This window comes from Vitis vinifera, chromosome 1 (genome assembly GCF_030704535.1).
Source record: "Vitis vinifera cultivar Pinot Noir 40024 chromosome 1, ASM3070453v1".
In the NCBI taxonomy this organism is placed as follows: Eukaryota; Viridiplantae; Streptophyta; class Magnoliopsida; order Vitales; family Vitaceae; genus Vitis; species Vitis vinifera.
The window spans coordinates 24,132,848-24,204,200 of NC_081805.1; the positions used below are offsets into that span (position 1 = coordinate 24,132,848).

General features: G+C 34.9%; 3 protein-coding genes across 5 annotated transcripts; 1 reads left to right on the forward strand and 2 right to left on the reverse strand.

Annotated features, from left to right (window-relative positions):
- The first annotated feature begins 5,596 nt into the window (after positions 1 to 5,596).
- Positions 5,597 to 6,898, forward strand: LOC100266558 (stemmadenine O-acetyltransferase). The gene has a single exon (XM_002271576.4). The coding sequence runs from the start codon at positions 5,597 to 5,599 to the stop codon at positions 6,896 to 6,898; it is 1,302 nt and encodes a 433-aa protein (XP_002271612.1).
- Positions 6,899 to 8,371: 1,473 nt separating this feature from the next.
- LOC100245943 (serine/threonine protein phosphatase 2A 57 kDa regulatory subunit B' theta isoform) lies at positions 8,372 to 22,879 on the reverse strand. The gene is made up of 2 exons (XM_002266896.4): positions 20,818 to 22,879; positions 8,372 to 8,949 (listed from the first exon to the last, which is right to left on the reverse strand). The coding sequence occupies exons 1-2, from the start codon at positions 22,033 to 22,035 to the stop codon at positions 8,620 to 8,622; spliced, it is 1,548 nt and encodes a 515-aa protein (XP_002266932.1). The 5' UTR covers positions 22,036 to 22,879; the 3' UTR covers positions 8,372 to 8,619.
- A 2,232-nt stretch (positions 22,880 to 25,111) lies between these two features.
- On the reverse strand, positions 25,112 to 59,503 carry LOC100251085 (probable thimet oligopeptidase). 3 transcript variants are annotated; one of them, XM_059741399.1, is made up of 20 exons: positions 59,266 to 59,502; positions 59,016 to 59,137; positions 58,425 to 58,588; positions 57,290 to 57,380; positions 56,106 to 56,285; positions 55,566 to 55,646; positions 54,458 to 54,538; positions 52,705 to 52,797; positions 40,512 to 40,592; positions 40,268 to 40,430; positions 39,998 to 40,118; positions 39,828 to 39,900; positions 37,808 to 37,915; positions 27,782 to 27,879; positions 27,657 to 27,702; positions 27,085 to 27,181; positions 26,382 to 26,455; positions 26,209 to 26,313; positions 25,779 to 25,859; positions 25,112 to 25,551 (listed from the first exon to the last, which is right to left on the reverse strand). In XM_059741399.1, exons 1-20 carry the CDS (start codon positions 59,393 to 59,395, stop codon positions 25,441 to 25,443), a joined length of 2,100 nt encoding a protein of 699 aa, XP_059597382.1. In that variant the 5' UTR covers positions 59,396 to 59,502; the 3' UTR covers positions 25,112 to 25,440. The 3 variants fall into 3 exon arrangements, with proteins under 3 accessions (XP_059597382.1, XP_059597412.1, XP_059597394.1); XM_059741429.1 differs by having other exon boundaries at positions 58,484 to 58,588; positions 59,266 to 59,381; XM_059741411.1 differs by lacking the exon at positions 37,808 to 37,915 and having other exon boundaries at positions 59,266 to 59,503.
- Positions 59,504 to 71,353: the final 11,850 nt, after the last annotated feature.

Here is a 71,353-nt window from a genome sequence, read left to right on the forward strand (position 1 = left end):
CTCACCCATCAGTCGTATTCCTTCACCTTCAATCCTCTTTGGCTGCCCAAGAATGACTCCTTCTCGAGGTGGCCTGGAAAGATAAAAAAAATAAAGTCCAAAAAAAACCCTTCTATCCCAAGGGGTCTACAATAACATTCCAAGACAATACATGAGGAACTTTATTCACATTCACATTAGTATGAGTGATGAATTATATGAGGGTGCATAAAATCAAGGGAGAATTGTGTTTTCAACCCAACTAGGTTGGGTAATTGAGGTAAGGTCCTCCTATCACTCATAATTAAATCCAAAACCCAATAAAATAGTAGAAATTGAAAGGAAGGATATTGTCTTTAAAAAATCCCTAAAATACCCTTGACTATTAAATGTAAAAAACTAACCAATCACCTCACCTTTCTCATTCTCTCTTTGACTCTTTTTCCCTTCTCTCACCTTGAATCATTTTTCTTCATCAAATTGAATATGAAATATGGTTAAAAATTATTATTGCCAAATGCATTTTTGAAATGAATAACTTTTAAATACCTCATCAAATATTATTCTTTTTTCCAACTTACATAATATATAATAAATATTTTTTAAATATGTTGAAAACTTACATAATATATATAATAAATATTATTCTTTATTTCAAACGTATATTATTTCTCATATATATTAAATAATTTTTAAACACCTCATAAAATATTAGTATTATTTGTTTGTTCTAACTTGTAAATTATATATCATCAATTTTTTTTTTTCAAATTTATAGAACATATAATAAATACTTTTTAAATACCTCATAAAATATTATTAATTTTTTTTCTAACTTGCAAAGTAGACACATGGTGTTTATTATTTCTCATATTATTTTGAAAATAATGTAAACACTCACATGCATATATATATATATATATATATATATATATATATATATATATATATATATTAATCAAGAAGACAATATTTATAAGACTAATTTACCAACCTTCCAATAATTTTGAAAGTGTAAATAGGGTAATTGGCCAAATTAAAGTCTTCAAATTATTCAAAATTTCTCCATTCCAAAATTATCTAATTGTTCCTCACACTAATCCTAAATATTTTTTTAATAAAGATTTAAATATTTAAAACCATTAAAATATATATTTTCTTATTAAAGTAATTTTTTTTTCAAAGTAATAAGATAAAAATCATGAAATCTTCAAAACTATAATTACAACAAATATTTTAAATTTTAAAACTAATTTCATAATTTAAATTAATGATTTTAAAAAATAAAAATGTTATAAAAATAATTTTTTTTATTTTTAATTCCATTTAAATATGATTTTTTTTGTCTCTATTGATAACAATGAAATTATGTTTATAAAGGCAAAATAGTAAATATATATATTTCATTTGGTTTACTTATAATGAACAATTCAAACATGATTGATTTTAATTTTATTTCCTATGTGTTAATTTTTGTAGGGAATGTCTTAATGGCATAGTTTGGTAAAAAAAGAAAAAAAAAATATCAATAATCGTCTTAATGTCAAACTCAAGTTGTTTAAAAATCATACAAAACCTATTAGGAGCCTTGTACACCCTTGTACACTTGACACATTTTCCTTGTACAGTTAGTGTAATACCATTGTACAATGACACAAATTTCATATCTTTCCTAAGTTATATGTCCATGTAGATATATTAATTATATTTTCAATGATTTGGTTGAGAAAATGATGAATGACTTAGGGTCAATTTTTTTCCCCAAATATCATTATTGGGGAAAATATTGGAATTTTCATGTGAGAGTTAAATAAAGTGTATGACATAGGTGTACAATCCTTGGGTAACAAGGAAAATAAAAAAGTGGTTTAGAATCAATTAAAATCATTTACAAAGGATAATCTTGTACACCTTTGTACAATTAGTACATTTTCCTTGTACAATTAGTGTAATACCCTTATACAATAACACAAATTTCATATCCCTTCTAAGTTATGTGTCCACGTAGGAGTGTTTAACCATATTTCTAATGGTTTAGTTGAGAAGATGGTGGATGACTTAAGGTCAAAAAAAATTTCCCCATATATCATTATTGGGGAAAGTATTGAAATTTCCATGTGGGAATTAAATAAAGTGCATGACATATGTGTACAATTCGCAAGTGATAAAAAAATAAAAGAATGACTCATAATCGATTGTAATATTTCACAAAGGATAGCCTTATACACTTAGTACATTTTCCTTGTACAATTAATGTAATACAATTGTACAGTGGCGCAATAAATGATTTTTTTTATTTTCATATAAAAAATAGTACTAAACAAGGTTTTCAATTTTCATTTTTAAAAATAGTTTTCATTTTTTAATTAAACGTATTTTCAAAAAGAGACAATATAGAAAATAAAAATTATTTTTAAAAATAAAAACTGAAAAATATTTTAAAACCAAACTCAAATAGAATCTATATAATTTTTAACTACTTGTTTTCATTTAAAATAATATACCTTTCAACCCTTTTATATAAGAAAAATTCAATCTCTACTATGTATTGATATAATCCACTTCTAAAATTAGGTCATATGAAAACATTTTAATTGAGTACTTAAAATAAAAACTCTTCATCCATCCTCTTTCTTTCTTTTTCTTTTTCTTATTTTAATCATTAAAAAAATTCCTTAGTAAACAAATTTGTAACATTTCATGTAACTTATTAATAAAAGTCATGTTCAAAAAGTTATTAAAATAAATAAGGAAGAAGATTAAAAAAAATTAAACCTTTTATTTTATAATAGTAAAAAAAAACTTTAAAATATTTTTTTAGTATAAAAGAAATTAAAATAGCGAATATATTTATTTTAAACAATGTTTTAATCATTAAATTATTTACTTCTAAAATGTAAAAGATAAAAATAAATGTAAAAGATAATTTTTATTATTTAAATTAATATTTTTTTAGAAAGTATTTTCTAAAATAGTCTTTGAATCATTAATATAATTTTTGTTTATTTATAATTTAAAAATGAAAAATAATATTGATTTTTCAATTATTTATAAAAGAGTTTCAACAAATAATAAAAAATTTAAAAATTGTTAAAGAAGAAATAATAGTAACATATGAAGAGTGGTAGAATAAAGACAAAAATAAGTCAAATTTGTATTTTTTTCGATTACCATCTCATATCCTTATAATCAATTATGGATAATTGGAGGACTTTACCTTAATTATCAAGCCTATATGGATTGAAAACACAATTTTTCCTATAATCAAAAAAAATAAACAACCCACCCTAAATCTATACGTTGGCCTGTCAAAAAAGTCAAGCACAACTACTCTTGTCCCATGCATTTAACAGTCAATAAAAAGAGCCCAAAGTCAATAAAGAGGCTATAGCCTACGCCATGAAGCAAGGGGGAATCATCTCCTAACAATCTGGTAAACTTATAACTAAAATAATCAAAAACAGAGAAGTGTTAATCACTGCAACTTCATTGGACTTGAATTAAAAAATGTCAACCCAAAAATATTAGGGTTACTGAGAAGTTTATTCTTTTATGAGCATAGATTGAAATATCGGATTTTAAGGATATATTGAAAAATATTTCTCAAAATTACCATCAAACGTATTTTAAATCTGTTTAGAATGTTTTTAAAAAACATTTTTAGTATTCAAATAAAAACACTTAAAATGAAAACATTTCCAATATGAAAGATGCGTGCTTCTACTGGCGGGGGTCTGTCTTGTTTTTACTGATTTTGGATAGGGAAAGCCCATGCGGGCATGCTTGCAACAGTAATAATGTTCTATTAAGCAAGTGATTATTTTGATGGGCAGCTTGGATGAAGGCGGCCCATGACCAAATATCTGAAGGTGAGAACCAGCTTCTCCAATTTGATTGTACTCATCCCCTAGAGTCATATATTTCTACTCAGATTCCCCATCTAGAAAGTAGAAACATTAATTAATTAATTAATTAATAGTCTATAAGGGTCATCCTCATCTAGAAGAGCATATCTGTAAGTCCTTCATAGTGGAGTTTACTTTGAGTCAATTGGTGATGATCAAATATTAGAATCATATACCAATAGTCACTTTTAGTTATGTGATGACCAAGTCCCCCACCCCCAACTTTCTCCCAGTGGGCCACATTGAATGGCCTATAAAATACAGCACCATGCCACTTCATAATAATATAATTAACTAACTTTAATATGTAACAACGCTAGCATTTTAAGAATCTATTGACAGGGTCACCCATGCATAGATCACCTAGCTAGTGAACAAGTTCTTTTTCATTGATGAAATATGAAACAAGATATCATATTCAATCATGAATTGAGCTCATCATTTTGCCTTTCATGTCCCAACATATATGTTCGTGTAAATTAATTTATTTTTAGAACCTCAAGTCAATCAAATCTAAGGATGACATGAGCGGTGTTAAATTAGGAATGGCAATAAGACAGGTTTAAGATGAATTGTTATACTCCAGCTCGTTCTTATAAAGTAATTTTCATAAGAAAATTAAATGGGATGAGGTGTGGGTATGGAAATTTTTCATATTTATCTCATTTAATTTTTAAAAAATGGGAAAATAAAAAAATTTCAATTAAATTATTTTTTAAAATTTATATATATAGAGTAATGTCCAAACCTATCTTGAATTGAAAAAAAAAAAATCTTAAACTTGTTCCTAATTCATTATTTTAATTTCAAACTTGCTTCATTAGTAACAAGAATCTCCATCATTCAATTGGCTCATAACATTAATCTTTGTAAAATAAAGAGAAAAGCTTCCACAATAGTGTACCCCCTTATATACTCATCTATCTTCTCATGAATTGGATTCGAATCAATAAGTTATTTGCCTTCTAGTAGATCGTGAGTGGGTCTATGAATATTACCCAAATATATATATATATATATATATATATATATATATATATATATATATATATATATTCTTCTAGTTCAAAGTTATCAATACATAGAATTAGAGCAATTGAATTTTTAATTTCAAGAATATAAACTTTTAGGAAGTGTTTAATAAAATTTAATACTTATTACTTAATAACTTAATTTGATTTTAAGTTAAATTATACTATTAACTTAAAACTTATTATTTCATTCTTGTTTTAAATATTAAGGTTGTTTAATAAAATTAACTTAAAATATATTTATCCTTATAAATTATAATTAGGATAAAAAAATTGAGCGACGATGAAGGTCGTGGAGTAGTAAAGGAAATCATGGGAGTAACTAAAACAAATAAAGGTAAAAAAGTAAAATGAAAATATGGATTTAAGAATAAATTAATTATTTTTATTTATTATTTAAAATGTTTTTTACTGTAGACAAGTCAAACCAGTCATCTTACTTCGGAGATCCTTCCTCCTGTCCTTCGAGAAAGCTAACGGAAATTGCCAAACAACTACTTTGTTGTATTGTTTGTAACTTAAATCCTGAAGTATCATTTGGCCCAAGCCTTGTTCTTAATTCCTGATTTCTAGCTATAAATAACTATACCTCTTTACACACCAGAGAATCAGAGAACATAGACGTGTTGTATAGAGTTTTAATCTTTTTTTGAGCTGCCTCCTTGAAGGTTGAAGACGACAATGGAAATGAAGATTGATATCCTTTCAACACAGCCCATCAAGCCATCTTCTCCAACTCCAAATCATCTCAGAAGCTTCAAAATCTCGCTATTGGATCAACTTGCTCCTCCCTTTTATGTCCCTGTTATCCTACTCTTCTCTGCTGATGATTTCGACTGTGAAGCTGTTGATCACGTCACCATATGTGATCTGCTGAAGAGGTCTCTCTCCCAAACCTTAAGCCGCTTCTATCCTTTAGCTGGGAAGCTCAAAGGAAATGACAGTGTGGATTGCAGTGATGATGGCGCTGTGTTCATGGAGGCTCGAGCAAACGTTGAGCTCTCAGAAATTCTGAGAGACCCGGAGATAGATTTGTTGCAGAAGCTTCTCCCATGTGAACCGTACAGTGTGGGATCAGAATCATCAGATAGAGCAATCACAGCCATTCAAGCAACAATTTTCGAGTGTGGCGGAATAGGAATTGGAGTATGCATGTCACACAAGGTGGCCGATGGGGCAACGCTGGCCACTTTCCTCACCGCTTGGTCTGCAACAGCAATGGGTACAGATGATGGCATCACTCCCTTTTTGGACTCAGCGTCCCTCTTCCCACCAAGAGATATCAATACGGTACTGTCCAGTGGTGTGATCAGCCACGGTAAAACTCTAACAAGGAGATTCTTATTTGATGCAGCAAGCTTAGCCCGCCTGCAGTCCAAAGCATCCAATTCTACCCGTGTAGAAGCTGTTACATCTCTGATATGGAAGTCAGCCATGGATGTGGCCAGAGAAAAATCAGGGAAGGACACCATATCATCCATTGTCACACATGTAGTGAATCTACGGGGGAAGACAGAGCCACCACTGTCGGATCGCTCTTTAGGAAACCTATGGCAGCAAGCAGTTGCAACAGTAACGGAGCAGGAAGGCAAGGTAGAGCTGGATGACTTGGTGGGAAGGCTGAGAAGAGCAATAAAAAAGGTAGATAAGGAGTATGTGAAGGAGATTCAAGGCGAAGAAGGGCTATCAAAGGCTTGTGGAGCCATGAAAGAAGTCCAGAAAATGATCATGTCCAAGGGAGAGATGGAGCTGTACAGGTTTAGCAGTTGGAGCAGATTTCCATTTTATGAAACTGATTTTGGGTTTGGGAGGCCTATCTGGGTGTGCACTATTACTGCGCCTATCAAGAATGTGATCATTTTGATGGACACAAAATCTGGGGGTGGAATAGAGGCTTGGGTGACAATGGTTGAAGAAGACATGACCAAATTCCAACGCCACTATGAGCTTCTGGAGTTCGTTTCATCAACACAAAGTGCTTAAACTGTTCACAATTAATTATGCCTCTCTGAAAATCGATCCGTGTTCATTTGTGTTTGTGTAATTAGGGGAGGTTTCTGTCACTGATGCTTCATATTCAACTGTTCCAAGTCTTTGGTGGGTGTCATAGTCTTGACTAAGGTCATTATGGAGAGAAGAGTCTCCTCTGTGTGATTTCACATTACCTAAGCATGTTTAAACATATCCTCCAACATGTATATTTGAGAATATTTTCAAAAATTATTCTCAAAATATAGTTGCTGTTTACAACAAAAGTTTGTTTGGGTATTTCAATAGTCTCAACTTGTTTTTTATGTTTTTGTTTAAAATAAATTTTATATGTGATTCTTTATTTATAATTATTTTTCATATTTATCTCTTTATTCTTTAAATTAAAAATCTTTGAAAACTACTCAAATATGACCTTAATTGTATATTTATCTCTTTATTTATAATTATTTTATTTTTTAATAATTTATTTCTATTAAATATTAAAAAGTAAAAAAAAAAAAAAAACAATATAGTATTTTTGGTATTTAAAAAAAAGTTAAATATTTTGATTTTTTTATCCAATTAAAAAAATTTTAAAAATGAGTAATAAGTTAACAAAAAATTAAAAAACAAATTATCTAAAATTTAAAAGTAAATTATATACAATAAAAAGTAAAAAAAACAAACAACACATAAATTTTATATTATGACGTACCATAAGTTAATAACTACCCTACTAACTGAATTACAATCATCACAAGTACATGGAAGGATAACAATTTATTCTTTGCTAATTAATGACAAACTCCAAAGTTATAAAATACATATTTTTAATCAATAATAACGCATAGCATATACAATTAAGGAAAATAATTTATGTTTTTTTATGTTTTTAAGAACAAAAAACCGTTCTACCTGAGAAGCAGAAAATGGGTTATACCTGAGAAGGAGAATGCCATCACCCATGAAGGCATGTCTAGTCCCATTTATATAGAAAATTAAACAAAAATAATTTAATTTATTTTTGCATTGTACACTTCCTGAATATATTTAAAATAAAAATATAAGATTATTGTCCATAAAAATCAAATATAAAAATTCATGTAAATAATGTTATTTTAATGTGATTAAAATTTTTTAGAAAATAAAATAAACCGACATCCTCCATCGTCCATAGATTTTATAGAATGGTTGTGTCCTAAGTTCTTGATTAGGGACGTGTTAGGGTGGGATCCTAACACGAGTTTGGAATGGGGACAAGAATGTATTTAGATAATTATAAACGGGGTTGGGGTTGAGAAGAGGGTGACCCATTCGTGTGAACATTAGGAGTTTGAAGCCAAGACCAGAAACCAGGAAATGAGATAAGAGAATCAGATCAAATGACCATCAACACAAGCAAAAATCACAAATAGCTTTGTGCATAGCTAAGCTCTTTTATTCTAACATAATGATATCCTGTATAGATATATAGAAAGAGAATGATTGACTTCAAAAAATTTCCATCAGGCTTTTTCTTATTGGTAGAAACTCTCCTACATCATATGATATCGGTTTTCTGTTAATATAGTAGGTGAGGAATTAAATAACCATGAACACTCCACCTCATGAACCATGTCATCAGTTTTATGAAATCCCATCTCAAATGTCAAAAAGAAAAAAGGAAAAATAATGGAGGCACAACAAATATCTGAAGCTCACTCCCAAACCTGAAGATGTGGAGGGAAATGCTTTCAGGGGACAAGCACAGCTTCATTACTTGCAACTCTCTTTGCAGCCATTTCTTCTAGAAGTTTCCATGCGGCTTCCCGTTTGGCTTTAATTTCATCTTCCTTTGATTCGTCTTCCTGGAACTTGAGCAAGCATTCCTTGTACAGCTCAGGATCAAGATCAAAGAAAATCTTGCGGACATTTAAAGTCAAGCCATGGACAGCCTGATTCCAATGGTTTCTAGCATTTTTCTCCAAGGCAGGGAAGATGATGGGCAATATAATACCGCGATTTTGTTTGATTAAGTTCTCAATGTGACCATTATTCCATAGGAACAAAGCTCTCTCTGCCACCTGAAAAAACAAGCATCAGTTTCAAGGAGTGTGATTCAGAAATTAAAGACAACATTGCATGGTGGCTATTTTCAGAACAAGTAGCTTCAAGGAAATACCCACTTGACTCACGTCTTGTTTTGGTCCAATTTGTTTCCATGGAAGAAATTTCTGGCAGAAGAGTTAGCATCAATTTTGGTACCTCATCAATAAACTGATCAAGAGTTCCATGTGCTAGGTGAGAAGCTCAGACTTGTAACCATTTTCTTGTGTTTTTTGAGTAGTGCCACGAAAACTAACAGTTTTAAGCTGCCATTTCTGAGGTGATTTGTAGCATTTTCATTAGTTCATCTTTTTGTTCAGAAAATTCTGTGAAATTAGTTGGAAGTTGATTCCACTATCCCTTTGTCCAGTGCATAGAGCACACTTGCATCACCGTCGCACTTGTCATTTCTAGCCAGTTTAATCATATTTCCCACCAGAGATGATTTCCATAGAAAACAAATAGAACCTTAAGGAACTTGGATTCCAGATAGGAAGCCTTGAAGGAATGAGGGCTGGGATGTTGGGTGGGAAGGCCATAGGTTTATGCAAACACGTCACCTTGTTCAAGAATAGTTCAAACAGGAACAAAGAAATCATTAGTTTGTTAGGGAAGTGAAACTTTCTATTCCTAAGGACACTGGAGCCTTTGGGTGTCCTGGAAGGAGAGAGCATTTTCTAGATGACCATTGAGCCCTTACAGTGAATAGCAAAGCTGAACTAGAAGAGATCTCACTTAGGGAGGAGATGTACAGGAGGCAAAAGTCTAGAGTGAACCGGACCAAGGACACCGCAATCCCAAGCCCTTCCACAGGGTAATGGCAGAAGAACTTGGTTAAGGTTATTTATGTTAAGATGAGACTGTGTTAGGTGTCCAAGACCACATTGAGGAAGAGTTTTACTCTTTTTAAATAAATTTATAAAAGCTAACCTGGAAGAGATCTTACCCAGGGAGGAGATGTGCTGGAGGCAAAAGCTTACAGAGAATGCACCAGGGAAGTAGGGCACCACACCTCCAAGTTCTTTCATAAGGTGGAAGATGGCAAGAGAAAAAAGAAATCGATAGTCTATTCAGACAACAGATAGATCTAACAAGGATAGTAATAAGGATTGCATTGTAGAAGAGTTTTCAAGTTCTTTTCAGAAAGTAGTAGTTGGCGGTTGGAGAATTTAGATTAGCTCCCTATTCCTGAGGAAATGAAATGGTAGTTTTGAACACAAACACACAAAACTAATTAAATATTTTTTTTTTTTATAAGTAAAAGATATGCATTAAGAAAGGCTGAACGCCGCACAGCATACAGGAAGTATACAAGACAGCATGGGCCTCAGAAAACAAAACAGAGAAACACCTCCCTTTAAGTGGAGGCTATCCACTCTAAAAAGCCTATAAGGGAGAACGCCTCCTCACCTACATACAATTTGGCCCAACTCCACAAGTTACAAACAAAAGAATTCTTTAACTTTTGAACATTCAAAACCCCCCCCCCCTAAAAGCTAATCTATTCCTCTCCTTCCATACCGTCCAAAAAATACACAACGGAATGGCATCCCATATCTTTTTCCTTTTCTTTCCCACAAACGAGCCCCTCCAACTAGCTAAGACCTCCTTTACAGTTCCTGGAAAAACCCATTTTACATCAACTAAACCAAAGACAATATCCCATAAGGCTCTAACCACTGTACAATATATAAGTACAGTTATATTTTTACTGTCTTTGTCCCTAAGAAACTCACCACATTCATTACTATCAAAGACTTTAGACCCATTAGCCTAGTAGCCAGCCTCAACAATTACCAAGGTCCTCTCCAAAGCATTCCTGGAAAGTGCTTCATGAGACCATTCACCCATATCAAGGAGTTTTCATGAAGTGTAGGCAGATTCTCGGTTGTGTGCATTGGTGGATGAGAAAGTCCATTCAGGAGAAGAGGGACATTTAGAATTGATTGTAAAAGCAAATAACCATGTTGATTGGGGATTTTGGATTTAAGTCTAGATGGAGGTTACACATCAAGTGTGTTTTGTCTTTTTCTTTTTTACTTTTACTTTCTTTTTTTATAGGCAAAACAAGAAAAAATATTATAAGCACCTGAGATAGGGTGCACTGAAGAACACACAGTATAAACAAATAGCACCAACTGGCAACCAAAAAGAGAGAGAAAACAAAAAAAATCTCTCCTTAATTGAAATTCAACCAATCCACAAAGCCTATCATGGTCATAAAATGATCATCTATATACATTCTAGCCCAATCCTAAAAGATGCATGTAAAGGAAGATTTAATTGCTTGATCCAATTATTTTGCATCTTCAAATCTCCTATTTTTTTCCTTTTATAGCGTCCAAAACAAGCATAAAGGAGCGACCCTCCCAGCTTTCTTCCACTTCTTTCCCACAAAGGAACCATACAAACTGAGAAAAAGTTCCATCACAAATGTGCACATCACCCAAACCACTCCAAACAGAGAAAAAAACCCAACTGCCACAAGATTCTTGCTTTGGAACAATGAAGAAGCATGTGATCAACCGACTATCCTTCCCCTTTAAACATGAAACATCTCTTCAGAATACTTCACCCCCACCTTCTAAGCTAAATTAAGTATTAAAATCCTTCCTCATATAGCTTCCCAAGCAAAGAAACCCACCTTTGTCAGCACCCATGGGTTCTAAACTATGCTTGCGGGAAAGGCTCACTTCTTCCCCAAGCCAAGGAAGTAGAAAGATTTGACAGAGAACTTGTCACTCTTGATTTCCTTCCACCCTAATCTATCCTCCCCATTCCTTCTTATTAAGCTCAATTGCAGTCTCCCAAAATAGGTTCCCACTCCTTCCAATTCCTAATCATGGATATGAAAGGGGGGACTCCACTGGCCCGCTCCCAAACCTGCTCCCACATCTTTGCTATCCAAGAGTCTTTAGCAACAATTATAGAAAATAAGACCATGAAGGACTCTTCCAAAGTACATTCTCCACACCATCTATCTTTCTAGAATTTTGCCCTTTTGCCATTACCTAAATAAAGCGAGATCTGCTTTGAAAGACCTCCCAGCCGATACTAATAGTCTTTCACAACCCCACCCATAGCCATCCCTTGCCACCCTCAACCAGCATCCTCCTTTCATCTACCACAAGCTTTCCTGCTATGACCTGATTCTAAAGGAACTCCTTCTCAATAGCAAACCTTTACTCCATTTGCTAGGGAGACCTTGATTAAGAGTGCGGAAATTTCTTATGCCAAGACCTCAATTCATCTTATCCAATGGGACAATAGACCACTTAACTAAATGGGGTTTTTTCTCAAATGTCACCCCCTTCCCTCCTCTCTCCCTGTAGTCTACTCTAGTCTTAAGCTCACTCTTTTGGGAATGGGGACTAAAGACATGACATAAATTGGTAAGCTTGACAACATGCACTTAATCAAGGTGAGTCTCCCTCCCTTTGAGATGTATTGCCTCTTACACAAGGCAAGCTTTCTCTGAAATCTCTCGTCCACATATTCCTCACCCCCATTGATTTGTGAGGAGCTCTCAAAGGAAGACACAAGTATGTAGTATTTAGATCCCTTATCTTGTGGCCCACCACTGAAACTAGTCCCTCCACATTTGCAACTTTCCCTAACAGAATTAGTTTACTTTTCTTCATATTTATTCCTAAGTCGGATATTGCCTCAAACCACATGAAAGCCCAACTTAGATTCTCTGAATGCTCTTGATTAGTCCCAACAAACAACAAATGGCAAACTTCCATTCTCTCACCACCTCTTCCTCCTACTTTGAAACCTGAGATGGAGCAAACCCCCCTCCTCTCTTCTAGCCCTCCTCAAAATCCAATAGAGTGCCTCCATTACCAAAATGAGAAAGTAGGAGGAAAGAGCATCTCCTTGCCACAATCCCCTCGACCTCTAAAAAAACTGCTTGGGGGGCTATATTGACTAGAATTAAGAATTTCACAGTAGATATGCACCATTTAATCTATCTCATTGACTAATGACCAATGTCCATTTTATCTAATACCAATAACAAGAAGTCTTAATTTTCATGACCATACATCCAATTTACATGATTATATCAAGTGTTGTCTATACTCAATTAGCTTCATTGAACTTGTGAATGGAAAGCTAAGGTTTTGTGGAGGCAGCTCAAGGTCATAGAGGGGTGAGGAGGGGACAGACTTCTGCTTTCATAGTTACTAATACAAAGGATTTTTGGTGTAGAATGTTGGTGAGATCTTTTTTTTTTTTTTTATCAGAAACAGACAAATGCGTTAATAGAAAAACAAAAGAAGGATGGAAGGTCCTCCTCATGAAAAACAAACCTGATCAAAAGTAACTAAGTAAACCTCCAAAAAACAAAGAAGACTATACAAAAAGAACAAAAAGGCCTATACAAGTAAACCAACAGCAGCCCCTATAACACAACCCGAACGTGTACAAATCGAGAGCCAACTAAGCTGAATTACACTCAAAGGTGGGGTTTAAAAATGTCTATACAATAAGCTCAAAAAGAAACAAAAAAATGAAGTGAATCCCACAATGAATCCAATGTCCTCCAAGTGTTCTCGAATATCCTAGCATTCCTCTCTTTCCACACAATCCACAACAAAGAAAGACAAGCTATTCTCCAAATAGTCCTTCCTCTAAATGAATTCCCAAAACACTTAAAGGAAATCACCATCATATCACAAATAGTGTCTGGCGAAACTCACTCCATCCCAGCCTATGAAAAAATCCTTTGCCACAATCCTAAAACAATCGGACAATGCAAGAAAAGATGATCAATTGTCTCACTACTACTCCTGCATAGGATACACCAATCAAGGGTAAAGGCTTTGAAAGGTCTTCTCAACTATAGCAAGTCGTTAGTATTTACCTTCTTAAGTGCCACTAACCATGCAAAGGTCTTGACCTTAGATGGAACTTTTGAATTCCATAGAAAATTAGCTGGGTAGAAGGGGACTGAATCTGGAGAACATCATAAAACTGAAAAAAACAACTTAACTGAAAAAACTCCTGATGAGGACAATACCCAAGATCTTGTATCTGAAATATAAGGAGACAAATGGAAATTGAACAATAAGGACATTAATCTTTCAAGATCCTCAAGGCTTTTGATGAGATTTGAAGATGGGAGTTTCATCAAGGCTTTTGAAATGGGTGGATAACGAAAAAGACGTCCCCTTAATTTCAGCATGATATGATATTTTTCTCAAGGACGAATGTTGATGAAGTATCTGAAATCAAACTTAATCTCTTAAAGTTTGATTTTGTGACAAGCCTTAAAGTCAATATTGACAAGAGCACCCTCCATGCTTTTACCCCTTTTCTTACCCTCCATGGTACTGGTGTGAATCAAACTAACCTCCTGCAAGTTGTATTTCAAGCTTTATTTAATGTCTCAAAATTGTTTGTTTCTCAATGGAAAATGACTCAAAAATTTGCATTTGGGAAAACCTTTGGTGAGCAAATCAGCCTCTTTGTGTTGTCCACCCAAAATTTCATAGCATTTTTAAGGATTAAGGATATTCCTATTTCTCATGTCTCAAATCATTATCAGTCCTCTTCTTGGAACTTTGATTTTCATCGAAATCTATCAAATCAAGATGTTCTATGCATAAAGGTGAGGAGGAATCTAGTGAGGACATCATCCTCCTCCACTGCTCTAAGGCAAGATTATTATGGAAACAGGTCTTCTTGTTGTTTGGAGTTGTATGGGTGTTGCAAGCCTTAGTTAAAGAAACATTATTAAGTTCAAAAGGTCGTTTTGTCAGAAAGAAGAGGAAGAAAGCATGGGAAAGTTGCTCCTTTATGCTTGTTTTGGACTATTTGGAAAAAGATAAATAGGACATTTGAAAATGTTGAGTTATCAAATCAAAAGCTTAAATCCTCTTTTATGTGTAACTATTTAGAGTGAACCAAAGGAAACTTAGAGGTTGGGTTCATGTCCATGTTTGATTTTGGCAATTGGTTAGATGGTAAGTAAGGGGAAGGAGTATTTTTGGTTTTCTCTTTTCTTGTTCTTTGCTTTGTAGTGCACTTGTATACATCATGTATACTTTGTGTGGCCTGTTTTTGCCACTTATTAAATTGCCTATCAAGAAAATCTATCAAATCAAGAAATTCATTATTTTTGTTTTTACTCTCTTTGCAAGCCTTCCTTTTCTGATGTGAGGGTTTAGATTTTGTTTCCTTTATGTCCATTTTCCATTAAATTTTTTTATTGTGCCTTTCCAATCAGTGATTCTCCAGTTGAATTTCCTGAAATTAGATCCATTGGGTGCCTAGGGTTCCTACAAAATAAAAGCCTTTGCATGGTTAATGGCCTATAAAATGATTAGTAGCAATGATCTTTTAACAGATAAGCAGACCCTTAGGAGTTCCCAATCCTAAGCTTTGTGTTCCCTACTTAGAGATTGATGAGGTAGTGGATCATCTCATTCTACAGTGTCCTATCATGGATCTTAAGTAATAATAGACTATTTTGAAGGAGAATTTATCTTGAGATTCCCCTACAGATGTTCTAGATAGGATGCTCAGGATTCTAGCCTATAATTTTTCCTTTCCTCGTCTTCAAGAATTGCTCAGCCCTCCTGTTTCCTTAATTTTTTTTCTATTTTCCATTTTTTTCCTATCAAAGCACAGGTTGAAATGGAGTACTATGTACATTAAGAGACTGATAAGAAAACAAGCTTGTGAACACCAACACAACGCATCTAGCATTAAGGCAATAATTCCCAGGGACAAAAACAATAGATTTTAATATTTTCAGTAAAGATACATCTATCAAAAAAAATATATATTTTCAGTAAAGATACGATGGAAGTTTTCATAAGCAATCATTTAACTGCTGAAGATAGGGAATGCAATTTGAAGTGCGTTTAATCTACAAAATACCATACAGATCTAAACCTGTATCAAAGGCAAACTTTTAAATTTCAAGAATCTGTTTCAAATTTTAGGGGCATTGTAAAATTATTTACATTTCAAATTTTTTGTGGCACTAAATAAAATTCATATATACAAATTTTCAACAAAAATTCAAGATTTTAAGTCTTTAAGTTCAAGCAATAAAGAAACCCAACATCACCAAATGCTAAAACAAGAGTTCTGGGGGCCCAGTTACAAGCCTCTTAAAATCTGAATATAGAGCATAACCACCAAAAATAAGCAAGGATCGTGTTTTGAACTTCAAAATACCCAAGTTCAGATGAAATGTAAGAATAAAAATGATGTTGTGAACCCCTTATAACATCACTCAGGCACAGTAAATTGTAGTAGCATCAGTTACAATCAAAGGATTGTTTTAGATGGACCTTAATATCCAAACCTCGTGTTCTTTTATGATTCATTAAATCTCACAACCTCATAATAGGAAGGGTTGTAGAAGAAATAAGCTGTCATGAACAGCTCAGAATATGGCTGACTCATCAAGAAGCTTCTGAGGTTAATTCATCAGTTAAAGGAGCTGAGCTTGAGCCTAACTGCTTAACAAGCCAAGCTTCAGCAAGATAGGTAGACTTGAAAAGGCTCATGAAACAAATGGGCAGGCTTTACGCAGTTGTTGTTAACATAATTCCTAAAGAAATTAAACTAAATGAAACAGTTTAAAACAATGTTGGCAACAAATATTGAGGCAATGGGATGACATAAGCAAGCAGAGTACACTGTTAACTTTTTATCACACATCGACAAAAACATGGGCCTGAATTGTCCCGAAAAAATTAATGATGTATTAGGCTAATGATCCAACACCTTTAGCTAATGAGCAAGTTCAAGACAACTTGCACGAACAAACATTGAAGAGGGCTAGTTGGGATAAGATATGGTCAAGCTTGAGCCAAGCTAAATCAAAGTTCAGAAGACCAGAATTTGAACAATCTAATACTCTGCTCAGTAGGAGCTGATTTGCACCATAATTTTGGTAACCCAACAATCTAAATGAACTTTAAGAAAAGCTTAGAGTTATGATAATTCCAACAAAGTTCATAAAGATAAAGCATAAGCATTTTTGTACCTCTTAGGTGAGGCATAAGCTTTTTGAGACCCTAATTACATAATTCATAAATATTTAAAATAATTTTTATAGCATATTTTCATGCAAAATATTTTTTTCAAACCCTTTGAATCATACTGAAAAATAATAATAATAATAATAATAATTGAATTCAATAGATTTTTTGCTATTTGAAAAACCTTAAATAATTAGATTGCATAAAATTTTCCTCTATGTAATTAAATAAGTAAATAAATAACAATTTAAATAGAATCAAACAAAATATAATAAATAAACAATTAAAAAAGGTGAGTTTGGCGTAGAAGAGCATTAGTAGAGTTTAAAATTTAAATGAACAAAAAAAAAGTGGAGACCAGAAATGTGGCCTGTTTCAATAGGTAGAGAAGAGGCGTGGAGAGTTGAGAAAAGTGGACTATTGAAAACTGAAATAGATAAATGAAAAAAAAAAAAAAAAAAAAAAAAACTAAAACTTAGTGTGGATGGCAAAAAAGGGAGAAGAGAATTCAGACAATGGAGTGGTCTCTCAAATTAAGAAATAAAATAGAATAAAATGAAGCGGCGTGAGAAAGAAAGGGAGAAGAGGAGTTGTTGGTGAGAGTGTGGGATGTCGATGGTTTTTTTTTTCTTTTTGTTTATCCTTTTCTTTCTTTTTTTTTTCCTTATACATACATACATATATATGTATCAATAAAAAGAGGTATGTACTAAGGCATACAAGTTTTATACAAAGGATAACAAAAGGCACATCTAGGAAGAGGGGAAAATACAAAAACTTGCTCCCTTCCTCATCCAGATCCCACCCGATCCACCAAATTGATTAAAGGCATTGATCCTCTTGCTATGTACATCCTAATGCATGTTGACAAACTTTTAACAAAAGAGCTCTTCAATACCTAGTAAATGGATAGGGTACCACTTACTAAAACAAGAAATATTGTTGTAAAAATACACCATTTGATCCATTTAATCCATTTCTTACCAAAACCCATCTCATCAAGAATAGCTAGCAAGTAGCCCCAGTTGACATGATCATAAGCCTTCTCAATATCAAGCTTACAAATAACTCTACTAGAATTGCTCCTCAGCATAAAATCTATAGCCTCATCAACAATTAGAGTCACATCAATGATTTGTCTTCCCTCTATAAAGGCATTCTGGAACTTGGAAACTACCCTTCCTATCACCTTCTTCAACCTATTGGCTAGAACCTTAGCTAAAACTTATGTAACCTACCCACTAGACTAATTGGTCTCAAATCTTTTAAATCCTTGACATCACCTTTCTTAGGAAATAGCACAAAAAAAAGTGGCATTCAGATTTTTTACAAACCTTTCCTAAACATAGAACTCCATGAAGAAGCCTAAAACTTCCTCTTTCACAAAATCCTAACAAAATTGTCAAAAGGCCAAAGAGAACTCATCAGAGCCAAGACCTTTATCCCCATCCAATTTTGACAAATCGTAGAACACCTTCTCAAAGAAAGGCACCTTTAACCCATCAGTCTCCTAACTATCTAAGGCTTTGAACGACATCCATTGATGCCAAGTTTCCAATCCGTTGAATCAAACAAAAAAATTGTGATAGGCTTTAGCTACCCCTTCCTTTATCTTATTCTCCCCATTCAGCCAAACCCCATAAACTTTGATCTTGCCCATAAATTTTATTCTCCTATGCACATGAGCCATCTTATGGAAAAATTTAGTATTTTTGTCTCCCTCCTTCAACCAAATCTCCCTCAATTTTTGTCTCCAAGAAACTTCTTCCAAAGATGTTCATTTACAATACTCTTCTCTTGCTGCAAATGAGAAGTTGTAGATGTCAAGAGAGAGAGCACCACATAGAAAGACTTAATTAGGTTTTCTCTACTCAAACCAAATCCTCTTATAATTTGAGGTTTTTTCTTCTTTATGGTCAAATGCATCTTTAAGACATGTGCCTACCCACCAGAGCATGAAAGGCGTCCAATAGCATACCTCACATACACCCTAATTCTGAAAGTAAACGCCTTTAGGGTGTCTAGCTCTTTTGGTTGTGCCTCAACACATTTTGGGAAGGACTCATAATAAAGCATGCCCCAGCCCACATCTTAATAACACCTCTGAAAATGCCGATTTCCAATTTGAAGAAAAATCAAGAAAGAGTTTGCTAGGTAACTAGAAGTATTTCTGGGAAATAGGCCTTAAAGCAGAAACCAAAACTGTTGTCCAAATATATCGAAGAGCTATGTGGATTTCTAGGGAACCAACCATGCTCCCACAAGACAAAACCACGCATGCCCTAAGCTTCTGGCTGTTAGCTTTCAGTAAGGATTTTTTTAATATCACACACTTCTATAAGATCGCCAACAAAAAATATGATCTCAATACAGTTTTAAACCAGGTATTAGGCTTTAAAAATGGACTGATTGATATTCCTAAGCTACTTCTCCATTTCTAAATGAACAATAGTGTGTAATAAAGCACCAGCATTATTGAAGATGAAGCACCTCAGAACATTATATCAAGTTCATCATGTTATCCCATAAAATCTCAACTCAAGGCTGGGTCCAATTATTGTTACTTTGTTGACACATCTTGGTTTTAACAATTCAAGTACCAATTTCATTCAATTATCTTCCTTATAAAACAAACCAAAATTTCCAATAACCATAGGAACTATCTCTAACCATTGTTACCATTCTATTGCTTCCAATATAATTAAGTATTCTGACCTATCAACATGAAAACAGGTTCCAAATTAAGCCTTTCTCATGGACGATAATTCCATTGATTCAAGCATGACAAGGAGCTCTTTATGTGTACCCTAACCCATTCCAAAAAATTGTATATAAATGATTGTCTAATTGCTTGATCCTCATTTTGGTGTTTTCAAAAGCTCTCCTATTTTTCTATTTCCATATGGTCAAAATAAACATAAAGGAGTTGTTCTCCACACTTTTTTCCTCTTTTTCCCAATAAATGATCCATGCTAGCTTAGAAGAACATCTCTAATTGAGGAGAACGTCACCCACTGAACACCAAACAGAGCGTAAATTAACTACCAAAGCATGACTGCACTGGAATAATGAAGGAGGATAAGGTCTGTTTCTTCCTCTCCTTTCCACAAACAACACCTACTCGGCACTCCAACCCCTCCTTTTGAGTTGATCCAAGGTCAAAATTCTTTCCCACAAAACTTCCCCAGCAAAAAAGTCAACCTTCACTGGAACCCAAGTGTTCCATACAATGCTAGATGGAAATGCCTCTATTCTACAATTTGTTAAAGAGAAATAAAGAGATCTAACTGTGAATTTGTCACTCTTTGATACCTGCCAAATCATAATATCTTCTACATCCCTTCCAATCGTCTACAATTGCAATCTCCTTACTCCCAGTTGTTGTTTTGTCTTGTGAATAAGGTATTCCAACAACCTCCCTCCACATTCTGGTCCCACAAATCAGCTACTCAGGCATCTTTAACAGAGGTAGAAAACAACTCAGAAAAACCTCTACCTCTCATTTCTTCCATGTTTTCTCTATGATAACAAGCTAACCTAAACTGTATATCAGTCCACGAACCATGTGAACATGGAAATTATGAGTAATACACATGGTGCACAACACAAACATGAGGGAAAAAACACTTAGGATATAGAATTGCCTTGAAAAAACAGAAACATGGGGGATAAATCTTGGATATAGATTTTGAAACATTTGAGATAGGCATGGTAAGATAACTCCCATTTTTTAAAACTATTCATATTCAACATTTGAAACATATGCCAGAACAGAAATGCATTTGCACAGAAATTAGTGGATAGATTGAGACAGAACAGCAAGAAACATTTAAAACATGATACCTGGAAGTGTGAGCTGTTCAAGCAACGAGCAATTTGGTGAAACAAGGGCACCATACAGCGCTGGAATTCTGCTGGCTGGGTTGCTTCTAAAATTTCTTCTAACTCGCTTAGGAACATGACTTCCTTTGAACTGTTTGTGATTGGCCAATATTTTAATAAACCCCTTATAACTGTATCAGCAAGCTTGCAGTCTTTCTCCACAAACTGACTAATACAATAAGACAGCTGTTGATGATACATTGGTAAGCACTTTGGTTTGTGCAAGGGAATCAGTGCCCGGACAAGGAACAGTTTGTGTTCTTCTTTCAGTGGCAGAGCAAACCCATTTATTATGCTGCCCAAAATTTCTAAAAGTTCAGCTATGCCATTATGCTTTTCAGTCTCAAAAATAAAACGATAGAATATGTTGTTGATAGCCTTCCTGATGAATGGGCGGTGTACCATAAATTTGCCATAGACACGATGAAGAATTGTTTTTAGGTATTCCCTTTCTCTGGGGTCTTCAGAGTCAAATAGATCCAACAACTTAAGAACAAATGAGTGATCAATGTACCTCTTAGCCAACTTGGCATCACTCTCAGGTGATGCCACAAACCTTAGGAGAAACTCATACACAATTTGCAAGTGAGGCCAAGCAGGATCAATCGACGGCTCCTCCTCTTCCAAATCAAAGCCTTCTGAAGCTTTGGTCTCACATGACTGAGTAGTGAATGCCCTAAATAAATTTGCAGACACCATTTTTACACATTCTAGCATGACCGTTTCTGTGAATTTCCCAGATGCAGAAGTAACATAATCCACAAGCTCTAATAATGTCTGACGCTTGATCTCCTTTTCTTTGATGTTCTTTGTTGGGTCCGTGAAGTCAAACACGACACAACACAAGTTCAGCTTTCCAATGAACAAATTCTGTTTCTCGGAACTGGGGACATCCCTGAAGGCCGGCAATGCTTCGTAAGTGTTAGGAGTCATATAATTCCCATTGACCTTCGAATTACCACCTTGGGGAATTTTGCTCCCAAGATTATTCCCGGTAATTGGAGTAGAATTAGAGGCTGCAAGAGATGTAACATTCAGATTTGCAAACTGGTTGCTCTCCACATCACTGCCTCTTGATCTATTAGAATTATTCGAGAATGCAGTCGTCCCACCAAGCTCACGATTTTCAACTGCCTTAGACAACTTCCGAGGAAGCTTACTAAATATCTGTTTGATCATGCTTCCAACAATACCCCTTCAAAAAACCAATAAAACCAACGAGAAAAAAATATTTGCGAAGCCCCTCTAAAGCTAATCACAATCCACCCAACAAACCTAAACCTCAACTTCTCGGGTATATTAGGAATAAAAAACACCCAGAATCATGTAGCCAATTCAACAAACTCCATAGATGTCAACACACCAAGAAGCCAATCCTAACCCTTTCCAGTATTTTCATTCTTACCAAACAGAGGGGGCCAAATCCCCACTTCCCACCCGGAAAGCACAAGCAAACCCACTTCAGTAATTACGCATCAATGACCAAAACCAAGCACAGATGCCTCAACCAAGCACAGATGCCTCAACCAACCAAAACGAAAACCCTCAATTGCCAAAATTCTAAGCATTGCTTCACTTTTCACCAAAATCCAAGTGAAAAGATTCGAACTTTTGACGTAAATTAAAAACCCCAGATGTGTAAAGCCACTCAAAACAATGAATCAGCAACAAATTTCCAGATTAAACTAAGAAAATCCCCTTTTTCAGTTCTTTAACATGAAAAAGGGGGAAAAGTATAGAGAGTTCCGATAAAGAGAAAAAGGGAAACCCAAATGAGATATAAGAAACACAGAGAGCTGTTAATAGTACTTACAGAAAAATTAATAATGATAACAATTCAACTATGCTCTTCTTTTCTTGCTGTTGTTTGTGGACTGAGAAAATTCTTTCTTTATTGTTTTCTCGGGAGTCAGTTATGGTGGTGCTCCAAATATGAGTCAGCCTCTGTTTTTCTACTCGTTGCTGGGCGTTCTCGGAAGTCAAGTCAAAGCAAATCAAAACCCAGGGTTGAAACTTGAAACGCATCAAAACGATGTCGTTTTCCAATGATGTAATTTATATTCAAAGTAGAGTTGTAAAATCGGTACGTGAAATATGGAAATTAGATTAGATACAAAAGAATGTAAAAACTTGGATAAGAAAATATGAAAAATAAATAAATGTATTGTAAATTACAATTTTGTCCTTTTTTGGTATTAAAAGGGGCATCAAAAGATCACAAGAATTTTTTATTTGTAATAAATATTTAGTTTTGCTATTAAATTGAATAAAATAAATATTATTTGAACATACTTTTATTTTCTTGTTTTTTAAAAATATAAATATAAATAATTTTATCATAATATAAAATGTCACCCGTCTTAAGATAAGATTGATATACATCAGATTTATGTCGACCAAAATGATAAGGAGGAAGATCATTATGAAAGAGAGAGAGCTTTGAAATTGTCGTTAATTCTTTAATGAGAGAGAGAGAGAGATTTTTCTTCCCTATTTTTCTTCCCTCATGGTGCTCCCCTTGACTACACTATTAGCCCCTTAAACTAAGAGATCACCAGCCCACATATTTGACTTCCTACGTATAACAACCTCACATAATAATAAATAAAAGTAGTTTTTAATATATTTTTTTTATGAATTTTCCATGCTCACATGTGATACACTTGTGTTGTTAAGAATAATACTCACGGTTAAAATTTTTTTACCCATATTAATTTGGGTTATTTTCTTTATAAAATATCTTTCATCAATTTTTAATATTCATCTCATAGCAAAGTTTTTTTGAAAAACGTTTAATTGAGGTTATATTTAAAATTAAAAAAAATGGATATTATTTTCGAAAAAAGTGAGATTATTCCATGGTTTATGAGAAAATGTTCCTATAACAAAAATTGTGATAGGAGAACAAAATATAAAAAATATGTTTGACAATAAAAAAAACAGTTTTTTATTTTTTATTTTTAAAAACATAAAATATAATGTTTTCAAATAATATTTTTTAGTTGTTTTTTACTATTTTTGCTTATTTTTTAAGGATTTTTTTAAAAAATAATTATATTAATATGTAGAATGATTAAAAATAAAATATTAAATATAAAAATTATTTTTGAAAAATAATTACCAACCCGCCCTTATTGATCCCTCCTCTTCCTTGATTTCTCGTTTGTTAATCTCGTGGCTTAGTCTTCAAGGTGGTTTTATTTGTGGGTTTTTGTGTATACGAGCAATTCGCATTTGGGAGGGAGAGAAGATGGTGAAAAGGGCCACGTGAAGCACATATTTGATTGTGGGATTATGGATGGCTGTCCTGCACTCCTTCCTCTGTTCCTCCTTTTTCACTTATCTCTTCAGTTTCTTATTCCTTTGGGTTAGTTGAGAATATGCATCCTTCTCATCTTTTCTTCTTTTCACCTTTACACTTTGTGCCTAATAATGGGATAACTTTGTAACTTCTATTTATTTATTTATTTATTTTTAAACTTTATTTAAATGTTAGGAAGTTGGAGAATAGTTTTCATAAATTTGGTTTCATCATAAAAAAAATCAAATATAATTAAAATTCCTCAAAAATTTATATATTTTTAAATTATTTAATCTTTATATAATAAAGAGAAATAAGTAAGATAAGTTTAAAGAAATATATAAAAATAATTTATTAAATTTAAACTTACCTTTTATTTTTATTCACTTTTTATTTTTATCTATTTTTTCTCTATATATTTTCTTTCCTTTATATTTTCCCTCAAATTTTTCAAAAACCAAGCTCAGCCTAAATAAATAATAACTCTAAAAAAATTAAAATACCAATTTTTAAAAAAATATATCATAAAATTTGAATGGTACACACTTAAAAACTACCTATCCATACATACCTTTTGGATTTATTTCTATATTTTTTTTAGAAAGCCGTGAATTAGAAAACATATAATTTTTTTTATTAACAATTTTCATAGTATTGAATTTTATTTGTGTTTTTATTTAATTAAAGTGTTATAAGTAATTTATTATTATATACTATTTCAAACTCATTTAACTACTAGAAGATTAAATAATTTGGAATTACATAAACTTTAATTATATATTATTCTTCTTTTTTCTTTTTTCTTAGTGCTTTCCTTGAAACCAAACATTGAATTAGTGTCCACCGGTTATGCCCATGAATGCCCCTCAAAGCAATTGAGTAGCAATGGCATTCTGCAATAAGAGAAAATTGGTGTGAATTCGAATCCAAGGAAATAGGTGGAAGACACAATCATGACCATCCAACACTCAACAATTGGATAATCCACCACCATCAAGAAGAAACACATCCGTTTCACAGGCCAATACGCAGAACCAAGCTCACCTATAATCATCTCAAACATTATAACAGCTGATTGCACCTAAACTTTACAGAGGTGATGCCATTTTCATTTCTACCTTACCACTTAAAGCATTGTTCAGCAAGCAATACCCTAATCATCTCCATTTCGGTTAACTACTCATTGCGGCTTAATGACTTTAGAAGAGTATGAATGATTCAACACCTTCATCAGCAGCCACAAATGCGGTTCTGGAAGTGGAGAGCTTGAAACCCCTTCTGCATCACAAACTAGCTTGGACTTTGCTCTCTACAAAAGCTTGAATTGAAGGTTCTCTCCCAAGGAAATCTGATAGAATGTCAATGGGGTCTTTCGATCCCCCCAAGGCCAATACCTGCCAATAAATGGAAAAGGCAATAGCATAGAAACAACGTAAGACAGACTCTTTACAAGCGATAAGATAGCTGACCCAATGAAGGGTGCAAGTCTACAAAAGAACAGTATGAACAATAATAACAGACCCAATTTCTACTCTATTACTACGTAGGAAATATCAATCTAAAAAATTATGTACCCAAATATAATGTAACCCAATAGTAAGTTCATTTAAGTCATGATTACCTTTTTCCTGAACTGCATGCCAATATACTGGCTCAGAAGACCGCCAGGGAACTTTGAGGCAAACATATCAGCTGCAAAAACCTATAAACAACACACCATGCATTAAGTTACAATTATTAGAGCCTTACGGTATCATAAATGACGAGGACAAAATTTCTGTGTACATTTTTTCTTCTTGCATCAGCCTTACAACAGCCATACAGTATCATGGTTCTTATTGTCTAGGACAAAGGAAATCTATATTTCAGAGAAAAGACTAGGCTATCACAAATTACAGTGTGAAGGCTTTCCGATTACTGACAATTCCAATAAGTGAAAATAAATCAGGGTAATTGCAGAGTGTACTTGTACTATACAAGGATAGCATGCATGTACCATAGGAGGACGGCATGCAAGTGGCAATATAGATTAAAAAAGGTGTTACTCAAACCTCACTCCAAATGCGACTGTAGCAAGTAGCCTCAAAACCAACAGCACTACGTGGAAAACATGATGCTGGATTGGTTCCTTCCAACATTGGCAATCCTAACATGACCTGAAGAAGTAAAGATGTAAACATAGTAGCCACAAATCTGCCTATATGAAGTTGTGAAAGTTATTTACCTTTGGATGCAGATCCCTGAATAGCTTGACCATGTCAACATCTTCAGTTGAATGTATAATCTGATCGAAAAGACCTGACAAGACATGCACCTTTTCAGCTACATTGACAATAGGAGGAAACTATCTGCACTACCTTGTCATTTGTAATAATAATACACTTTCTACATCGATCAATGTGCATTTGCCCCACAGTTGGGAACATTGGTATCCAGAACAACCATTGCAAAGTCAAATGTGTGAGACCAAACACAAGTATACTTATGGTTGTGACCAAGACATTTCATAACTATTTTTGGTGAAGCATATTGGAAGCCATAGCAAGCCAGAACATCAATTTTATGGTTGCTGACATATATATGTATATAGGTATTTTGCCAACTACTCCTTCCATTGTTGTTAATGTAATGCCCGAGCAGTTAATTGTAGCATTATTCCCATAATAGCAAATCAATTCATATTTTATCATTGTTTACACTGCAAAGAAATTTATCATGTATTTTCCCAACAATAGGTGTTAAACAACTGGAACTAACCATGAGAAAAAAAGAAAAAAGGAAATGCTTCAGAAAAATTAAGTTCAAACACCTCAACATGACACTTGAAATCTATTAGACATTCCTATAAATGATGTTCACAAACAATTCCTCTAAAGGGGGAAAAATAAAAGTGCTGGTTTCCAGGACAAAGAACTGGTACAACTTACAATAAAGAATTTCTTGCTTCAATTTAAGTGCTGAAAAGGAAGATCTCCATCTTTTAAGTGATTCGCACATTCTATCCTCAATGGGCTTCGTGATATCCTACAAATCATAGATTTTTAAGAATAAAAAAATATATGGAAGAGAACCATTTAAAGATGAATTTGTGTTTGATATAATTTGAGAACTCCTAGATATGGAGGGTGGAGTCACTAGTCATCACTTAGAATTAAATTTTCATTTATTCAGCTCCCTTGCACATGCATGTGAGTGCATGCGTGCAAGCACACACATATGAGCTCACAGGAAATAAGTAGTATCATGATACTCAGAAGAAAATGAAATGGAGAGAAAGGGAGAGGGAGAGACAAAAGGGATATAGAAAGAGGAGGGGGGTGGGGGTGCTATGAGAGAGAGGGAGGGAGGCTCACAGGAAATAGGTATTATCACGATACTCAGTAGAGAGTAAAATGTTTTTGCAACAAAACCAAACTAGAAAACAAATATGCCTAACTAGTAGTTCAAGCACTCACTGGAAAGAAAAAAAAAATAGTAAGCCCTGGAAAAAATGTGTCACCTGATGGAAACCAGATATCAATTTCAGTGAGAAGCTTTCATAACACCTGAGCAGGGTCTCCAGAGAGTCAGGGTGAGCTTGGATTTTAGCTAATTTAAATAAGTAACAAATCTTCAGATACTAACCAGTTTTCAAACACCCGAGCAGGGATCTCCACAAAGTCAGGATCAACACGTAGCCCAGAAAATCTAGCAAATGATGCACGATTGCAGATATGTTGGACCTAAAAGATCATAATTGACAAAAGATCATGTTATTTTTCAACATTAAACTGTAGTAAATATTACAATATTTATATTCTGCTGCCAACACAACCTCTATAAATTGTCAAGGTAATAATTTTAAATTAACATATAATAATCAAAGAAAAGCAGACTAAGGATTCTACTCATAAATTTGATGAGATCACATAAAATAACCAAGTTATATGGTTATGCCTGAAGATTTCATGTTAAAAGAATAGCTTTAACTTTACTGTAGGATATACAAAGTTTTAAAGAGAATAAGTGAAGGCTTGAAGCAAGATGAAAGAATAGGAGATCTGGCTTCTAACTCTGCAGCATAATCCTGAGAATAATTGAATAGACTTTATTACCTTGTCTTACCAATAATATAAGTAATGTTAGTAAGAATTAACTATTAAATCAATCTTGAACAGAAAAAATAAGAATTTAACAGAGAAAAAAAAAGGGAGAAACTTGATAAGGATCAGACAAACAAATGTTGCTCGTAAATTTTATCATGTATCATTTTTGTATGTCTTTGTATTGAGTATTGTATGAGTCCTAATTAAACCAAGCTTTGTTTCCTTAGTTTAGTTTCAATAGTATTAATTTAATAGACGCACCTATTAGGTGATAGTTTTATTAGGATTGACTTTTACAGTTTTTTATTGAAGAATAATAAAAAGCAGCAGGGCCATATATATATATTCTGATAAGCACACAGAAAATAGTAATAATAAAAAAATAAAGACAATACCAAAGGATAGGGCTAAGGTGCACCAAAGTACACAGGTGGTATACAGAGGGTTCCACACAAAAAGAAGACACAAAACCTGCCCACATCTACTTGGCTCCTAAGCAATCAACAAAATTGACCATTGACATGGTATTCCCTTGTATATGATGCCTAACACATTCCAGAAAGCAGCATGGCCATATTATACAATTGCAACTATTTGTTTTTCCTTTCCATATTTTTCTTTTCTTTTTTCATTTCTTATTTTTTGGTTGAGGTTATTTTCTGTATTGCCCCAATACTAGTGCTGGAAATTTATTTTTTTGGTTGGTCACATGTGGTATCAAAGATTAAAGATACAAATAACCAACAAAAATATGATCCAACCTCAGTTTCCGAAGTCTGATAAAAAAATTAATAATTTTGAATTTTAGAGGATGTAGATGCAAATATTATTTTAGTGTCAAGATGTTTGAAGAGTTATAGATCAAGGATATGAGGTACAATTGATCAAGCAATTCACAAATGCACAAAGAGAAAATTTGACAAATTCTAGAAAGAAGGATTTTAAGACTCATCCTCGCATCTACCAATTGATAGACCCACCTATTTTTGAGAAGACTGAAAAAACAAGTATTGCAAAAGGTGCATGAGACATCATGATCAAGAATTGCAAAGGAGTACAAAATTCAGCTACAAACTTTGAAAGGGTAATTTGAGCTTCTTCAAAGGAGAAATCAGAGAGAGTTTTTTAATTATTTTTTGTGAACATTAGCTCTTATTATTCATATGAAAGCTAATGGTAAGAATGTTTCGGATCTCCAAGTTATGGACAAAATTCTTCAAATCTTGATTATAAGGTGACAAGTGACAACTATTGAAGAATCAAAAGATCTTGATGTGGGATCAATTAAGGGATTCATTATAAGCCCACTAACAATGTTTAGTTGAAAGGTCTAAGATTGAGGTGGAAGAAGCATTGTAAAGTTTACTAAATCGTTAAAATGAAAAAAGAAGTCTCATGATAATACTAAATCAGTTAAGACAGATCAAAGTTTGCAGCATCAAGGATGGGGAAATATTAGATCAAGCCCAAGAATAGGAAGAGCTAATGATTCAACTCAAATGAATTATAAATCTCATATCTAATCTTATAATTCCAAAAGTATGGCTATTACAAGTCTAAATATAGAGCTAGACAATCAACTTGGAGGAATTTTCAAGCTAATGTCGCAGAAGACAAAGGCAAATATGCAGATATCTTATTATTAATGTGTACTATAATAGAGAAAATAGAAGTAAGTCATTTTGGTTTGGAGACAAGCAATAGTAATCATATGCGAGCCTTTTAGCTCAAAGGTGAAGTTTAGGAATGATATATCATTATTTTTTATAGGTAGGAATGATATAACAATATTAGTCAAGGGAAAGGATGCATTTCCATCAAACAAAGGGATGGCCCGAAAATTATATCCCTAATGTGATCAGAAAGCATTAATTGCAAAGGTAGAAAATCATTTATCTCCATTAAAAATTAATTTTGAAATTTACCTTGATTTTTTTCTATGATTGATAATAAAAAATGGTTATGGCACCTTCCTTTTGAACACATGAATTTTGGGAATCAAATTACTTGTTATTAAAAAGATGGTTTCTAAATTACCCTTTATTAATGTTCCCATAGTGAAAAATATTCTTAGGAAAGAAACATAGAAAATGTTGGTAGATTCCAAATGATTTCGTATTTATTTCTTTCCTTTCTTTCTTTGGTAGAATCTGATTTATGGGAGAGATTATAGGATGACAGGTGGTAGGTGAATATGATCCTTGATTTATGGGAGATATTCTAGGGAAATCTAATCCCTAATTGTGTATAAATAGGATGTACATATTGCATTCTAACACAATTCAAGTAGAACAGAATTTATTTCATGGTATCATAGCAAGGGCTCTCTTTTGCACCCTAAGTTTATCCTATTCTCAGCCTTAATCCCTGAGAATTTCACTACACTTGTACGACCTTCATTGCCAATAGCAAAACTTGTTAATGTTCGTCTCCTTCCTTTGAATTTTTTTAGCATGTATAGCCTCATAAAATTTTTCCCTCTCTAAGATTTACTAAAAAAAAAATCAATTTGTTCCAATATGTCCACCTTCTTGGTCCTCATCCCTAAGAAAGGAGGTGCTAAAGACCTGGGGGATTTCCAGCCAATCAGTCTATTAGGGGGATTGTACAAGCTTTTGGCTAAAGTGCTTGCGAATAGGCTGAAGAAGGTTTTAGAAAAAGGTGGTTTCTGGGGATCAAAATGCCTTTGTGAGGGGCAAACAGATTTTGGATGCTTCGCTTATTGCCAATGAGGTGATTGACTTCTGGCACAAAAGAAAAGAGAAAGGGCTGATTTGCAAATTGGACATCGAAAAAGCCTATGACAGCATCAACTGGAATTTTCTCATGAAGGTTTTGCTTAAAATGGGCTTTGGGTCTCGGTGGATGGAGTGGATTTGGTGGTGCATCTCAACTGCCAAATTTTCAGTCCTGGTCAATGAGGTGCCTGCAGGCTTCTTCCCGAATTCCAAGGGGCTGCGGCAAGGAGATCCTCTTTCTCCGTATCTCTTCGTCTTGGGCATGGAAGTGTTAAGCACTCTTATAAGAAGGGCGGTTGATGGGGGCTTCTTGTCTGGCTGTAGACTTCAGGGGAGAGGGGGAGTGGAGCTGATTGTCTCCCACCTTCTTTTTGCTAACGATACAATCATTTTTTGCGAAACTAGGAAAGAGCAACTAACCGCTTTAAGCTAGATTCTGGCTTAGTTTGAGGCGTCTTCCGGTCTAAGAATTAACCTAGCTAAGAGCATCTTAATTCCGGTTGGTGAGATTGAAGAGATTGAGGAAATGGCAGTGGAGCTTGGGTGCAAAGTGGGGTCTCTGCCCACTGTTTACTTGGGGCTGCCCCTTGGAGCCCATCACAAAGCTATTTCTATGTGGGATGGGGTGGAAGAGAAAATGAGGAGAAGATTAGCCCAATGGAAAAGACAATATATATCTAAGGGTGGGCGTATCACCCTAATTAAGAGCACACTCGCCAGCATGCCTATTTACAATCTGTCCCTCTTTCGAATGCCCAAGAGTGTTGCAAAAAGGCTCGAAAAATTACAAAGAGACTTTCTTTGGGGAGGGGGTAGATTGGAGAGAAAAGTTCACTTAATTAATTGGGAGGTGGTGTGCACACAAAAGGAGAAGGGTGGCCTAGGCATTCGGAAGATTGATCCCTTGAACAAAGCCTTGCTAGGTAAATGGATCTGGAGATTTGCCTTTGAAAAGGACAATCTTTGGAAGATGGTGATTGGGGTGAAATATGGTCAAGAAGGCTTTGGGTGGAGGACTAAGGACGCCCGCAGGACTTTTGGAGTGGGGGTTTGGAAGGAGATTATGAAGAAGGCAAACTGATGCTGGGATAGCATAAAGTTTAAGGTGGGGAAGGGGACTAGAGTTAAATTTTGGACTAATCAGTGGTGTGGCAACGCGACGCTGTCCCAAACTTTCCCCCAGCTATTTGCCGTGGCGGTCCATAAGAATGCAACGGTCAATGAAGTGTGGGACTCAAGCCTTGGTCAAGGAGGTTGGAATCTCAGATTTTATAGAAATTTTAATGATTGGGAGTTGGACTTGATAAGAGACTTGCTTAATATGCTGAGGGACTTCAGGATATCTTCAGAGGAGGACTCAGTGTTATGGAAAGGAGGGGGTCATGGCATTTTTGGGGTTAAGGATGCTTATAATTTGTTGGTTGTTCCCAATGTCTGCGCCTTCCCGATTAAATGCATTTGGGAGGATAAGGTCTCAACCAAAATTGCTTTTTTTGCTTGGGAAGCCACGTGGGGGAAGATTCTCACTTTGGATAGGCTTCAAAAACGGGGGTGGCAGCTCCCTAACCGTTGTTTTTTGTGTGGTTGTGAAGAGGAAAATGTAAATCACATTCTTTTACACTATATAGTGGTAAGGACCCTCTAAGAGATCGTCCTTGCCCTTGTTAGGGTTCAGTGGGTGTTCCCAGAGTCAATTAAAGAGGCGTTATTTAGTTGGAGGGGCTCTTTTGTGGAGAAAAAAAGAAAAAGATCTGGAATTCCATCCCGTTGTGTATTTTTTGGACGGTATGGAAGGAAAGGAATAGATTAGCTTTTAGAGGGGGATCTTTAGCTATACAGAAACTCAAAAATTCTTTTGTATGTAATTTGTAGAGTTATGTAATTTGTAGAGTTGGCCTAGGGTGTATACTGGAGAGGAGTCCTCTTCGCTCTTAGGCTTTTTGGAGTGGCTAACGGCCACTTAAGGGGGGGTGAGGTTGCTTGTGTTTTGCATTCTTGTTCTAGGCTGCTATGTATACTCCCTATATGCTTTATGGCCTTTTGCCCATTAATATATTTGTGCTTATCTATCAAAAAAAAAATATGTCTAACAAATCAAAAATCATCAAATCATCAAACTTTGCTCCTAACCTAACTAGCAATAATCCTTTTGCAGCATATCAAATCCATAAAATCTATTCAAACTCAAAGACCACAATTACTTGATGTGGTCTCAACTAGTGCGAACATTTTTGAACGGGAAAGGAAAATTGAGTCATCTAATTAGACATGTCCAAGTGAAGAAGATCCAACATTCATTGTATGGGATGAAGAAGACTTGACGAATGGTTATAGAATTCAATGCAACAGGAGATCAGTAAGGCATGCATGGTCTTGACGATGACTAGAGATATCAAGGGATATCAGACAAATATAATCCAAAGTGAGAAATGTTGACCACATCTACAAAATAAAGACTAAGATTGGAACTACCAAGTAAGGTACTTTTTCTATTACTAAATACTACAATATCATGAAAAGCTTATGGTTGGAATTAGATTACTATCAGAATATTAAAATGAAGTGTAGAGAAGATGTTGCCATATGCTCAAATATGTTGAAAGGGAAAGGATATTTGATTTCTTAGCGGGTCTTAATGTGGAATATGATCAAGTCAAGGTTCAGGTCCTTGGAAAGGAAGATATACCTCCCCTAAATGAACTCTTCTCCATTATAAGAATAGAAAAAGGAAAGAGTGTTATACTTAACACTCCAACAACAAAAGGCTCAGATCTTGTCACTATGAAGTCAAACTCCACACCAAGGATGAAAATATAGGTAATTACGAATATATCGGTACTTTCATTTTACAGATATATCGGAGATATATCGGCCGATATTTTGACATAAAATATCGATGAACCTAAAATTGATAAAAAAAAAAATTATAGAAATATAAGAAAAAACACTTAAAATTAAACTTAGAAATATAATAGATATTTTAAAATTGTTTTGTTCAATAAATTGATATATGTATAATATAATTTATCATATTTGATAATAATATTGTATGTACTAATAAAAAAAATATGAGTTTCATAAGTATACATTTATTATTAAATTATATCAAATATTATTCGATAATAATATTGTGATATTTGATTATAATATGTCTAATTTAAAAATACATTTAATATTAAAATTATAATTCATTTAATTTAATTGTATTAAATTATATAAAATAAATAATGATATATGTATAATTTTTCATACTTAATTAATATATTAATGATATTAAAAACACTATGAATAAAATTATCACGATAATTTTTATATTTTTGGTATTCAAATAGATGAAAATTTTTCATTTAATTATAAAATAATTATAATTAATTTGTTCTTTAAAACATTTTTTTTAAATTATGTTTATATGATGAATTTGAGTTTATATATATTTGGTGCAGTTTATATATCAAGGGGCAAACTTGCCCCAGTGGTTGGCTTACTGCCGGCCAAACCTTTTGGCTGGGGTTCGAGCCCCCGTGACATAAATGAAGCCATTGTTAAAAGTTTGACCACACAGGCATGTTGACCACGTTGACAGCCCAAAATATCGCGATATATCGGCGATAAATTGAGAAAATGCTAATAAATCTAGAAAAATATGTGAAATTCACAATAAATTGACAAAATATCATGGAACCAATATTTCCCTTACATATATCGTGTCGAGATGCTCCGATACTCGATATTTTAATCACTACTCCACACTATCAAACAACAATTATGGAGGAAATAAAGTGTCAAGATCACTAGTCAACAAAGATGGTTTATAGTGTGTCCATTGCAAAAAACCGAGGTATACCAAGAAGACTTGTTGGAAACTCCATGGAAAGTTGCAATGATTTGGTAGAGGAAATGGAAATCAATATGCACAATCTAGACAAAAGAGTGGTTATGCCTATATTGCTCAATCTAAAGAGAATTCTCAACTAGAAATCTCAGCTTTTAATGATCTAGATGTTGGTAGATTAAACAGAGAAGAGATTGAAAGGCTTCATGGCATTTTGACTTCAATGGGTAAGTCTACTACTTCATGCTCTCTCGCCTAATTAGGTAAGTATCCCATTTCTCATGTTCTTGGTGTTCCAAAGGACTATTTTCCAAGTACTTGGATTCTTGACTCAAGTGCTATTGATCATACGACCTATTCTTCACACCGTTTTTCTTCTTATAATCCATTTTTTAGGGATAAAAAAATTGAAGTTGCTGATGACACACTAGCAACCATGGTAGACCAAGGAAAAATTCTTTAACTTCAGCTTTCACATGAAAATCCATGTTACAAGTTCTAAAACTTTCAGTTAACGTCTTATCAATCATCAAATTACTAAAACTTCAAATTGTACCGTCAACTTTTTCCCATCACATTTTGTGATCCGGGACTGAACCATGAGGAGGACGATTGAGCATGCTAAGGAACAGAAGGGTCTATACCTGCTTGGATCTAGTTCTAACAATGGTAATCATATGCCACTCTCTCATTTTTCAGAAAAATTCTCATTAAATAAAAGTCTAAATATGGTTGCATCATCTTCTTCTAGAGCATCCATCTTTTCCTTTGCTTAAAAAAATGTTTCCTTTATTATTCAATAAATTAGATGTTAATAGTTTTCATTGTGAGGTTTGTTTATTAGCTAAACATCATCGTGTTCCATTTTATTTAAGAAACACAAAATCAGCATTCCCTTTCTTGTTAATTCATACTGATAATTGGGGTTCCTCTTGAATCCTAAGTCTTTCTAGAGCAATGCGATTTGTGTCCTTTATCAATGACTGTACTACGGTGAATTGGTTATTCCTCATGAAAAACAAATCAGATGTTAGTTTTGTGTTTCTTATCTTTCACAAAATGGTAAGCACACAATTCAGAGTTAAAATAAGTCATTAGGTCTAATAATGGGAAAGAGTACTTTACTCAGGTGCTATCTCCTTTCTTTAAAAAAAATGGGGTTATACACCAATTTCCATGTACTAATTCCCCACAACAAAATGTTATGGTTGAACAGAAAAATAAGCATATATTAGAAATCACTTGAGCCTTATTTTTTCAAAAAAATATGTCTAAATCATATTGGGGAGAGGTTGTCCTAACCATAACTCATTTGATTTAACCGACTAGCCTCAAAAGTGCTTGAAAATAAAACTCCATTGGACACTCAAATTTTTTTCTATATTTCAACAGTTCCAGTAAACTTCCTCCCAAAGTCTTTGGTTGTGTGCCATTTATCCATATATATCCTCCAAATCGCAACAAACTTGATCCTTGAGATCTAAATGTGTGTTTGTGGGATACTCTTCAACCAAAAAGGATTATAGATGTTATCATCTTACTTCTCAAAAATCTTACAACTATGGATGTCACTTTTACTAAAAATTAATTATCTTTTCCTAATACTTAATCTTCAGGGGGAGAGCTTAGATGAAGATAAGTTTCTCTCTTATGGTTTGCCTAATTTGCTAGACTCTCTGAATCCATGCCACCTGCACCTAAGGTCTCACCTATAGGTTCTAACTCTTTATCACCTGATCAAGAAGCCTCATCAAAAAGGGATCAAGGGGGAAGTTAATGTAATTGCCATGCCACTATAGGTTTATTCTAGGCGGAAATCGTGCCAACCTAATTGAATGCAAGCCCAAGAGTCTAAACTCGAGACAGATAATGAACACACAAACTCCACTAATTTTGTTTCCAGTGTCATTTTTCCTACTTCAAATTGCTCTCACCAAAAACTTATGATCAATTTGTTTAGATCAAATATTCAGAAGTGTTTCCTAATCTCCATTTACAAATTGCCCTAAGGAAAGCTACCAGAAAATGCACTCAAGACCCAACTTCCAATTTCATTTCATTTGAAAACCTATCCTCCATCACATAGAGCCTTCCTTACCCAATTAACTCCTACTAAAATTCCTCAAATAGTTCAAGAAGCACCTAAAAGTGAGAATTGGAAGAAAGCCATAGAAAAGGAGATGTTAGCTCTTGAGAAAAACCAAACTTGAGAAATAGTTGAATTACCAAAGGGAAAAAAATTGGTTGAATGTAAATGGGTGTTCACAATTAAATATATGTTCATGAGGATTACTTGACAATACATTGAAGAGAACAAAGGTAAAGATTGAATAGCCAGTGGGATGGAACTGCCCAGCTAAACTCAACAGGGTATGGTGGGCGAGTATCAAAATTGGGTAAGGCAGCAACTTGAATTTCTCTTGTTCTTTGTGCAACAGCATCTCTACCTCAGCTAAGGGAATATAGCCCATGTGAACCCTACCATTAGGGTTATCCCCCAAAAAAGGAGTATTACTATGAGGTCTAGAGCCATATATCTTATGGTGGTATCATAAGAACAGGAGAGTGATGAGAAATATTGTTCTTTGCCGACTTGAGAGACTGGAACTGCTCAAAGATCTGGCTCTAAGTGTTCGAAAAAAGTAGAAACCAGGCTGGCAAGAAGTTCGTTGATGTCTAAGTGATGAGATTGGGGTTGTGGCTGATGGCATTCACTTGAGGCCATTACCTCAGTTATTCCACAATGTTGTTACTCATGAAATTCCAAAATTATAGTAAATAAATAGACCATAATATAAACCTGAATGGTTATATATATTAATATATGATATACTAGAATCATTAAATGTGTGTGTGCGCACACAGGGTTGGGGTTGTTGGAATAAACAATCAAGAATAATGACTTAGTAGTTCCATAATAACTTCATATAAGAAGGAAGTCAAAATATGATTTCTGATTCCACCGCCAGCATGAGTAAGATGAAAGTGAATATACCACATGACCAAACTCATGGAAAAGATTAACCACTTCGGAGAAACGCAATAGGCCAGGATGATCATCAACTTCCTTCTGACATTGCGAAATAAGCAATGCTACTGGTATCTAGATTAAAAAAAAAAAAAAAAAAAGGCAAAACATAAACATAATTAAATAAGCAAAACTAATCAAAGTATGTAAATAAACTAATAATTACTAGTGCCTTTAGTCCATTTGACTGATCTTATACTTCCAATGCACTACAAGCATATGACAATTACATCTCACAGATTCAAGCAGAATCATGCACACATGTAGAAACACCAAACACGCAGTCCTCATGAGTATGAACAAGCAACATCCAAAATCCATTACAAAAAAATTAGAATAAATTCTTTATGTCTAAGAAATAGAGAAGCAAGCTACAATTAAGGTTTCTTTGTGATTCATCAAGAAAGAATGAGTGAAGCATTCTTGCCATCAATTCAATTAGAAACCTTATGCTCATATACATGTGAACAGTTTTTCCTTTTCAATCCCTGTACTTTCACCTTTCCCTTGATTTAACCCCTAAACCTTTTTTGTTTTTTGCGCTAATGTCAACTCTAAACTATGCCCAACTGTCAAATAAACCCTTCTATTAAGATTTTGTATCAAAAAATCAATGGAGAAATCCATGTGATAAGCACAATGACGTTGGAATGAGTTTTTAAATGATATATTTAGATTTATTCAATTACTTCGCATGCATGTCACCAGATTTTATTGACTCATTTTGACAGAAAATCTTAATAGAATGAAATATCTACCATTACAGCTTATTTTAGGGTTAACATTGCTTGAACAAAAATAAATAAAATAAAGAAAAGTGAAAAGGCTACACTGAGACACAGGTGAAAGTACAAACTATAAAGGTGATATTTGTAATTCACCCCTTTTTTCACAATACTACTCCAAACCTAGCACCCAAATGCATGGCACAAACCCACCTGTTCAAAGGCACAGGCATGGTATCATCATCTAACAAGGTAAAAGAGCCACATGTGGTACACGGCCCAACAAACTCCCATACAGGAAGGTTTAGACTTTGAACACAAAGACCTTCAGTATATGCTCACATCATATATCTCCACACACATTCTTGCATTTGCAGTTATGCCTTACTAGATATAGCAAGCATAGTAAATGAGCAAAATTAAAGACAAAAAGTTCATGGTTATCCCCATTGGAAAGCAAAAAATTGCAAACTTATGGATTCTGGTAGCACACTTATTATTTTTGTCTATGTTGGAATTTCATTCTCTCTCTCTCTCTCTCTCTCCCTCTCTCTCTTTTATCCTTTCTTGGTGGATGGGGGTGGGGTGTTGCTATTTTGTTATTGTAAACTAATAAAAACTTGAGATCTAGACATTACCATTTACCATATTGAACTCCTACCTCCTAAACAGGAAACAACCTATAATGATAAGGGAACCCAGCACCAAAATAAGACTTAGACTAGAAAATATCAACATCTTACTTACCATGGTTGAGTTCTTCTCACATGGGAGGAGTCTATATTTTAGTAGCTTTGGCCCTCTTTCCATTTTAGGTTTTGCCTTAAGGTGAAAAGCATCTACACCCTTGTTTAAGATGTCACATGATTGGTGCAAGACAACTTAGAAGCAAAATTAGAATTTGCCTTGCCTTAAGGCAAGTGCTTAGTTTGAGACTGCTTACCTAAGCCCTAAACCTTAAAGTACTAGACTTATGTTGTCTCTTCCCTTTTGTATTTAATGTCTACTTTATTTTAATGGTCTACAGGTTGTTTTTATGCTAAAATAAATAGGTTTTCATCACTTGGTCAGTTTGTTGTTAAAAATTTCAGCGTAACACCTTTGCCTTCCTTTGCAGTAAACCTGTTAAACCATTCTATAGGAACAATATAATATCTATAGACACACACCTTCTAATTCCAACACACACACACACATATATGAATCAGAAAGCTCCAAAAATTAATGTTTAACTAATTGAAGACGTGATTTATAACAGCTACCTGTCGAGCACCATTGGATGATAATGAACCATTTTGCAGAGCTACAACGCAGATGTGACCATATTTTCCTTCCCTGTTTAAAAATACAACAGAAGCTCATTTCTCTTTAATTCACAAGTCAATGAAGAGCTAAAGATATTTAAAAACAAAAAAAAAAACAAAAAAACAACCTGGGGTGAATATCAAGGTAGAAATAACCCAAGAGCTCACTAGAACTTAAGTCAAAAACAGAAAAAGCACGAACATCAGAGTGCCAAACTTCAACATCAGCAATTTCCTCAAATCTTAAACCTGCAGCGAGCAAAGAAGTCAGGGTGTCACAAGTTCTCATATCATATGCAACTCATACACATCAACTGAGGCACTGAAAAGCATAGAAAATTAAAATATTATGAAGAAAAATTATGTATTCAACCAAAATAAATATTGTATAAAATTACCAAAAAGGTCTTGGAATATTTTGAAGATCCCAGGTAAAACCAAATTGATGGGAAAGTATTGCTTAAGTACGCCAAAGTCAAGGTCAAGATATTGCTCTTCAACCCTCTTCATATAGTACAGTAGATCCTCATTTCCAAATGGAAACTCTCCTTCCTCTTTCCGCTGAAGGCCAAGTATGCCCAAATGAATAAGATATGAAACACGCTAACAACATAGGAAGGCATAAACCAGACAAATTCTCACCTTTAAGTCTTTCAACATGTCAAGCTCTCTGGCAGCTAATTCATTTACACTGGCAGAGATGTCCTCTAAAAACTCAAATACCTGGAAGAAATAGGGACCAGGTCACAAGTAAAAGATCACCTCCACGAAACAAGTAGTAGGAAATAGAAAATCCAATAATTAGACCATGGCAAAGAGAAAAAATGTGAAATATCATAGGAATTATATCTACCAACTATTTTCTTTCGAAAAATAATAAAACAAAATATGATAAGAATCGTTGGAATCTGTAAACAGGTTGGTGCCAAAATTCTCTCCACTTTTTCATTTCCTATAAAAATGTTTTGCATTTGTCTAATGTCATACAAAAAAAGAAGAAACCTTGAATATAAATTATGTACAGAACTCTCGTCAGTCACCAAACCAAATGCGAACCTAAATAAGGAAAGAACAGCAAAAATAACTCTCCTATGCTAAATAATCAACAAGATATACCACCTAAAGACTAGACCACTTCACAGATTGGCAACAAACCAAAATTCACATGGTTCAATTGACCTCTCCCCTTCCGCTGAAATATGAGTAACACTTTTACTCCCATGCAATCTCATGGAAGAAAATCCACACAATTGATCAACTTATGAGGAGAAATTGGAGCATTGCTAACCAGTGTTGCCTCTGTAAACAACATTTTGGAGTCTGACAATCATATTCTTTTTCACTATTAGCTATTTTGCACGAGTTTGAGCATGGGTGTCTACAGATATGTGTGTAAGTGTCTAATCCTTCACACCTACATATATTAGAATATGGGGATTTGACTAAAAAGGATTGCAATAATAAATATAGACATTTGGACAAGGAGAGTAGAGTACAACAAAATAAAAGTAAGAAAACAAAAATAATAATAATAGTAATAACAATAATAATTAAATATCAATCAAAAACAAAGATATCTGTGGAAATCCGTTACAATTGTGAGTGGTGATTGGTAAGATAATAGGGAAAGATTGAGGCCCCTATTGTGGGTAATTTGTGTTCTTCCATATTTGTATTTTTTTCCTTTTTTAATTGCTCTCTGTATAGTTGTTAAATAGGGATATGTTTATGTAAAAGTTAGGGTTTTTTAATGAATTTAGAAAATCATTCTCTCAGTTTCTTCATGGTATCAGAGCCTTATTTGCTCTAAAACCCTAATCTGTCCATGGATGCCCAAAGAGGAAGCAACCATGAAAGAGTGTCGGAGATACACTCTTCGATGGGTCCCGTCAGTGCATTCGACAACTCCCCACTCCACCTTACCATTGAAAAATTGAATGGTAAGAATTACAGAGAGTGGGCTCAAGCAATCAAACTCGTAATTGACGGAAAGGGAAAGTTAGGGTTCCTTACCGGCGAGACTCGGCGACCACCTCCGACCGATGTAGCAGCATCTCAGAAATGGCGGTCGGAAAACTCCTTTATCACCTCGTGCTTGATTAATTCCATGAAACCATCCATTGGAAAGACTTACATGTTTCTCCCAACGACAAAGGACGTGTGGGATGCGATACGGGAAACGTATTCCGATGCTGAGAATGCTTCCCAAATCTTTGAAATCAAGACGCGGCTTTGGCAGATGAAGCAAGGAGATCGGGAAGTCACGGAGTACTACACCGAGATGCTGGGTCTGTGGCAAGAGCTCGATCTTAGTTACGACGAAGAGTGGGAGTGCACGGGGGACAGCGTTCGCTTCAAGAAGAAGATGGAGAATGAGAGGGTCTTCGAGTTCCTAGCGGGGTTGAACCGCGAGCTTGATGACGTCAGGAGTAGGGTTCTCAGTCGCCGGCCGTTGCCCTCCATCCGAGAAGTCTTCTCTGAGGTGCGGCGAGAGGAGAGCAGAAGGAGAGTGATGCTGGATCACTCAGTTGGGCCTGAGGGCTCAGCCCTTTTAACTTATGGACCTCATGGGCCCCATGGGCCTTATGCTATTGCTGGACGTGGGCCTTATCACTCAGTTGGGCCTGAGGGCTCAGCCTTTTTAACTTATGGTCCTCATGGGCCCCATGGGCCTTATGCTATTGCTGGACGTGGGCCTTCTGTTGCTAGATCTAGTGGGCCAAGCCCAAGACAGTCCAAGAGGACTTATTGTGAGCATTGTAAGAAGTTGGGCCACACTAAAGACACTTGTTGGGCCTTACATGGCAAGCCCGCAGATTGGAAGCCCAGACAGCCCAATAAAGCCCACAGTCATCAGGCCTCCACCGAAGCCCAGGCAGACAAAACTCCCACAGAAGTTTGTCAGTCAACTTCTAGTGTGGGATTTAATTCCAACCAGATTGCAAAATTATATGAGCTTTTTTCTAATTTCCAAGCCTCTGGTCAGTCTTCTACCACTTTATCCTCTGGTTCTTTGGCAAAAAAAGGTACCTTTTTTACAGCACTTAGCACCATGTCTCAGACTATTCCTTGGATTGTTGACTCTGGAGCATCTGATCATATGACAGATGCTCATCATTTATTTTCTACATATTCTCCCTGTGCCGGTAATTTAAAAGTAAAAATTGCAAATGGTACTTTATCACCAGTTGCTGGCAAAGGGAGTATTCGTATTTCTGAGTCAATTACTCTCAACCCTGTCCTACATGTACCTAATTTGTCTTGCAATTTGCTGTCCATTAGCCAGTTAACCAAAAAGTCTAATTGCTCAGCTAAATTCCTATCATCTCACTGTGTTTTTCAGGACCTATCATCGGGGAAGACGATTCGCAGTGCTAAGGAACGTGAGGGTCTATATTACTTCGACGAAACTGATGTGCTTGGACAGAGTTCTCCTACTGTTTGTAATTCTACATCTTATTCTAAGGATAGTGAACTTTTGTTATGGCACAAAAGGATGGGTCATCCTAGTTTTCAGTACTTAAAACACTTATTTCCCTCGCTATGTTCAAACAAAACGATATTGGATTTTCAGTGTGAAGTGTGTGAACTTGCCAAACATCATCGGACGTCCTTTCCTAAATCTAAGTATAAACCATCCATACCATTTACTCTGATTCATAGTGATCTATGGGGTCCCTCACGTACCCCTAATAGGACCCATAAAAAATGGTTTATTACTTTTATTGATGATCATACTCGCCTATGTTGGGTATATTTGTTGACTGATAAAACTGAGGTTCGATCAGTCTTCATGAACTTCCACCATATGATACAAACTCAGTTTCACACCAAAATTCAAATTCTTCGTACTGATAATGGTACAGAGTATTTTAATCACTCCTTGAGCACTTACCTTCAAGAAAATGGTATTATACATCAAAGTTCTTGTGTTGACACACCTCAACAAAACGGGGTTGCAGAACGGAAAAATAGACATATTCTTGAAGTTGCTCGTGCTTTGTTATTTTCATCTCACATGCCAACACAATTTTGGGGTGACTCCATTTTGACAGCCACATATCTTATTAACCGAATGCCTAGTCGAGTCCTATCCTTTGTCACACCCCTCCAAAAATTCCATGAGTTTTTTCCTCATTCGAGACTTGATGCACACCTTCCACTTCGTGTCTTTGGGTCCACTGTGTTTGTCCACATTCATGGACCTAAGCGGAACAAATTTGATCCCAGAGCACTTAAATGTGTCTTTCTTGGCTACTCTTCCACACAAAAAGGCTACAAATGCTATGACCCAATTTCACAGAAGCTATATGTTAGCCTAGATGTCACATTTTTTGAGCATACTCCCTACTACTCGCTTCAGGGGGAGTCCATGAGTGAAACTAGACCTTCCTTAACCTCTGACTATCTTGATGTTGCTATGTTTGAATCCACTCCGTGCCTTATATCTAACCCTTCACATAATACAGAAGGACACTTAAACTCAGGGAGAGATATGGAATTACAGACAAATAGGGAAACACTTGTCTATTCAAGGAGGCCAAAATCGAAGTTCAATGAGACACTCATCTCCGAAGCACTACAAGAGTCAGAATCGGTGATAGTTCCAACCCCTCGAGAGTATGACTTCAATTCTGATCAGGTAACAGGTGACTTACCCATTGCTATTAGGAAACAACCTCGTTCGTGTACTCTCCATCCTATCTCGAACTTTGTGTCTTATAATTCTCTTTCTGCAAAGTGTCGTGCCTTTACAACTAACCTTGACAGAATCCAGCTTCCTAAAAACATTCAAGAAGCCTTCGAAATTCCAGAATGGAAAGAGGCTGTGATGGAAGAAATAAGGGCATTAGAAAAAAATGAGACTTGGGAAGTGATGAATTTACCAAGGGGGAAGAAACCAGTGGGCTGTAAATGGATATTCACAGTGAAATATAAGGCGGATGGCACAGTAGAACGATACAAAGCCCGCCTAGTTGCAAAGGGGTTCACTCAGACCTACGGCATCGACTATACTGAGACATTTGCACCAGTAGCAAAGCTGAACACCATACGAGTTCTTTTATCCTTAGCAGCAAACCTCGACTGGCCACTCCATCAGTTTGATATAAAGAATGCCTTTCTGAATGGAGAACTAGAAGAAGAAGTGTTTATGATGTTACCACCAGGGTTCTGTAAGGAAGAAGAAGAAACCAGGGTATGCAAATTGAAGAAATCTCTTTATGGTCTCAAACAATCACCCAGAGCATGGTTTGATAGATTTGCAAAGGTGATTAAGAATCAAGGATACCAACAGGGACAGTCAGATCACACAATGTTCTTCAAACAGTCCAATGATGGAAGGATGACCATTCTAATCATCTATGTCGATGACATCATTCTCACTGGAGATGACACAGGAGAAGTGGAAAGATTAAAGAAGGTCTTAGCCACAGAATTTGAGGTGAAAGATCTGGGTCAAATGCGGTATTTCCTAGGAATGGAGGTCGCCAGATCAAGAAAGGGAATTAGTATTTCCCAAAGAAAGTATGTACTTGACTTGTTGACTGAGACTGGCATGCTGGGATGCAAGCCAAGCGATACCCCTATCAAGGCAAGAAACATAATGGAAAGTGACGGAAAGCCCGTGGATAGAGAGAAATATCAACGACTAGTAGGTAGACTGATCTACCTTTCTCACACTAGACCTGACATTGCTTTCGCCGTAAGCGTGGTTAGCCAATACATGCACTCACCAAAGGAAAGTCATCTAGAAGCAATGTATAAGATCCTCAGATACTTAAAAGGTTCTCCAGGGAGAGGACTATTCTTTAAGAAGAGTGACAATAAGAAAGTAGAGATTTACACAGACGCAGATTGGGCGGGATCAACAGATGACAGAAGGTCTACTACAGGTTACTATACCTATGTCTGGGGCAATTTAGTAACATGGAGAAGTAAGAAGCAGAGTGTAGTGGCTAGAAGCAGTGCCGAAGCTGAATTCAGAGCAGTTGCACAAGGTATGTGTGAAGGACTATGGTTGAAAAAACTGTTGGAAGAACTATGCATTACAATAGAGCTCCCCATTAAACTCTATTGTGACAACAAAGCTGCCATTAGTATTTCTCATAATCCTGTTCAGCACGACAGAACCAAACATATAGAAGTGGACAGACACTTTATAAAGGAAAAAATTGAGAAAGGGATTATTTGCATAACTTATATCCCTACAAGGGAACAATTGGCCGATATTTTCACCAAGGGGTTACAGAAATCAAGCTTTGAAGACTTTATTGGCAAGTTGGACATGATTAATATCTATGATCCAACTTGAGGGGGAGTGTGGAAATCCGTTACAATTGTGAGTGGTGATTGGTAGGATAATAGGGAAAGATTGAGGCCCCTATTGTGGGTAATTTGTGTTCTTCCATATTTGTATTTTTTTCCTTTTTTAATTGCTCTCTGTATAGTTGTTAAATAGGGATATGTTTATGTAAAAGTTAGGGTTTTTTAATGAATTTAGAAAATCATTCTCTCAGTTTCTTCAATATCTTTGATAAGTACTCTTCCCCCCTCCTTTATTCTTATTTCTTCTTTCTTATACCAAAATATTTTTATAAAAGTTTGCTTCTCTCTTTTCAATATGATTATCTGCTGAGAAAATTGAAAACAAAAAAAATAAATCAATCAAAATCAAACAACCAAATCCAAAGCAAAGTGGGGCTATTTGACAAGGATCTCACACTCACACCCACACCCACACCTATGTTGTGTCAGGTTAACAGGGGCACGCTGAGTGAAGTAGGAGAATCCAGATCTCAAAGACTACAAGTAGACTTCTAGTCTTTGGTCAATGGTTTTATCCTTGTTTAAAGTGTCCAGGGTTTTTCCTTGATTGGTTAATTAACTTCTTCTCAACTGGCATGGCACCTTTGATGGCACCAATCTAGGCAGTTCAAGGACTGTTTTCTAAGTGTTTGTTTTTGTTGACTAATTGTGATTGATTGAAATTTACAACTTATACAAACTGGAAATTAGGGGTTCAAATCAGCAATAAAATTAGGGCAATAAATTACAGATTCCTTCATTGTTTGAATAGCTGAATAATGGTGTCTACATACAATGTATTCTAGGATTATTTTCCCTGTAAACACTATATATTTTTGATAGGTAAAGTAATTTCATTAAAGGCCAAAAGGCAAAGGAAAGAGTATACACGGAGTATACCAAGATACAAAGAAGTAAAACACCAAAGGGCAAACAAGCCTCACCCTTAATTGGTGGTTAGCCAATCTACAAAATCTATCAAAGAGAAAGTGTGTTCCTTTATATATGCCCTAGCCCAATTCACAAAAGTGTACAAAAAAATGGATTTAATATCTTGGTCGTTCCTCTCAATATCATCGAAGGCCCTCCTATTACTTTCTTTCCAAATGGTCTACATCAAGCAGAGGGGGGCCGCTCTCCAAGCCTTCTCTCTTTTCTTGCCCACAAAAGAACCATGTCAACCCAGGAGGTTCTTTTTCACAGAGGAGTGCATCACCCGTTGCACCCCAAAGAGGGAGAGAATCAAAAGCCATAACATTCTGGTCTTTTCACAAAACAAAAGAAGGTGACCTATGGTTTCCTCCTCCTTTTTACACAAAAAGCACCTGTTAGGAATGCTCCAACCGAATCTCTTCAAACAGTCAGTGGTGAGCAGCCTACTTCAAGCCGCCTCCCAACCAAAGAAGCTAACTCTAATTGGGACCCAAGGCGTCCAAATAGTTTTGGCCGAGAAGGGGATTTTGATGCCCTTTGAGAGAGAGCTATAAAATGATTTAACTGAAAAGGTTCCATTCTTGTTCTCTTTCCACCGGAGCGAATCGTTCACACCTCTTCTAATGGTCATAGGGAGGAGCTTGCCTAACAAGCTTTCAACTTCTCCCACCTCCCAATCATTAAGGTGTCTATTAAAACGAGGCGCCCAGCTTCCCCCAACTCCGTCTTCCTCCCAAGCCTTAACAACCCAGCTATCTTTGTTGACAGAGAGATTAAACAAGGTTGGGAAAGCTTCTTCCAAGGATTGGTTTTCACACCACAAGTCTTTCCAAAACTTCACTCTAGTGCCATCCCCTACAAAGAAGTGGGAGTGAGAACGGAAACTCTCCCAACCATTTCTGATGGCCTTCCAAACCCCCACCCCATAACGATCTCTTACACCTTTGGAGCACCATCCCCCATCTTGAAGGTCATACTTACTAGAGATAATTTGCTTCCATAGGGACTCATTCTCATTAGCAAATCTCCATAACCACTTCCCAAGAAGGGCCTTGTTAAAAATAGCTAGATTGCGAATGCCCAAGCCTCCATTCTTTTTAGCAGCACAGATAACCTTCCAACTTACTAAGTGAGGCTTGTTCTCTAAGGTACCACCGCCCCATAAGAAATCCCTATGGATCTTTTCAAGCCTTGTACACACCCTCTAAGGGATCACAAATAGGGAAAGGAAGTAGGTTGGGAGGCTGGAGAGGGTGCTTTTTAACAAGGTAAGACGGCCACCTTTAGAGAGGTATTGCCTTTTCCAAAGAGATAACCTTTTCCTGAATCTTTCTTCCACTGTATCCCATACCCTGGTGGATTTGTAGGGGGCTCCAAGGGGGAGACCCAAATAGGTGGTAGGAAGACTCCCTATCTTGCATCCCAAAACCGAGGCGAGGGTCTCCATAGGAATGCCTTCCCCCACTGGAAAGGCCTCAATTTTGCTCAGATTGACTTTTAATCCTGAATCGCCTCAAACCACATGAAGGTCCAGCTAAGGTATTGCAACTGATCTACTTCGGCGTCACAGAAGATCAAGGTGTCATCGGCAAACAAGAGATGGGACACGATCAGTCCCTCTCTTCCTCTTCCTCCCACTCTGAAGCCAAAAATAAAGCCCCCGTTTCTTGCACAAGACAACAGTTGGCTAAGGGCTTCCATGGCGAAAAGGAAAAGATAGGGGAAAGGGGGTCCCCCTGTCTCAATCCCCTAGAGCTACGAAAGAAGCCTGAAGGGCTCCCATTGATGAGGATCGAGAAGGTTGTTGTAGAGAAGCCCCATTTCATCCAATTAACCCATCTATGCCCAAATCCCATCTTGGACATCACCTCCATGAGAAAGTCCCAATTGACATGGTCAAAAGCTTTCTCGATATCCATCTTAAGAAGGAGACCCGGCCTGTTGTCTTTCAATCTAGAATCAAGGGTTTCGTTAGCAATAAGAACGGCGTCTAGAATTTGTCTCCCTTGGACGAAAGCTTGCTGAGAATCAAAAATCACCTCCCTCATCACTGATTTCAACCTATTTGCTAGGACTTTGGCCAGCAGTTTATACACACTCCCCACCAGGTTGATTGGTCTGAAATCTCTTAGGTCTTCGACCCCCTCCTTTTTGGGAATGAGCAAGAGAAACGTGGAGTTTAAGCTTCTCTGGAAGGTTCCATGGAGGTAAAACTCCCTGAAAAGACCCAAAATTTCTGGTTTAACAACGTCCCAACAAAACAACCAGAATGTCATTGTGAAGTCGTTCGGGCCTAGGGCTTTGTCCCCACAGCAGTTGCTAAGGGCTGCAAAGATTTCTTCCTCAGAGAACATAACTTCCAGGCTGCTGGCCACTCCTTCTCCCAACTCCTTGAAATTAAGGCCATTGATACTAGGCCTCCAACCCACGTACATTCCAGCAGAGAATTTTGATTCTCATTAATCAACTGGAATCAAAACCCTGGAGCTCTGGCCTGATTTTTTGGTTATCCCTGATGTCCCCCCATAGCTAATAGAGCATTCCAATCTTTTTAACTCTCTTTCGAAGCGGGTGATACAAGCTTTTTTCTTTTTCCTTCTCTTGCTAAGGGTGCTACTTCCAGTTCTCAACTTCAATTTCTTGAGCAGGGCCAGGATTTCAACTTCATGCCCTTCGACAGGCCTTCCCAAGACTTTACTGAAGTGGTAAAGTTTGGAAAGCTCCCCTTCTGACCATCCTTCTGCACACAGAGGAGCAGCCGATAGGTTTCTCTAATTCGCCACGTCTTTTTCCAGATCAGGGTTCGAGATCTCTGTCGTCCCATCCTTCATCGGCGTCACTTCCGCCTCTCTAAGCGTCGGCTCCAATAGACTAGGGCAAGAGCCCCTTTCCCTCTCAAGCCCCGAACCCCAAAAAGGAGTAGAAGAAGAGGACTCCCCTCTCGGGGAGATCAAAGGCAGAGAGAGCGTACCTTGAGGGTTGCGAGCTTCGACGGGGGGGGGGGGGGGGGGGAGGACCCATTTGCAGGCGGCGGTGCATCCATTTGGGGCGACGCTTCCCTCAGAGGGTTCCTGTCGGGGACGGGAGATGAAACAGGGGCTGGAGAAGGAGCGGGGGCTCTTCTCCTCCGGCGAGGCAAGCAAATGGGGCTTCCATGCCCTAAGTCAATTGAAGGGGCTGGGCCGAGGGGATTAAAAGATCCCAAAGAGGCTGAGGCTTGGGCCTTCCCAAGCCCAGGCCCAAAAGGGAAGGCACAAGCCAAGGCCGAATGGGCCATGGTGTCCTTACGCTAGCCTGTGACCACGTCGCAGGCATGGGAGGGGGGGGCTGCTACACCAGTCATGTCCAAGGGAGGGGCACGACTTCCCATGACCAGCGGGAGCAACTTTTCAGCCTGCGAAGAGACTGAAGGTGAGGGTTAGGCACCTACGCTCCCCTTGGCGCATGACGGGGCCGCCTTGTCTTCCTCAAGCTTCCAAGCACCGGCTCCATGCAGGCCTCGTCTTCACACCAGAGCTGCAAGGCGAAGCAAAAGAGACCAACTACAACCTATAGCGAACTTGGGTGCTCCCACCCTCTGATTTCAACGAGGATTCTGGCCCACTTGAGGTTCTGGCGCTCGACTGTGTTTTCGTCCACAGCCACAAACCTTCCGCAAGAGTCTCCAAACTTTCTGAAGAGACTTCTTCCCCAAAGATGCAGAGGGAGGCCAAGAATTCTAACCCAAACAAGGCGCGGGTCCCCTTTGTCTCCCTCAAAACAACCCACAGAAGGCTTCCATTTTTCTAGGCATAAGCTTCTTCCTCTAAAGCGTCTCGCTCCTGATTGAAACACCCTCTCTGCTTCATCCGCAAATTCAAATTCCAAAAGCAGGAGATTTTCTCTCACATTTGACAGTCAAAGGTTCCCTTCCAAGAACCAGGAGCTTTTTGCCCACGACCCAAAGGAAGCAAGGTCAGGGAGGCGGTCAAAGTCTCCCTCCCAAAAGCCCACAAGGCACCTGCCTAGCAACTCCTCGTTTCTAACGAGAGCTTCTTTCTCAGCTTTTATCCAGACGGCGTCACGAGGCGCGGGGCAATCCCGCAAAGAAGAAGAGTCTCTGATTATACTACTGCTAGGGGCTTGAGCAGGAGTGTGGTTTTCCATCAGAGCTCCATTCCACTGCAAGGGAGAGACTCCCAAGCTTCTCAGCTTACTAGCAAGAACTTTCCATCCTTCTACAAGCCCTCTTCCTTCAGGGAAAGCCAAGGAGAATCTCTTGTTCTCTGCATCTCTTACAACACAAAACAAGAATCTCCCTGCATTATTCCTACGGAGCTCCAGACTGTAGCCTCTATTTCCTTCCGACCAAAACTTCCTGAAAGGAGCTCTTTCCTTTAGCCCACAGCATGACTCAACCCCTTCTAACAATAGGAACAGACCTTTCCCTCCAAATCTGATCCATGAAGAAAACTTAGGGCCTCTTTCACAGATCTTCCCATGCACTTTTCCTTTGTGCTCCTCTATGCTAATCTCAAACGTCTTCAACTCGACACCGAACCAGCACCTACCTCCAGGGGAGGATACCGGCATCCTTGGACATGCATATAACTAGAGATCCCCTATAAAACACTATATATATTCATTGCAAATTTCTGTCAATACAAGATATACAATTCCATAATTGTTCACATGGTATCAAAGCAAGGCTTCTGTTAACATTCCTTCTCTATTCTTCAGCCTTAGTTTTCGTAACCAAGCAGAGTCTTCGTTGCTGCAGCTTTAACAATTCTTGGCCTTCATTGCCAAAATCAACATAGAGAAATACAACCTTCATTGTTCGTTCTCCCATGTTCGCTCTACTTCTATTCCCTTTCTCTGCTTGTAATCACTCTCTCAATATGTGTATCTAAATTCAGTGAACAAGCATGGAATTGTATTTCTTACCAACCTTTATTCATGTAAATTCCTCCATCAATACAAGAAATACAATTTCATGATTATTCACAGTTTTGGTCCATTTGGAAAGAGAACAACAATATAATTTTGAACAGGTGGAACTAATGTTGGTTGAAAAGAGTTTGTCTCTAAAGGCCTTATTCATATGGTCAAACAAGGAAATGGGGAATGTCAAGCTTCCTCTTGCTGATTTGTAGATAGATTGGAAGTGGGTTAGCTGAGCGAAGCTAGTGACTAGTGTGTGCTTTATTCCTTCACTTTTCCATGTATACATAGGCTGCACCCCTTCTTTTGTTAAGTATTATTATTGATTTATATACTTCTATTTTACCAATAAAAAAAATAAAAAAATTATTTCGTTGCTAGGAACTTGATCCATGTGCCTCCTAATCGTGCCAATAGTTTGAAATATCAGAAAAATGGAAATTTACACATAAGACTTAGTACCAGCAACCCCATTTCCTATCAGTTTCAAAACAAAAACATGCCAAGATCAATAACTGTAGAAACCTAATCTTTAGAGTACAAATTGAAAGATAAACTCGGAACAATACAAACTCACTTTTGAACCAAAAAAACACATCATTTTAAATTCCAACCATGAACCTCCTACACAATAGATCACTTAAAGGAAATAGCATAAAAAAATTATTCAAACCTTTGAGGATGACTTTGCCATTCTGGGAGCAACAGCATAGTCTGCATAATTTGAATAGCTGAGCAATCGAGCCAATTTATGGCGCAGTTGAATCTAAGATTAGATGATAAGGAAAAAAATCAATTTCAACAGGTTTCCATGTACTTCCATTGAAAGAAGCATAGCAAATAGAAAACCATACCCATGTTATATCTGCACATTCATAATTTGCCAAAAAAGGCCTTTCAAGTAAAAACACTCAACATAAATTACTGCAATGAGCACCCTTAAAGCATTTAATCTTACCTCCTAACTTTAGCTACAGAAACGAAGAATTTAGATAGCATTCATCTACTATAGTCAAATCCAAACAACATAGCATCAGGATCCAACAACTGTAACCAAGTTTGAACTGAGCACTATTTAATTTCCAAAAGTTTCCATCAAATGACAACAAGAAATCTCAAGCTATTCCAAATTCTCAGACTCCAACTAATTGGAAAATATTCTCTAAAAAGTGGAAAAATAGAACTGTTAATGCTGGAACATGAGAATTTTGTCTCAAGTTATGAAAAGATCAACTTGATGATTGTTGAAAAATAATCAATTTGTTGATTATCTTTCTGGAACATAGCATATGTTCTAAGCTAGAGATCACAAAAGACTTTCAGACATAGAAAATTAGGAAAAATATTGTTACAACAAGAAAGTGATTAATGATCTAATAGAGATTATAAACTGATATGTTTTGGGACATAGATACTGAGTTTAAAAAATAAATGCATTATTTAGTAATCCCAGAAAATTGCAATTCTTTGCTCCTCTGTTTCATTATTGTCAGTCATCATATCGATGATCTTTGACAAACAATTTTTGTTTTGTAACCAAAACATAGTTAAAAAATAAAAAGAAGTAAACACTTATCAATTTCTCACTAAACTTACATTTTCTTTTAAAAGCTTAAGAAATTCCAATCAAGAGTTTCACAAGTTCTTGATGCAGAATCAATTTCTCCCATATTGTACATTAACTGCCTTCCCATGAGTGTTGGAATGCTGCTACCCACATAGTTAATGCATCACTTTTCAGAATTATCTTTTCACATAAATGAGCTTCATTTCATATCTCCAGCCATGGTCATACTATTTTGTTTAAAAAAATTCTTCTAAAATTTAAAACTGTTCATGATGCAGTTAAAAGACATCTGACTGAACAGGCATTTGATCTTGAGAAGAACAGGTATAAATATAAAGGCCTTGTTGCACAAAATGAAAAAAAAAAAAAAAGAAGAAGATATTGCAAGAAAAATGGTGGGACCCCCATCAAATCCAAGCATGAGCTATATTATCAGTCCAACAGTAGAACAAGAGACAAGAACAGCTAATAAATATTCAAGATTACAACAAACTGCAGTTTGTGGAATTCAAAAAAAAAGAAAAAAGAAAAAAAAATTAATGATAGAGAGAGACAATAATAGTAAGAATTATCACTAGTTTCCTTCTTTGTATCATTTGCTCTGATCATCTTCAGATTCATAAACAAAGCAGTTTAAAATGTTTATGAAACAGCATGTACAATAATGATGATAAATTGATATGGAAGAGAGACTTAATATCATACATGCAAACAATAATAGACAGTATTTATACAAGAAAGTTAAAAGAACACTAAAATAAGTAACCCTTCTGAGGGTGCAACAACTTTTGATTTATATTGCATATGCCAAAAGCCATAATGCGGATAAAAAAAGATATGGTTTTTCTATCTGCATTACCAGACTTTTCAAGACAGAAGGATTTGCTTCTCCACCCCTCTTCCCATATGCCACAGCTACTGTCTTCCTGGTCATCCCTATCTTCATAGATTGAATAGTAAAATCCACAATAAGCATGTCATACCAACTGGTAAAACCACATGAAAAACATTTAGAAAGAAAGAAAAAAAAAAAAAAAGCAATAGAAAAAATTGACATCATGTGGTTATTCTCAGGTAAACAATACCACAATAAGGCATTTGATCAGCCCAGGCAGCTGGTACAAAATCAACCAAAAAGCAGTCTATATAAGTGCATCCAATTAAAGAGGCCTGCATATGCGCAGATTGGAGCATCATATCAATCAGCATTCATTGACTTTGGAAATCAACATCCTATGAAGAAGTTCAAGGAAATTTCCAAAATCATAAAGTTTGTAAATATAGAATATTCAGAAGCATTTCTGCTTCTGATACAGTTTTTGTTAGTATTACATGCTTTTTCTGCTCTCCAAGACAATCATCCTAACTTGGATTAGCTGCTTAGTTTTTTTCCCCTTTATAACAATTTAGGTTTATGTCCTCCACTATTAAAGTATCACAAAACAAGCCTCCAGATTAACCTACATCATACAAGAAGCACATTCAGAAGGTAAACATCACATGCACCCCAAATCCAAAACTAAACCATCAATGCCCCAAAGCACAGATGTCACTGCACCCTAACCTCAAAAGAATACTGATGCCTGATTTCCCAGCAAATGCCCCATGACTCACTGAAAATTTTGGCCTAGGATTTAAACACATATTTGATATTCCATTACTGCTTAGAGCTATCACATATTCCTAATCTATAGAATGTTTAGCACACTCATCCCAAATGAAACTGTATCTGGAGTTATTGAGAATGCTGCAACAAGAAATTTCAACCAGCATTCATCATGCGTTCTACAAAATTCTAATAGTTCCCAAAAACATAAACAACCTAAGTCACTTGTCCATCATCCAAGTTCTCTCAATTCTTCTCACATGATTCAGCACATAAAAGGAATACACACACACACATATATATATGAGTTAATTGTAGATACTAAGGGTGATAAATCTATCAATCACAGGGAAGACCATACCTTACAAAGCTCCAATACTGGAATAACATGACGACTTCTCAAGTAAACCTTAAATTTACCATTCTCAGCTTTGTCTAGGCTCTGCAAAATGAACATATTTTAACATCAATTTCAGAAAAATAAATCAGGATAAATGAAAATTTAATTGACTCATTCAGTTTCTGCCAACAGACCCACACAGGACCATGCCACCAAAACTTTTTCTTTATAAAAAGGCTGACCAAAAGATTCCAAAACAATTTAATTTATTCAATAGAGAATTCCACCTAAAAATAAAAACTATTACTGGAAGTCAACCAGACAATAAAAAAAAAATGAAAAATAGTTCCAAGATTCCAACATACCAAAGCTTATGAAACCCTGAAACTTTGTAATAAAAATCATATTGAACATCCACATAGAAGTGTGGCACCAACGATAAAGTTATATACTTTGAACTATTAGATAAAGTCTTAAAGGGAACAATGAATAATTTATGACAGAAAAAAAATAGAAATGAGAGATAATTCATTGCAAAAACAGACATAAGACATGTTCAACCTGAAGGAACTCCGGTGGTAACCCAGCTAGCTCAGTCTCACTGAAGAGGAGAAAAGTACTTTCATCACTCATATTTTTTATATATAGTACACTAAGATCATCTATATGAGCTCTCAACCGCTGCACTTCCTCTCTTTTTGTTGAAGTAAGGTTCAAGCCATTCCGCTCAAAGTCTCTAATCTGTCACTGATTATGAAAGAATCAACTCTTGAACACAACAACTGATGCAGCATATAAAAATCTTTATTTGATTATAGCAAATCTTGAAAACCATACAACAAAGAGCAATCAAGGGAAGAATTGAAATCCAAAAAATAACTGAAACTTTTAATCTTAATTTGAAAGCTTTTCAAATGCAGAAATATGATATTTACAAGCATAGTAATGGTTGTTCTGTCAGCAAATAAGGAATTGAAGCAGGGTCATTCTACTGAAAAAATTGTAGGTTCCAGGCTCCCCATAGAATAGCAGTATCAATTAAAGACCTCAAGATAAAATGTTAGAGAAGTGAAATGCATGAGAAGAGAGAGATATGAATATTTCAACTTTCAAATAAGTAAGCAATTACTATTTTCTTTTTCCATTTTATCATTTTTCCTATTTGCCTCAATGATCGATACATGCATCTCTAAGGCAGCAAGCTATCAACATGAGGTTAATCATTTTCACTATTTTGCCCCAATTTGAAAACTAAAACATTAAAATAATAACAGCAACTATAATAATGCTGAATCATCTTTTTTTAATGGTTAATTGATCTAGCAACTTAGAGAAGAAATTTTCCTACAAAAAAAAAAAATCAAATGGAAACTGATGTCAGGAAGGGAAACCATTCTTAGTAATCCTCTAAGTGTTTGGAAGGAAAATGTGGGAAAAGATAATTAGTTTTGAGTCTCAAAATTCTCTTTTCTGGGAGGCAAAAAGACAAAACTCCATTCTACTTCCCTAACTCAACTAACTAGTAAAAGATGAAGTAAATTTGCGAAAAACTTGACTGATCTGTGGGCAGGGACAAATTATAGTAATTTGTCCCAACCCAAATTTCCAAACGGGGGAATAGGAATAAAAACAGAAAAACAGAGAATAAACATGCTAATCAAGCATTTTCTGCAAATTGGCAGATTTGAAGAACAAATTCAAGAAATCCATTGCCAGAAATAGTATAATCACTCCGATTTCCTTACCAAACATTGTACATATCGGTTAGCTTCAGGACTTATCCATTCTCCTCTTGCAACAAAAGCTTTGACAACACAGTATACATCTTCACGCTGACTGATCTTGCATAAGAAATCACAATGTTAAATTCATACTCAATAAAATAGATGACAAGTTAATCTTTTTTTCCTATAAGCACAAAACATCTTTGGCCTTTAAACAGTATGACCTTGGCATGGAAAGAACATTTAACAACATCAAACATTCCCTAACATAAGTCAACAAGAGATACTCTCCAGGAATACCCTTAAGGTTCTTTGGCATGAGAAAACATAACCCAAGCTTTTCCCAGCAATTTGGAACTAACTTCAGCAGTTAAATTCTTTCTTTCTAATTTAGCCATGAACATGCCACAGTTCATGGCATTTCTAATAAAACAAAACACCTTTGCATCATTTTGGGGCACCACAATTCGGATTGTCGGTGATCACCATCTTACTAACTCTAAATATTTGCCAATCTCCACTCATCCATTTACCTCACTTCAAGATTGTCTCATAAAGATCCAAAATCCATCACAGGCCATAGAGTTGCTTTGTAAGATATCCATTTAAAAAAATTGTCATAATGTGTTTTTCAAATAGTAAGCCATACACAAATTACCACTCTTCCAATTGATTCATGGCTTATTAAAAAGAAACACTTACTTAAATTAATCTTTGGCCAATAAAATAATAATAAGAGTAACAAAATTCTTTAATAAGTTTACACAAATAAATGTGTACCAAATTATTCTTTTTTTCATTTATTTTTTTTATAACCAAGAACCTTCTATGACTGAACCCTTCAAACTCTCTATAGGGACCCCAACCTTGGGTTGCTAACCATGTCAGTCACAACCAGCACGGAGTAATTCAAGGCCTTCAACCAGCACAGGAATTGAACCCAAGACCATGCGCCTCTACCATACATCCCAACATTCACTCCAACCAACCAGACATCCTGACCAGCTTTCATTTTCCATTTTACATATATCATCATATCTTTAAATATTTAAGAAAAAAAGAAGAAAGCAAGAAAATGAAACAAACACTCCCATTTCAGGAAGAGGGTAGCCACACTGTGCATGAGAAAAAACCAACTGAATGAAAGAAATGAAACCTGCACATCAAAACATGAGAATCAATTCTCTGCTCTGCTTCAGCACTCGCTTTGCGTACCTCCTCTGAAGTCGACACCAACTTTGGGAATATACAAGATTGAACCAGTGGGAATTGTTGTGCCTCCAACTCTGCCAGAGGCAAAACAACATTGGCATATGTGGCCTGTAAATTTTAGCAGAACAGATAAAAAATCAGCCCCAAGACCAAGCATATATCTATCGAGAAGCAACCAATGATTGCCCACATTGCCACAGATAAATCCAAAATAAGTTTCAAAATCAAAATAAAAAACAATCACACAACCTTCAATATCATAACACCGCAGCTGGCACAAAATGCAATAGAAAACAAACCTTCCTTCCAGAATGCTAAAAGTAGCACCATTTTTCTAACTTAAGTTCCAGTGAATCAATAACAAATTCAGGCAGAAAGCCAGTACATTATTGAGAATTTGGCTCCATTCTCGCAACATTAATTGAAACCCTAACAAAAACGACTAATAATCAAATGAATCAAGAAGTAATAAAAGTTTGATATTCCCACACCGTGAAAATAACTCACACAAAAAGTAACACTGAACTCGCATTACCTTATCAAGAGGAACTGAACCAACCGCATCATGCACGGCCTTCGACTTGGAGATAATGCTGTTCGCCAATTGGAGAATCTCAGGTGCCGAAAGATTCACACGCACGTTAGAACCAGCAAGATCTGGTGCAATTCAACATCAACACATGCAATCAAGGAAAACATTGAAAAGAAAGGGCGGGTGAACGATACAAAAGCTGGACGTGTTTGGAAGAAAATAAATTTCGGGGAAAAAAAAGAAAAAAAAAGACCTCTGCGCTTTCTTTTCTTGGTGTGGGCGTTGACGGCGGAGATTGCGAGGTTTATGGCAAGTGCGAGAAGAGCAGCGGATCCAGTGAGAGCGAGTAGGTTGTATCTTCTGTCTTTCTTTTCTCTCACCATTTTCTCACTCTTTCTTTCTTCTTGTGGTTGTTGGACTGATTTTCTCGCTCACCAAACAGACAAATGCGAGGGAAACTAGTGAGGAAAAATGTTGACCTCCCATTTGGACAGTGGCTTTTAAATGGGCCGGCCCACTCCTTGCCAGCAAATCTGAACTTTGAAAATTGGTGAAAGGAAAATTTGGGAAAAAAATTTGAAATCTCAAAAATAGAATAAATGATAAAATTATTTATAAATTTATGTATTTTATTTAAAGTATGTTAAATGAAATAAAATTAGAAAATAAATGGAGAAAGATATATTGAATTAATATTAAAATAATGATTTATTTCATTCAAAGAATCAAATGTATTTAATTATATAAAATAAATAATATATATATATGATTTTTTTAACATTTATATTTTTATATTTAATTAATATATAAATGATATAGAGAAACAATTATTAAAAAAATTATCATGATAGTTACTATATTTTTGGTAAATTAAATAAAATTTAAAAATAAAATAATTATAATTAATTTATTCTATCTATTAAATACTAATTAAAAATTAAGTAGAAACTTTAATAAGTGTAAATTTTTTATAATAAGAGTGATTCTAGGAAAAAAAAATGTATTTTCGTATAAAAAATTATTTATAAACATAATTAAAATTTCATATACTTCCATATGAGAGTTAATATCTATTTAAGTCAAAGATAATACTTATATCATTAAAAGATATTTATATCATATATTCTCATTACTTTTGACTTAAAAATGCATAAAATATCCTAATTATTTTCCGTAAATATATTAAATTTAAATTTATAAATTTGACTTACTCAATTTCATTTATGTTTTTTTTTTAATGTGTAACAAAACACCTTTTCTATACTTTATAATAAAAGTCCCATGCATTTTTGTTGTTACTCTTTTTTATCTTTATATTTTCAAATATTTACTAAATTGTCATTTCTTCTATTTAATGTCACGAAATACCTTTTTTGCATGTAAATGAAAATATAAGGGGAAAAAATAAGGAGAAAAAATAGAAGAAAATAAAAAGTGAATTAAAATAAAAAATAATTTTAAATTCAATAAAATATTTTTATATGTTAATTCAAATTCATTTCATTTATGTGAACCTTTCAATATAAATATATATTAAAGATTAAATAATTTTAAATTTTTTATTTTGTTTCGGATTTTCCACAGTATAACCAAACATTAGATATTAATTTTTCTTAACAATTTTTTTCTTTCTTTATTATTTTTGGAGAACCACATAACCTAAAAGAAAAAGGTACATGTTGTTCGCATGTCTCCTATGGTGTGTGGTTATTCATAATTATATTTGTGTAATGGATTGATAAATATTATTTAAGAGTATCGATTTATAGGTAGGTAAATCAATTCATTGGACATCCAAATTACTAAAATTAGAAATAGGGAATTAGAAAAGTTTTCATTTATATGAACATGGTGTTACAACTTTTGTAACCTCATCATTATGAGATTTAATTTATGTATGAAGTTTATGAGTAATGGAGGAATATGGAAAAGTATAACCTATGCAATTATATGAATGCATTTAAGTTTGTAACCTTATAAATCTCTTTTATAAGGTTAAGGTTCCAAGCTAGACATTAATTGTTACGTTTTTAGTTGTTTTGCTTATAAAAACATGCACCACACAAATGACTTGTCCACTATATAAGAGTAGTGAGTTGAAGAATATTGACCCAACAATTCACAAGGTGACTCAACCTCATATAAGAAGTGTTGTTTGTATCATGGATCAAGACGATAATATAATCATTATTTTGTCATTTCTTTATTCCTTATATTCATAGTTTTAAAAGACTCAAGGTGCACTAAGGCGTAAAGTCCTCATGGGGCCTAAGGCGCGGGCTTTAGTGAAGTGAAGCGCATCCTAGTTTACATATATAATTTTATATAGTACGTTTGAAAAGGTACGCTACTACCTCTTCTTATTCTTCTCTTCTTCCTCTACTCGATGGCTTTTTTTTTTTTTTTTTTCTGCACACATGAGACAGAGAGCCCTAATCTAGGTTGAGTTTTTTTTTTTCAAATTTGTTTTGGGTCAAAATTTGTTGGGTCCTTTTTTTTTAAGCCCTAATTTGGACTAGACCTTTTTTTTAAAAAAAAATTATTGGGTTAAAACCTTATTATGGGTTGGGCCCTTTTTTAAAAAGATTTGTTAGGCCAAAATTCAGTATTTTGAGTTGTAGATGTTTTAAAGAGAAAGAGGCTAAAACGATGTCATTTTGGCCCCGTTTTCTTTAAAATAAATTGCAGCTCAAAAAACTGCTTTTTGAACCAATTAAAAAAAAAAAAAACCCAAATTAGGGCTCTCTATTCCACCTCTACAACTCGTTCAAGGTTTGTGGAGGAAGAACATAAAAGAAGAAAAGAGAAGGGAGAAGAAAAAGTGTACCTTTTCCCTGGGCTTCGTGCCTGACTGAAGGCGAGTGCCTTGCACGCCTAAGTCGCGCCTCATTCAACAAGCATCACTTGGATTAAGGCAAAGTACGGATGGTTTGTGTCGCACCGTCTTGCACCTAGGCACGCCTTTCACAACTATGCTTATATCTATTATGTTTTATGCATTTAAAATTGATTTTCCAAAATAATTATTTTCGCATGAAGTTTAGTTAACAATTGGTATAAGAGCTAACCAATTTTGGATCATAAAACATATTTTTCAAATTTTAGTTATTGTTTGATCTTATGGACAACTAAAATATTTAATGATGTAATGTATATGAATGATGTATCAACATACATTTTTAATGTTTCATAATTTTAATCATATCTATTGCATGATTTTATGGGGAAAAATATATGATTAGTAATTTAAATATGTGATCATAGAAATTCCAAGAGATAATTTTATCTAGTATGTATGTTTATTTACTTGTTTGTTTGTAGTTGATCATTGAACTTGTGAAGCAAGTATTAATCAACCTAATGGAGGATTATCACTATGTTTGATTATATGATAAAAGCTAAATAATAAAAGGTTGATGAAGTTTTTACCCAAGGATATTAAACTTCGTTACATTTTAATACTTTTTATTTTAATAATTATATCATATGTATATAATTTATAAATTATTATAATTAAATTCAACAAAATGATTATAATATTATACTTTTCATATTATGTGATTGTAGTTTGGTCCAATGAAAAAACTATGATATGATCTCTTATATTTATGATTAATATATTATCTAACTAACTTTTTTTGTTGTACTTAGATTATTGTAAAGTGTAGTGTTAAATATTGTCATGATAGATAAATAATCTTATTTTTGAATTAAATTTTATTTTATAACAATGAATCCTACTGTTATTACATGTTATTTGTTTAGTATTGAACAATTAAAAGGGGCAAACTTTAAAAAATGGAAGGAATAAATTAGAATTGTTCCTGACTATATGGATTTAGTCTATGCTTTAAGAAAACCTACACCCACAAAGCCTACTTCTGAAAACACTAATGAACAAAAGACTTTATATGAAAAATGGAAGTGTTTTAATCACATTAGTCTAATGATTATGAAAGTTTCGATCACTTTTACAATTCGTGGAATAGTCCCATATTCAAATAATGCAATGAACTATATTAAATTAGTTGAAGAACAACTTTTAAGAACTTACAAATCTTCTGCAAGTACTCTTATGATCAAAATAAAACAATAACACTAAAATATAATTGTGAGTGTTTAGCTAGGTTGGCAATTCTAGACAAAATTTTGAAGTGTCCCCTAACTCGGTTTTCCAATTCTTCTTCCGACTACTTGACTTTTGAAGATTAAAGACATTGAATTTATTAAGAGGCCGAGGTATGTAGCCGAGTGTGTGTTAAATGAATTTGAATCAACCTTATTTTTCAACATTTTTTTTTTTTTTTGCCTTGAATTATTTTAAAAAGTGGTAAAGAAGTTGGAAGAAATTATTTTTGGTAAAAGTTGTAAGTTTCCCTGTTTCTAGATTGATCCAAGTGTAAGAGTAGATCGATCCAAATAACCCATTTTTTATATTAGTTTTCAGCCATCATATTAAGGGTTTCGTTTCCCTTTTAAATACAAACTTCTCCAATTTCTATAGATAAAGGCTACAACAGTCGTGAGAAAAAACTCCTCATTCTTAACCATTTTAAGGTTGTTTGCATACTAAGAAAATCTCATCCAAGTTTTCCTAGAAATCTTTTATATGGATTTTCTGAAAAGAAAAATGAGTTGATTCCTTAAACATTCATTTCTCATTCTATTTGGTTTGTGTAAAAACTCATTTTCTTCTTGCGTGGATTCAAGAAAAAACCAAAATCAAGCTTGGTATGGAGTCCAAGTGTGCTCCAGAAGAAGAAAGTGATAAACTAAAAGTGAAAGGTACTAGTCAAGTGGTCCGGGAAGGATTGGTTGACTTAAGCTAGGTAAAACATTGTATTAAGTTTTTTATTCTTCATAGTGGATGTTTTCTATCGGTTATAGGCTCGTGATTTTTATCTCTTCGGAGGTTTTCCACATTAAAATCCAATGTCAATTGTTTCTTTTTCTCACTCTACTATTTGATTTATTTTCAGTTTTTGATGTCATTGGTTACTTGGTCATATATGTTGAATGAAATAAATATGAGCTAAAAGTGTGATTATCCATGAAGTATCTTTATAATTTTTATGTTCATTTTGGTTAATGATATCTTGTAGTAAATTGAAATGAGTTAAGGAGATAATTGTTCTTTTGAATTAATTTTGAGGAGTGTTGAAGCATTTGCATGTAAATTGCATTTATAAATTGTTGGGAGAGTGTTGGTGCATATATACTTGCTTGTGCATTTTATGCTTTGTTGAAAAGTTGTTAGCAAAGAAGTTTATTGACATTGAGAAATTCTAAAGTTAGGTAATCTTTGTTGGGATTTTTTTTTATAGTTCAACAACACCTATTCACTCTCCCTCTAGGTGTGGTATATTATTAAGATTCACCTTTCAATAATGATCATAGTGATGTACGTGAGTACATTATAAAGATAAGTGATATGGCTTCTCAATTGAAATGAATGGATATGACAATTTTTTAAGGTTTTCTTGTTCACTTCATAATGAATTCCCGTCTTTCATAATTTGGTCATTTCAAAATCAATTATAATATCTAAAAGAATAAGTGGAAAATGAGCGAACTAATAGTCATGTGTGTTCACAAAGAAGAGAGGCTTAAAGTGGAAAAGCTAATTATGACTCATCTTACTATCATGAGTCCAAGTAAAAAATCCTTTAAGAAAGACAAGGATAAGAAAAAAAAAGTGAGGTAATGATGCATTTCACAATGGCAAAAGGACGAAAATAAGATACAATGACACTTGTGCTACAATAAATGTTACAAAAGAAAATATTGTTTTGATTTTTATGGCTCAATTGGAAAAGAAATGTAAAACTCCATGCTTGGTGTTTTATGGATCCTATTTAATTTATATACGACCAAACTCTTGGTGGATTGATACTGGTGCAAGAATTCACACAACAAATTCATTGCAGGAATACTTTACAAGCAATAAACTAAGTAAATTGCAAATATCCATAGTCTCTTTTATCTTCTCATGTACATGAATTTCTAAAAGACAAGATTGAGTGAATGAAAATTCATCTACATTGTGACATAAGTGATTAGGTCACATTTTAAAAGAAATGATGAAATGTCTTGTTAAATATGAAATTTTAACTTCACTTTTTTTTTCTTTCTAATTTTAATATTTGTATTGAATGCATCAAAGGAAAATACATTAAAGTTAATAAAAAGGGTGCCTTAAGGACCACTAAATTTTTAGAACGTATTCATATTGACATTTGGGAAATTAGAAAAAATTTCATTTATATGAATATGATGTTACAATTTTTATAACTCCATTATGAGATTTAGTTTATGGGTAATAGAGGAAGAAGGAAAAGTGTAATTATGTAATTACATGAATGCATTCAAGTCGATAACTCATTATTATCCATTAATTTGAATATATGGTTTTTAAATAATGAGTATAAATCTCATGTAGTATTTGATGAGAAGACTAAGAGTTATAATTATTTTTTTATAAAGTTAAAGTCTCAAGCCACATTCTAATTTAATTGTCTTGCTTATAATAACATACACCTCATAATTGACTCATTCACTATATAAGAGTAGTGAGTTGAAGACTTTGACTCAATAATTCATAACTCATCCACTTGGGATTTTGTTTCTCCTGAATCTTCGGTAACAAACCAAAGACATGATTCGGAATGTGGTCCACATTCATTCCATCAATTTAGGAATGACGATTAACGTTCGGAACCACGTTCGCATCATTACCCCATGTTCTGTGCACACTCGAAGTAGACTCAGTGATGGAGAAAGTCTTTAAAAATGGATAGAACACTAATAGGTCGGGTCCCCTAAGCCTTCAATCTGTTTCAATCTTAAAAACACCATTTAAGAAGAGGTTGAGAAAGGTTTAGAAGTACCTAGAACTTTAAAAATTGAAGACACTGTTTTCAACTCGTAAGAATGGCAATGGTGGGAGGTACGTTTTCGATCTGTTTTCAATTCCGCTTATGATCTAATTGCTATTTAAAAATTGTTATGAGTATGTTTAGATAATTTATGTCTATCATTTGGTATCAGAGCAATTGTATGCCTCTGCCTTGTTCGTTTTCACAATCTGCGTTTTTAATTAAAAAATACAATGAGTTTTGGTATTTTTGAAGTTTATGGTTCTTTTTTTTAAGTTTTTAATAAAAAAAAAATGGTTAGAAATCATTAGGAGATGAGATTTCTAACATTTCAGTGTTTTAAATCGTCAATTTGTTGTTTAGAATACATGGAAACCATCGAGTTTCTTTTTGAGTCGCAAATGGGTCAAACAGACCCAATTGAAGGTAGAAGACAACTACATGGGCTTGTCGTTTTGACTGTAAACAAGGAAGAAATAAGTAAAAAGGAAATAGGAAAAATGGTAGTAGCCTAGTTGGTCTTAATCTTGCCTTACCTTAACCACTACCCAAATTCTCCTCCCAGCAACAATCATATTTTTTTTTTTTTTTGGAAATTCATAAAATTTAGTGTTTTAAGATATGTTAATTTATGGGTTCTTTTATGGATATTTTATATGCTAAATTATTTATTTATTTTAGTTGTATGTATATTTTTATGGTTTATTATTCATATAACATTAAGTTAAATAATTTTGCATATTAAATTGATTCTTAAAGGCACTTTATGGATTTAATTTTAAATACTTATGTGCTTATAATATTTATTTCATAATTTTGTGTGTATGATATATTGTTTTATTATGCATGCAATATTGAGTTAAATAATATTAGTACATTAATATTGAGTTTTGTATACATATTACTTATGGTTTCATGCAATTTATATAAGCTTTTCTTGTGAATTAATTAAATATCAAGTGATCCATATAATTTTAATTAATTAAGGAGTAGCCACAACATCTTTAATTATGCAAAATTATATATTAAATGTTTTAGGATTACATATAGAAAAATGACATTACGGGTAATTAATTATATTTGATATAATAAAATTTTATCTTATAGGAATTTTTTATTATATTTGTATGATTAATTAGGATGAAATATCAAATTATATTTCTTAATTACCCACATGAATTAGGAAAGAGAACATAATTTGATAGTTTTATCATAAGGTTTTACATGGATCTAATTGAATTAGAATTTTAGCCCATAGATAAGTTTTATGTCACCGGATCCATAATTTTGGAACATGAGTTACATTGGTGAAACATGATATATGGTTATTAGTCTCAAATTTGAATTGTAAGCATGTATGTTTAATTTTTGTGTTGTCATGCAACCTACGAATTTTTCTAATATGACATTTCCGTATTGAAATGTGATAACTATAAGGTTTGGAATAAGAGAATTCTCCTTCATTTGGGGTGCATGGATATTGATTATGTTATTAGGAACGACAAGCCAACCATTACTGACACCAACACTATAACTGAAAAGGCTCTTTATGAACAATGAGAGCAATCAAATCGCCTTAGTCTGATGTTCATAAAGACCAAAATCTCTAATGGTATTCGTGGTTATGTCGATCAACACGACAATGTCAAAGCATTATTGAAGGTTATTGATGAGCAATTTGTGACTTCAGAAGGCACTTGCCTACACCCTGATAATGAAGTTTTCATTCTTAAGGCTCACCAATGTGAGTGGTGTGCGAGAGCACATAATGCAGATGAGAGACATTGCAGCACAATTGAAGACACTTGAGGTTGAAATGTTTAACTCCTTCCTTGTGCACTTTATTTTGAACACTCTTCCACAACAATATGGACCCTTCAAAATCTCTTACAACACACACAAGGATAAGTGATCAATTAATAAGCTTCTGACCATGTGTGTTCAAGAGGAAGGAAGGCTGAAAATGGAATTGGGTGAGACTGCATTAATGGCAATGGAAGGAAAGGATCATAATCAAGTCAAAAATAAAGGGAAAGGTAAAATACTGCCCCAATGTGGAATCAAGAAGGCCAATAGGTGCTTCTTCTGCAAGAAGAATGGGCACATGAAGAAGGGTTGCACCAAATTCCAGAAATGGCTTGAGAAGAAAGGTAAACCAATCTCATTTGTTTGTTATGAATCTAATATGATTGATGTTATTTATAACATATGGTGAATTGATTCTGGTTCTACAATCCGTGTTTCGAATACCTTGCAGGGTATGTGAAACCTAAGGAAACCAATGGCAAGTGAGAAATGCATTTATTCAGGAAATAAGATGCGTTCACATATGAAGGTTGTTGGAACATGCAGTTTAGTTTTAAGTTGTGGTTTTATTTTAAATTTAGAAAAAACATTTTATGTTCCGAGTTTCTCTAGGAATTTGATTTCAGTTTCAAGAGTTATACCTTTGGGTTATTCGTTTAGTTTTTATGAGACATCTTTTAGTTTGTTTTATAAATTTAATCTTGTTGGAAATGGTACATCATCTAATGGTCTTTTCTCTATTAATTTGCAAAACGATACCACTGATAACACTATGCATGTTTACCTTGGTACAAAATGATGTGTTATGAATGAAGATTCCTTTATGTCGTGGCACAGGAGATTGGGACATATCTCCATATAGAGAATTAAGAAATTAGTAAATGATGGAGTACTTAGTACTTTAGATTTTATTGATTTTCACACTTTTGTGGATTGCATTAAGCGAAAATGGACCAACAAGTCTAAGAAGTGTGCCAAGAGGAGCACAAACATATTAGAGATCATACATTCAGATATTTTTTGTCCAGACATGGACGTGTATGGTCCAAAATACTTCATTTTCTTCATAGATGATTACTTATGATACATTTATATCTACTTACTTCATAACAAGAATGAAACATTGGGTGTCTTTAAAGTTTTTAGACTGAAGTAGAGAAACAATGCGGAAAACAAATAAAGATTATGAGAATGGATAGAGGTGGAGAATATTATGGTAGATACACCGAGGATGGACAAGCACTTGGTCCATTTGCGAAGTTTCTTCAAGAGTATGAGATAGTTGCTCAATACACCATGCCTGGTTCCCCATACCAGAATGGTGTGGTTGAAATAAGAAACCGAACATTAATGGACATGGTTAGAAGTATGCGTAGCCACTCCAAGCTTCCTGAATCCTTGTGGACTGAAGCTCTTAAAACGACAGTGTATATATTGAATCGAGTTCCAACAAAGGTTGTCCCTAAGACGCCATTTGAATTATGGCAAGGTTGGAAACCGAGTTTGCAACATATACGCGTTTGGGGATGCCCATCTGAAGTAAGAGTTTACAACCCATAAAAGAAAAAATTAGACCCAAGGACCATTAGTGCATATTTAATTGGATATGTCGAAAGATCTAAATGGTATAGATTCTATTATCCATCTCACAGCATTAGGATTGTGGAGGAAAAAAATACTAAGTTTCTTGAGAATGATTTGATTAGTGGGAGCGATTGATTTTCGGACATTGTTTCTGAAAAAAATCATATTGATACTCAACCATCCACTTCAAGTGATAGATTGATTGTCATTCACAACGCCCCTTAAGTTCAAACAGGTGATAGACAACCAATCATTGAAGTTCCATAAACTGCTGATGAAAATCCAGTAGATCAAGTTGTTTTAGATTCGCCAAAAATTGTTGAACAATCAGTTGAGCAACATGATCCTTAGGAAAATATTGATACAACATTAAGGAGATCTACCATAGCAAGAAAAACAACAATGCCTAGTGATTATGTTGTGTATCTGCAAAAATCGGACTACAACATTGGAGCCGAAAATGATCCTAAAACGTTTTCACAAGTCATAAGTTGCAAAAAATCAAATTTATGGTATGATGTTATGAAAGATGAGATAAATTCTGTGGTGTCTAAAGAAGTCTGGAATCTTGTTGAGTTGCCTGATGGAGAAAAATCCATTGGATGTAAATGGGTCTTCAAGACAAAAAAGGATTCATTGGGCAACATTGAAAGATATAAAGCAAGACTCGTTGCTAAAGGATTCACTAAAAATGAATGAATTGACTACAATGAGACTTTTTCTCCCGTATCTAAGAAAGATTCTCTTTGTATCATTATGACATTAGTTGCATATTTTGACTTAAAGTTGCAACAAATGGATGTGAAAACGACATTTCTCAATGGAAATCTAGAGGAAAAGATTTACATGAAACAACCATAAGGATTTTCCTCTAGTGGTGGTAAGTATCTGGTATGCAAGCTTAAGAAATCCATATATGGATTGAAACAAGCATCTTGTCAGTGGTATTTGAAGTTTCTTGATGTTATTTCTTTATTTTGGTTTCGTGGAGAACATTATAGATCAATGTATATATCAGAAAGTCAGCGGGAGTAAGATTTGTTTCCTTGTTTTGTATGTGGATGATATTTTACTTGTAACCAATGATAAGGGTTTGCTACATTAGGTGAAACAATTTCTCTTTGAAAACATTGACATGAAGGATATAAATGATGCGACTTATGTCATTGGCATTAAGATACATAGAGACAAATTTTAAGGTCTTTTGGTTTTGTCTCAAGAGACCTATATTAACAAGGTTTTAGAGAGATTTCGGATGAACGATTGTTCACCTAGTATAGTTCCCATTGTGAAGGGCGATAGGTTCAATTTAGACCAGTGCCCGAAGAATGATCTTGAACGGAAACAAATGAAGAACATTCATTATGCTTCTGATGTTGGAAGCTTGATGTATGCTTAGGCCTGCACAAGACCTGATATTGCATTTGTTGTTGGGATGTTAAGAAGATATCAAAGTAATCCAGGTATAGACCATTGGAAAGCTGCAAAGAAGGTGATGAGGTCTCTTCTGGGGACCAAAGACTATTATGTATAGACGAACTGATGATTTGGAAATGATTGACTACTCTGATTCGGACTATGCTGGCTACATTGATTCGTGAAAGTCAACTTTAGGATATGTGTTTATGCTAGTCGGTGGAGCTGTTTCTTGGAGAAGCACAAAACAGACTTTGATTGCAACTTCCACTATGAAGGTTGAGTTCATGTCTTGTTTTGAGGTTACCTCGCATGGTGTATGGTTAAAGAGTTTCATTTCTGGGTTTAGAGTTGTGGATTCAATTTCTAGGCCATTGAAGATATATTGTGACAATTCAGCTGCAGTTTTTATGGCTAAGAACAACAAAAGCAGTAGTCAAAACAAACATATCGACATCAAGTATTTAGCCATAAGATAACGTGTTAAAGAAAAAACAGTGGTTATTGAACACATTAGCACTGAATTGAAGATTGTTGATCATTTGACTAAAGACATGCCACCATTGAAATTTAAGGATCATGTAGATAGATTGAGACTTGGTTCCTTTGTGTGATTTTTGTTGTAAGAATGAATGTTATTTTCAATGAAACTCTATTTGT

What these genes read in the sequence shown, in the direction of transcription:
- LOC100266558 (XM_002271576.4), top strand. Translation starts at nt 5,597, where the DNA reads ATGGAAATGAAGATTGATATCCTTTCAACACAGCCCATCAAGCCATCT.
- LOC100245943 (XM_002266896.4), bottom strand. Translation starts at nt 22,035, where the DNA reads ATGATCAAACAGATATTTAGTAAGCTTCCTCGGAAGTTGTCTAAGGCA. An exon ending in TGAACAGCTCACACTTCCAG is followed by an intron (nt 8,950 to 20,817) that starts GTATCATGTTTT and finishes TTGTTTTTTCAG; the next exon opens with GTGGCAGAGAGAGCTTTGTT.
- LOC100251085 (XM_059741399.1), bottom strand. Translation starts at nt 59,395, where the DNA reads ATGGTGAGAGAAAAGAAAGACAGAAGATACAACCTACTCGCTCTCACT. An exon ending in CAAGAAAAGAAAGCGCAGAG is followed by an intron (nt 59,138 to 59,265) that starts GTCTTTTTTTTT and finishes GAATTGCACCAG; the next exon opens with ATCTTGCTGGTTCTAACGTG. An exon ending in TCCATGAGTTTGGTCATGTG is followed by an intron (nt 27,880 to 37,807) that starts GTATATTCACTT and finishes ATGATCTTTTAG; the next exon opens with GTCCAACATATCTGCAATCG.